The 72,089-nt window shown below is 35.4% G+C and overlaps 2 protein-coding genes and 1 long non-coding RNA gene across 3 annotated transcripts; 2 read left to right on the top strand and 1 right to left on the bottom strand.

Annotated features, from left to right (window-relative positions):
* Positions 1-566: 566 nt before the first annotated feature.
* LOC128555364 (uncharacterized) lies at positions 567-1,321 on the top strand. Its single transcript, XR_008370007.1, has 2 exons — positions 567-1,103; positions 1,180-1,321. It is a non-coding gene; the product is annotated as an uncharacterized LOC128555364 (long non-coding RNA).
* A 159-nt stretch (positions 1,322-1,480) lies between these two features.
* LOC123545309 (G2/mitotic-specific cyclin-B2-like) lies at positions 1,481-10,953 on the bottom strand. Its single transcript, XM_045331644.2, has 10 exons — positions 10,822-10,953; positions 8,971-9,163; positions 7,206-7,347; positions 6,587-6,667; positions 5,885-6,030; positions 4,700-4,807; positions 4,165-4,320; positions 3,262-3,426; positions 2,737-2,973; positions 1,481-2,054 (listed from the first exon to the last, which is right to left on the bottom strand). The coding sequence occupies exons 2-10, from the start codon at positions 9,154-9,156 to the stop codon at positions 1,911-1,913; spliced, it is 1,365 nt and encodes a 454-aa protein (XP_045187579.2). The 5' UTR covers positions 9,157-9,163; positions 10,822-10,953; the 3' UTR covers positions 1,481-1,910.
* A 2,763-nt stretch (positions 10,954-13,716) lies between these two features.
* LOC123526781 (adenylyltransferase and sulfurtransferase MOCS3-like) lies at positions 13,717-48,690 on the top strand. The gene is made up of 12 exons (XM_053520348.1): positions 13,717-13,963; positions 20,839-20,980; positions 24,136-24,228; positions 27,991-28,111; positions 31,214-31,288; positions 31,624-31,741; positions 33,841-33,949; positions 37,359-37,421; positions 39,560-39,723; positions 44,754-44,801; positions 46,990-47,089; positions 48,008-48,690. The coding sequence occupies exons 1-12, from the start codon at positions 13,844-13,846 to the stop codon at positions 48,250-48,252; spliced, it is 1,398 nt and encodes a 465-aa protein (XP_053376323.1). The 5' UTR covers positions 13,717-13,843; the 3' UTR covers positions 48,253-48,690.
* The last annotated feature ends 23,399 nt before the right edge of the window (positions 48,691-72,089 follow it).

Genomic DNA, 72,089 nt, shown 5'->3' with positions numbered 1-72,089 from the left:
CCATTTCACAAAAGTCAATGCCTTTAATTTGGTCTTCCTAATGGAATCTAGGTTGAATATTCAGGTGCATTTATTCTTTCCTAACAAATATTTTCATTAAGATTTGTTACTTTAGGGTATATTTTTTCAAGAAACGTCTAGAGTTCCATTAATGTCAGCAGGCTATATTTATTTTATACTTCTTAGATGATAAGTCAATCTGTCCAAGGTGATCATTTCTGTAAAATGATAACGATATCTAACCACTGGTTCTACTGAACAATGCGATCTGAAAGAATGTAAAATGTGTAGTCCAAGGACAGCTTCAAAATCTGATACTTTTGAGAAAATAGAAATAGCCCCCCTCCCCAGTACAGTGTCATATTTTAACAGGCTGGATATTTTATGCTCATTTAGTCACACAGTAAGAAATGTACATGCGAGTGAATGAATATCATTTTTCGATAAGGTCCACCCGAAGAACTTCGTATCAATTTGGCATGCCTTTAATTAAAACTTTTAGTTGGACAAATTCCATAATAACGTTTTTTTTTCTTGTGGAAAAAAATTAACTGAACGACTTATTGAAAATGAACAATTTATTGCAAAAAGCAATTTATAAATAAATAAATAGCGTGAAAAGTAACAAATGTAAAGTATATTTTGCATTTTATATTCGATGCAATTTTGTAAGTATACAAACAATAAATTAAATTTAACATGGCAGTTTTTACAAATGTAAGGAAACATAAATGTAGACAATGCTTCATAGTGAAGAAATCGGAAGCAGTGTAGCATTGACAACATACCTATACCAAAAGTAGAAACAGCGTAGACACTGAGAGCAGTATAGAAAAGAAACATGCATATACCATAAATAGAAACAGTGTAGAAATCGTGAGCAGTATAGAAAAGAAACATGCATATACCATAGAAACAGTGTAGAAATCGTGAGCAGTACAGAAAAGAAACATGCATATACCATAAATAGGTGCATATACCATAAATAGAAACAGTGTAGAAATCGTGAGCAGTATAGAAAAGAAACGTGCATATACCATAAATAGAAACAGTGTAGAAATCGTGAGCAGTACAGAAAAGAAACATGCATATACCATAAATAGGTGCATATACCATAAATAGAAACAGTGTAGAAATCGTGAACAGTACAGAAAAGAAACGTGCATATACCATAAATAGAAACAGTGTAGAAATCGTGAGCAGTACAGAAAAGAAACGTGCATATACCATAAATAGAAACAGTGTAGAAATCGTGACATATACCAAAGTAAACACAGAGTATAGACATTGACAGCTGTATAGAAAAGAAACACATATATCATCAATAGAAACTGTAGAAATCGTGAGCAGTATAGCATAGACAACATACTTAATAGTGTAGACAATGAGAGCAGTATAGAATAGAAACTTACATATATCATAAATAGAAAGATAGTAGAAATCGAAAGCAGTGTAGACAAAAACATACAGATATCATAAACATACAGATATCATAAATAGAAACAATGTAGAAACTGAAAGAAGTGTAGAACACAAATATAGATACAACAAAATCAAACACGAACCAGGAAGAACAAACATCAATGTATAGAGCTGTGACTTTTTCGCTCTCTAATACACATTTGCAAACGCCAATATCAATCAGAAATACTGCTTATAATAAACTTTTCACAGCTAACATAAATATGGTCTCGTTTTCGAATAGTGAAATACTCGTTGTAGAGTCCATGATGGTCATTGCTGTTAATTCTTCTTTATGAGCGATGGACAAAATGTACGGCAAGGCTGGTAAAATTATTGCCTCATCTTTTAAGTACGTGATTAGTGCAACAAAAATATATTTTCAGTCAGGCCATCAAAGGCTATTGTTATTTCAGATATACAGAACTGATCATATTGGAACAGCTGTCTCACATAATGAGGGTCTCATTGGACTTGAGTTTCTCGTGATCCTCATGCTCGTGCTCGTGTTCGGGCCACAACTCGGCTGGGATAAGTACCCTGTGTTTGCTGATACTGTGGAAATCATGGTGAGCGTACTTCTGCTTGGCACCCTGTATAAACAAACAAGTTATTATGTTAAGGCGTTTTGTTGAAATGTACATGTTACTGACCAGTGCTTGTAGTACAGTAGCAATATTACAGAGGATGCGATTTCATACATGTTCGTGTATGCATAGTAAATCCATATACATGTATATAACATTAACCATTGGAGGTGTCAAAATTCAGAAAACTGCAATCTCTTTAGAACATATAGCCTTCGACTGTTCCTTCTTTACTTTAAACGAGAAGTAGCAACTCGAAAGGGTATCGCACAAATTAAGAAGACGACGTCGTTTATAGTATAGGAGACGTTGGTCAAATTGATTTGTTTATATTGTACAAGAAAGTAAAAGTTTTGATGTTTCCACAGGAAAAGCTAACATGTGATAAAAAGAATATTACATTTGTGACTTTCCACATTGAATTTATTAAATTTGTTGAATAAAATTTATAATTATTTTATTCAACTCGTTTAATAAATTCAATATGAAAAGACACTCATGTAATATCCTCTATTTATCACATGTTTGACGTCGCGGGAGTGAAATAAAGTCATTACATAAAATTGATAATACACTATAGTGCTCTTAATGGTTTCTCCACCCCGCACTGAAGTAATACACTCGTTGTTGGTTTCTATAGTTACCATTTATTGATAATTGTATTTTTTCTTAAAACTAAAATAATTACCGTGAACTTTGACTTGTTCAGTTTTGAGAGTGTTCGTTTCATTGCTCTCACACACTCACTCAGGTCGTTCTCCGAATATTTGGTGTAGTGTGCAAACGCTTGATCCCAGAGTACGTCACATCCCAAGAGTTCTCGCGAGATATAGATGGCGCTGGCTGCTAGCAGAGAATGGTAAAAATGGACAAACGTGGCCTCCGTCAGGGTTAAATCAAGCAAATACATCGACATACTCTGGATCTGAAACAGCATCAAAACAATTTGTTGATTGGTTACGGGTTTAAAACTCACGAAGATATCGTGAAACGACGTAAATTCATTGATCCATGAGAAGTACACTAGAAAACTGATCGAAGACATTGTTTAACTGAATACTCCCAAAACAGATTAATTTTAAGAATAAATACAGCTGTAATATAATCAAAATTATTCAAAATAAAAAAGGGAACAGCTATGCCATTGTAGCGAAATGACAGCGACATATAATATATAATTCACAAGGCACACATTTAGTGCTAGTATACAGACCAACATTTTCTTTTCGCATTGGTTCACAAGAAGAAATCTCTCCAAGAATATGACGGGTCCAGGAATATTGAGGTCAAAGTTCAATTTCTTCAGTATGTAGCGTTCCATTTTGAGAACTTGACTAGGTTCATACGTTCCGTCTGTAAGGTGACACAGGTCACAGATCTAAACATGAAGATAAAGGGATTTCAGTGATATGACCTAGATATCATTTATAACAAAATGTTTTAAAACAGAGATCTATGTATAGCAATAATTTAACGGAAAACTGTCTCAAGTTATTATTAAAACTCAATTCAAGCAAGCTTTCCGTCTAGTTCGCAACATACACTGTGTAGATAATTTTGAAAAATGAAAACAATTTCGCTTTTTGTATCTACCGGTATCTTTATAGTCTACCTGCAATACTCCGTGGTGTAAATGTAACATATTTCATTGAGTCATTAAAGTCCCATTAGGCTTAAATATCATATTAAAAACAGATGTTACAGCTGTCCAATAAGATGTTATGCATAATTACTTGGTTAGAAAAGCACTACCTGAAATACTGCACATGAACTTATATTTATTACACAGACCTGTAAAGGGAGGTAATCAAAAATTTCGTTTTAAATAAGACTTTATACTATGTTAATCAATATTCAAACCTTTGACAAATATTAGAGAAAACAATTACTGAAAGTAGGATTTAACAAGAAATTAATATATATCTTATGTTTATAATAAAAAAGGTGCCAGCCACATTATGAACAAAGGTATTATGAGCCTTTACTGCTCTCGAGGAACTTTCCACCAAAATGGCAAAGGCTTGTGGGTAAAATCTGTCAACTTGTCGAAAACGATTCCAAGGTCGGTGTGATTCTTTGCAGCAAGTAAAAGTGAAAAGTTCGAGACGAATCTTACCTCTGGCGGAAATCTTTCATGATACTTGGCAGCAATGAGGAGCGAAGTTATACCAAGAAGTTGCAGTGTGTCGAGCATGACGTTCTGAATGGAGAGGAACTTGTCTATCAGATTCACGCACAGGTGCAGAGTATGCTGGGATAAATCTTGATGAACCTAAAATTCACATAATGTAATCAGTTAACGAAAGGTATATTTTTGGAATTCTACAGATCATTTAATGTTTGGATGACAACTAATTGCTAAGTTTCAAAGCACAAGCTTCGCCTAACACCATTAATGTCTCAATGCCAATTTGTACTATAAAAGTAATTGTGTCATGTTGGATTTACAGCAGCTCCTATACACTACCGGCACAACTTTAAAATGTGATTACAAATTCAAATGAAAAAAGAAATGCCATACAGCTAAACTTTATATTTATCATCACGTTTGCGTTTGCCTTTTGCTGCTTGTATGTTCATATTTTGTGTCTGCTGCTGTTTGTGAGGATAAGGTACACTCGAGAAAATATATAGTGTTAAGCTAAGTATACCTGTACTTGTATGAGCCAATCCATAAGCACTGTTCTCATATGAGGTGTCACATCGCTACCCTTCTGCTGGAGGTACTTCTCTGGAAACGATGAACGTCTCTCAACCATCTATATATGTAAGAAAAACGAACATGTTCTTAAAATAAGAAGCAAACTAAGGCATTCACCGAGGCAGTATTTCCACTGGCCATGTTTTAAATGACATTTAAAGCAATAGAGAGCCTAATGCAATCAAGTGCAACTGATATTAATCAATTGCCTGTCATTATTATGATGGTAGTGTAATGTTATTTTACAACTGATAACCTCTGTCTATACTTGTATCAAACCCTTCACACAATTCAGTACTACAGTCTTCTCCAACCCTTAGCCAGCAAGTGATTCTGCCTTTGCGACCAGTGCAGACAAAGATCAGCCTGCACATTCGTGCAGTCTGATCATGGTCTGCATTCGCCATTCAGTCAGCACCCATTTTAACAGTTAATGATACTGTCCATATTGAAAGATGGACAAGTTCATTAAACTAATATAGCAGGGTAAGGGCTAATGTAATAACCGTTCTTCTTACACGCCGGCGCGGTGGGTTGGGGGTGGGTGCTCCGTGGCCGGGTGGTTAAGGTCGCTGACTTCAAATCATTTGCCCCTCATCGATGTGGGTTCGAGCTTTACTCGGGGCGTTGAATTCTTCATGTGAGGAAGCTATCCAGCTGGCTTACGGAAGGTCGGTGGTTCTACCCAGGTGCCCGCTTGTGATGAAATAATGCACGGAGGGGCGCCTGGGGTCTTCCTCCACCAACAAAGCTGGAAAGTCGCCATATGATCTATAATTGTGTCGGTGCGACGTTAAACCCAGCAAAATAAATAAAGATACACGCCAGTGACGTTACCTTCAAACTCTGTGCTCTGCAAACCATTGAACGAAATAATACACTGAAACCATCAGTTTTGCTTGAATATTTTCGAAATGAAATAGGTTACAAATTTTGAAAGCAGGTAAATAGCGATTTTTGTATTTTGGAACTCTAAACAATTAAGTTCTTTCATACACTAGATGCAAAACTTTGTGCCGCATATATGGTAAGAACGTGAAGAAAATGTGACACGTGTGTGCAAACTTCTTGTAATATATACTCATTTTAACGAAATTTATACAAGGTAATTTGTTATTCAAACATTAGGACGTACCTGGAGGTAATCAATGACATCCTGGGCATATTCTGAGCACGTCAAAGGGTCCTTAATGGCATCAATGTCAAGGACACCGTGTGGCTTTCGAGTCATTACACTTCTTATTCTCACCATCGGCGAGTCCACATCCATAGGCGATAATTCTAAAATAATTATACAAATATATTTTTAATATTTTCCTTTGATTGTGACGGACAATGGAACTTGACAGCTGCGTCTTGCAATTTTCGGCATTCATTATGTACGAGGCCGTAACTTTTTATGAATCTAAAGATAGAAAGTTTGGTTTAAACATATCTTATTTTTAATTTATATCTTTATATTTTGATATGTTTTCAATACAAGAATAAAATATGATGTATACGAGAAAAAAGTTCTTTCCGAAATGGCGCAAAAGAGAGAACTAGTTAATGGTCCTATTGTAGAGGAAGTGGGCGCCAACTGCAACTTTAAGCATGCAATTGATCAAAGGTACATATTGTTAACCTTAGTTTGCCATGTAAACTACAAAGCTGCTTTTAAAGCAATTCCTATTCTGTACTGACTATATAGTGATACATACAGACATCAAATCTGACTTTCTTGACGATTACTGAGAGACAGCGTCTGCTGCTATTTGTTATCTAACATAATGTAAATTATATGAAGAGGCTATAATTAAAACATGCCAGAAATGAGAATCGGGTAAATGATATGTACCGTGATCATCAGGGACAACATGGCTAGGTACTGGAACTGTGAACCGAGTTTGTTTCTTCTCACTAACAGACGGCTTCCTTCCTAAATAGAGAAATTGTTTCTTCCACTCACAATGATATCATTATAGCAGTTAGATATTCCGTAAGTTGCAAAATGAAATGATTATAACTAGAAAAACGGAAAATAAAAATCAAGACATTCCAACGAAATCGTCTCAACTAGATGGAAAATGCATAATCGTATCACCATGATCAAGGCAGTCCGATGTTCTGGACAGTGCTTCACATGAGAACATCAGATTGAATTAGTTTATACTACTTTATTTTAGCTCGACTGCGAAGAAAGCCTCAACTTTCGTGTCCGCTTCCCGGAAATCCAGTAATAGTGTCATACTAGTATGAGAGGGCGTTGTCGACCCCCGGGGGTCCGTGTTGAGCGGCCGACACTCAAGTTCACAACAAGACTACCAAACCCTCAGACTGGATTGTAAACTATCAAAGTTATTTCGGGAGTACAAACTCATCTTTTAAATAAATGTGAAAACGTGTAAGTTTTGTCCAACAGAATTGAATTCTTTTAATTATCGTTTTACAAACTTCTTGCGTGGAATTCAACTTACCCCCTGGTTTGAAACTGACTTTACTGTGTGTCCTGACTAAAGGAACCTTTTTCACCTCTTTGGGTTTACCACTTACTGAATCCCGACGGATTTTGTTAACGTACCCGACGTGCCTGTTTGTCCCATCAGTTAACCCAGGTCTCTGTAAAAGAAATAACAAAAGAATAACTTGTTGAAGCTAACGGACACCATTACACAGACAAATATACAAGTAGTCATTATGTTGACCGTTTGCATTATTTCTGTTTCTCAATATTTTCAGCACAATTCCAACATTTCAAGTAAATTAGGGTCTGCCCAGCCGCCAGGACATCAAACATGCCCGCCATCGTCTTTTTAGATCATTTTCGTTGCAGAAAATGTGCCTGTGAGATACTAGTATTTTGTGTCAAGCAGTTGATAGCACACCAAAATGCGTCCATCGGACACGAGAATAAGATTCATCGCATGTAATAATGTGACCCTCTAGTTTAATATGTAGAGATGAGGAACAAATGATTCAACCGAAAACTAAGACCACACATAACTTACGTTTTCCGAGATATATTCAAAAGAAACAAGAGCTGTCCGTAAGAACACAAAAAAAAGAGTTACTGGGATTGTTACCACACATGCAGATGATGATGGTAAAGATATATTTTGTGTTTCAAGGCATTATCTTATATGGTGCCAAAGTCATGTCCAGAAAACGAAGTTTGTCAAAAAAATAAGTATGAAAGGGGTATAATTTGGTCAAAAATACAAATCAGAGTTATGGGGATTGTTATCACACATGCAAATGATGATGGTAAAGATACATTTTAAGTTTCAAGTCTTTATCTTATATTGTACTAAAGTTATATATAGAAAGTGAAGATTGCCAAAAAAAACTTTAGATATGAAAGTGGCATAATTCTGTCAAAAACACAATAAGAGTTATGGGGATTGTAACCACACATGCAGATAATGATTATAAAGAAATGTTTTTAATTTCAAGTCATTATCTTTTAAAGTACCAAAGGTATGTATAAACGAAGCTTTCGAAAAAAATTAAACATGAAAATAATTCCAAGTATAACAACTTTGTGACCTTGACCTTGGGTATAATGGGCCCAGTCCCTGCACATACTTTGTTTGCATGCTGGACAATGTTTATGTAAACTTACAGTAAGATACAAGAAATAGAAACAAAGATATGACAGAAAAACAAAGGTTGCCGAAAAACTTTAACCTTAAAAACAAGCTAAGAATAACACCTTGGTGACCTTGACCTTGGGTATAATGGGACCAGCCCCTGAACATACTTTGTTTGTATGCTGGACAATGTTTATGTGAACTTACAGTAAGATATAAGACATAGTAACACAGATATGACAGAAAAACAAAGGTTGCCGAAAACCTTTAACCTTAAAAATAAGCTAAGTATAAAAAAACACCCTGGTGTCCTTGACCTTATGTATAATGGGCCTAGCCCAGGCACATACTTTGCTTGACAATGTTTATGTGAAGTTATAAGCAATAGTAACAAAGATATGACAGAAAAACAAAGGTTGTCGAAAAACTTTAATCAAGAATAGCTCACGCCGACGCCGAGGCGAGTGGAATAGCGCACCCCCCCCCCCCCCCCCCCCCCTCCCCCCTATTATCCGATTATTGGAGCTAAAATGATATAATTTGTCAAACATTCACATGTACGTGTAATTATTTCACTTTTTATATTAAACATATATCATTTCTCAATGGGGAATTGAATTTTTACACGTGCTAAAATCAATCTGTACCCTACCTCCTTTAGTCCTTCGTCTTTCTTGAATTCAGTAAATTTGAAGTCGGCAAATGCATTCCCCTGGGCAATTTCTCCCGCTTTCCTTACAGCTTGGTTCTCCCTACCCACATTTTCCTTACCCGTGAACTGGTTCCCCCTGTGTCTCGCCATTATATTGGGGTGCTGGGCCACAGAAATGGATGTCATGTTGTCCCTGCAGGAGAAAATTGTTCAATTAAAGTGTAAAAAAAACATTGGAAATATAATTCTGTTAAAGAACTGACATATTTCACAACGGTAAACATTTGGATCAAAATTTTACGTAAATCAAGCATTAAATGTGATCTTTAGAGTGTTGTACCTTTTTCTAAATTTATCTGGCGACCTAGATTTCTGTCTTCATGTAACAAACTTTTAAACTTTGCCTAGATTATACAATGACAAACATTCTGGCCATGTTTCATGTAGGTCAGGTAGAAAATATGGCCTCCAGACAGTCAACAAGAATATTCTATAATTGCATTTAATGATCTAGTTTCTGGTTGTTTCGAAAGCTTTACCTAAAAATCATAATGATAAATATCCGGACTAGGTCTTACAAAATGTTAAGGTTTTTCTACTACTTAGTTTTTGCCTACAAGTGCAACCCCCAGATTCAACCTTGAGCCAGACGCCATATAAAGGCGACGTTCTAATTCGGTATCATGTATGTATCAAATAGAAAATACTGCTTCTGGAGGTATGATGACCTGGCTTTTTTCTATTATCTGACCTAATGACCTCTCTTTTTACCATGATGATCTAGTTTCGAACTTCTCTACAGCAATTATCAAACGTGTCAAAGATCATATAAACAAATACATTCTGTGTAAGTTGTATGAAGATTGTCCTCGTAATGTTATCAATCTTAGAGGTAGAAAAACATTCTGGCAAACGCTAAGACTAACACTTTGTTGTTACCAGACCAATCTTGTCCATTCAAACTTAAATCCGAGATTTGATGAACACAAACATTCTCTGTAAGTTTTATAAAGATAGCTACAGAAATGTGACTTCTAACAAATAAAAGATTTATAATAAGGCAGCTTTGACTTATTCAGTTGCCACAAATGCAGTCCCTGTAGAAATATTGCCCAGTATTGAATTAGATCGAGACCATGCCGCCATATACATATTTTTTCAAGTTTTTAAAAAGACTGCTCAAGAATTTTGCCTCGAATATGTAAACAAAGTGAAGTACGACAAAGCCATAACACTGATATTGCTCAATTTTCCGAAATCGTAACATATACATTTTTAAAGTTTCATAAAGATTGGTTAGAAAATGAGGTCTGCAGTGCAGTAAAACATTGTTGAAAGGCGGCCTAAGGACGGACAAACAGAATAAGAATAGTCACAATAGCTCGCCAATAAACACATTGTGCTCATGTGAGCTGAAATCAGTAAAAGTACAAAATCGAGATTTCAGGTAAATCATCGTAATAAAAAGCGGAAAAAGACTTCGATTTATATAATCTGTCTTTCTGTATCAGTTTGTTTAAACATTGTGTAAGTCTGCTAATAAAAACAGATCCTAAAACTGCTAAATATTTGTGAAAGAAAATTATACGAACTGTCATAAAAACAACGATCTTAAGCATTTTTATATAAAACGGCCGTGGAATTAATTCGTTTTTCTATGGTAACAAACTAATTTTGACGATGCCAGATTGAGTATTTGACAACTTCTTCGTGTTTACTTTAAAACTGTTGAAAATGATGGCAAAATCAGAGGTTTTGGAATTACGAATCTCTCTAAATCATGTAACAATAATAGTGAACTTTTCGTGTACTAAAAATCATTGTGGAACAAAATAAAAAAAAATGATTTACCTGTTTTCACTTGAACACCCTCACTTTTGAATGTTTTGATGACCGAATGACAAGTTGCGCCAAAAGCACGAGTTATTGTTGCTTTCCACTTGAACAACTCTATTGATACAAATGCACTCAACCAAGAATTATGGTACGGCATCCTGGAGTTGTGTACGGTATCCGTCGGGTAAATATCCGCTTCGAACCTAGGGCAATAGGTTTCACTATTAACCGACAAGCCATGCAATAAGTGTGTATTGTGCGTGGTCAACTGTTGTTTTTTGTTGTTGTTGTTGTTGTTTTGTTTTTTGTTTTTTTGGTCGTTTTTATTGTTCATTGCAAAGCATATAGACTAAACATACATACAATGAGCATGCATAATGAGCTGCTGTGAAATGATGTCTTGGATCTGTAACAGAACAGAATACTTTTAAGTGTTATTTTTGTGATCTAATTACGCTTATACGACGAGCTTTATTTGAATCTACTCCTGTTTTAATGCCAACACAAAGTATTACTTAATGTTTTATTGTACTTAAGTATAGCTCTGAAAAGTGTAAAATTGGTACTGCGTTATTATTACATCCAAAGACACTTTGGGTCAGCCCCCATCCCTCATCCTCCCACTCCCACTCCCTCAAACCCCCAACACCCATCCTCCGCCCATTCCAGCTAATTGTCAGTCAATATACTTTAGCATTTAACACGAACTTAGCATAGGTGTCAATCAAAGAAAATATTTTATTACAACTTCAGCATGATTTGAAATGTTAAAAGAGACTAGCTAACAGTTGACAACAGTTGACAGAGGTGAATGAAAGGTGTCCTCACCTCAAGTGTCTGTGTATATATATATATAGAAGTGTTCCACAGAAGAAAAAATGATTAATTATGAAAGTTATCCGATCCCTCTTCGGAAGCTAAATTTCAGTTGTCATATCGGGTGTCATTTGACGGAATAGGTGTTAATTTAAAAGTTGACTCAATGTGAATTTCATACTTGCCTGTCTTGTAATATAAAGAGTATTGGTTGTAAAATGTGTATTTTAAATCATGCTGATATTGAAACAAAACATGTTCTATGCTCGCCCTAGTTTCCAGTTCATGTTAAAATGGTAAAATATATTGGCTAACAGTTGACAGAGTCGGATGAAGCGGGTCCTGACCCAAAGGATTTGCGATTACATCCTTGCAAAGTATGTAGAGTAACGAACTCAAAATTATTTCCAATTAGTTTTGCTTTGTTTATTACAGACTTGAATGATTTACTTGTAACTATTTTAATGCATTGCGAGGGCTCCATAAATTAGTACATGCAGGATTTGAATAACTCTCAATAAGGAATTAGTTGTAATGCAGTAAAAATGTGACTGATCGATTAAAAAAAAATTATCTCGGGAGGGTTATTTTGATTTTTCAATGTTTTCATCAAAACAAATATTTTGTATTTTCCTCTCGATCTATATCAAAATGCCAGCGTATGGGTGCCTTACATCTGGCGCGCTTAAGAACGAGGGAAGCTTCTAGAATTGAAGTGTCTTCATTATACTGCATGCTATCCGCTCCCACTAACATTACTAAAAGTTTTGCATACGGGTCTCCTATATGGGTTACATCGTATAAGCTACTATTTATCAAGACGTAGGCTGTATCTTCGGTGATCCTTCAGCTGTTATCCGTATCACTAATAGTTGAATGTTTGAGTAATGTTAACGACAATGCCCAGAGGCTATATATGGATATTTAGAATTGTTAGGAAACACACAAAAAAAAATGGTTAAAGAGCAAATAAACGTCATTTATCAATACATTACAATTATTTTTACTGATTTTTGTTTCTGATATACTACTATCGCCTTCTTATTTTGTAATTGAGGAGTGCAAACATGTCTTGAGTTAATGATGACTTAGTCCTTGTAGAGAAATAAGAATAAATGGCTATTAAAAACATATTCGCCCGCATATACAGTTCCTTATTCTATGGGCATTAAGTACAATTAAAGTATCTGAAAGATACATGTTCTTTGCACAATATTTGCGTAAGGTTTAAAATAAAGATACAAAAGCTGTCGATGTAGGATAATTTGCTACTTAAAAGATTGCACATATTTTTTAACAAGTATACTAACTCAGTGCTGTTATGGTCCTTTTGGGATCATGGAGTACATTCTCTTTTACTATAATAGAGTTCCAAGCCGGTTTCAAGCCGAAACTATCGGGTTTGAGGGAAGCTGCACTTTTCATTACATCTGATGAACAGACACGATCACCCCGAGTCTGCTATCAGGCTACTTGGTTGTGTTCTATGCTTCCAAAGGATCTTTTCACGGATTTTATAAGACTGTTTCGTTTACCATATTAAAATTATACTTTGTGTGTTAGATAGACGTACGTACGCTATGTGACTCATATTATGTGACTACACATATTTAACTATATCAGGGATTTTATAATATAATTAAAACCCTGCAAATATTGAGATGCGGACCCGATTAAGGTGACATATAAGGCTTCAAGTTATTTTATTATGTAATGAAGGTATAGAAACATACACATTTTGAAAAGGTCTTTTTTAAAAACCTCTAGCTCTAAACAGGTAAGATAAGACTTTTGAAATAATAAATTTAAAGGTCTTATAGTCATCATCAATTTTTGCCAAGTCTGTGACACATTTAATTCCCTCTAGCTCACACCGGCCCAGTGTGTTACACATCTAGTTCCAGCTACTATAACTTAACTGAAACTATTTTTAACTTCTGACGCTCGCATCCATAAAGTGTATAAACATCTCCTAAGCTGAATTTTAGCCAGGTCCCATATGGCATGGTATATAGAGTATAAAGGAGGTTACCCAGAGCTGTTAAACGTGGCCTATTTTTTTGTAGGTAGGCCTGATCAGTTAAGAGAGTTTAGAGAAATAAAAAAAAATACGTTTTTTTTTTGTTTTTTTTTTGTTTTTGTTTTTTTGTGAAAGAACCGGAACCTCGTGTGTTTGAAAAACAAAAATACTTTTTAGTTTGGGAGATATCAAGGCGCTTGGATGTTGCAGAATCTAATGAGCGTTTTACTGACAAAGATGGCAACACGAGAAGCAGAAGAAATATCTAATCTTTTATCAATTATCGCAGAAAAAGATCGTGAAATTGATCGCTTAAAGAATGTGAGTGTGCTTTTTACAAACAATCCTGTCTTTATAAATCATTAGTAAGATGGTAGTAAGCTTTTTTGAGACGTTGATATTTTTTAGGGATTTCGGATGTATTTATTTTTCGGATAAAAAGATTTATATATATACAGGTTTCAGTATTGGATTAATCTATCTATCTGCTGTTGACGTCAAACCCCTTGCAGGAACATAGATGTTCTGCGCATCAAAATCAAAAAGAGAAAGAAAATAGTGATATAAATTTTAGATTGGAAGAAACTAAAAATGAATTTGGTGATATAAAAAGGTTAAAACTTGAGTTTGCAGGATACATGTAACTAGGGCCAGACATGCTCTAGGCTGCAAACTGCAGCACTGATCTGCTCTAGGGTAGGGAGGTGGGCGACACTGGGGGGAAGTTTTTTCCAATGGTACATATAAGAAAACTTACAAGTATTAGTCAGCGGTTGCAGTAATTAACGTTTTTTTTAACCTATAACTTAGGGAATGGCCATAGCGGACACAGCAGGTCATTGGGGTCAGGTAATCTACGATTTGGATAGTGACCAGATCATGATGAATCTTATAGAAGAGTGATAACCTAGAATCTATACGCCTTAAATCCAGTCGACATTAGTTTTATAGAATCTTCTTGCCAATCTTTTTTTCAAAAACTAGTCACTTACAATAAGTTTTTCATTTCTACCATTTTAGGTTTATAATACTCTTCCTATTCTTACAACAGTGCTTTACTGGTACTGATGATAAAACCCGGACAGAAAATGAGGTTTTTTACCTGTAACTTTTTTATTTCTGCAAATTGTTATCAGTGGTTGATATCAAAATAAAGCTTAACATTTGCTGAAAACTTTACATAATTCAAATTTATATTTAGTAAGCAAACTTACATGAAGTGACGCCCTGAAAGTTGTATGTAAAATGTAGTAAAATTGGGACTGTACGAACGTTGACTGATGATAAATTCAACCACTTTGGCATTTACAAAATTTTCCTCATAGTATCATATTGAAACTTTCCCAAAAATGCTGTGCACAGCAGTCATTCCGGATCAAATAATAGAAAGTGACCCAATGTCAGGCCTTTATGTGTTGACAGTGAGTATGTGTAAAAGACACCCTCTTCCCCAGTAATTTTGGATAAATATTTTTAAACAGATAAATTTAAGTCATTTATTTATACAGAATATTTACCAATTTTGTTTTTGTTTACATCAGTTGGTGCTGTAAGTGGTTGCTATTAGATTGTGTGTTCAGTTATATAAATAACCAATTGCAGTCGAATATTTCCAAGGTGGTCAACTTTATCATCTGTCCAGGTTTATCATCAGTATCAGTAGGGTACAGTGAACTTGCCCTTTCCGAACCAGTTTTTAAATTTTTCTTGTTTTATTTCGTCAGGTTTATATTCAAAATATAAATTTCATCTTAAAAGCTGAAATTGTCTGAAATGGTTTTCTAATTACGTATCCACAACAACATAAAACTACAGTCTTGAAACGAATTTAACGAAAACTAAAATTATTTTATGTTAGGAATAGAAATAATCGCATTTAAGGCCAGTGTAAAGTAACTGTTTGGTTTCCATCAAACTATGTGGAAATATTATATAAGTTACCATTTTACCATTTATACACCATGTCAACAATGAATCTTTGGACAACCCTCTATAGAACTAGAAGTCTAGTAACTAGTTAATGCAGTTTAATCTGAACTATTGACGTCAAACAATGACTATTTAGCTCATGAGTTTGTCACATGTATACATACATAGAAATGACAAAATAACTGTTAAATAACATGTTAAAAACAAACCACATAGATAATTACATGTTAAACTTTATTAACGATTTACTCTGTTGAAGTTGCAAAGATGTTGGTTTAAATAAACAACTATATTGTTTATAAACACATCTCAATGACACATGCAGTGAATTAAACGATAGCCATGACATCCTTCTCTGGCATTTCTGAAATATGCTGTTTTAAAACAGTCATGTGGGCGGTCTTGTCCTTCGTGTGAATAAAATAGTCACATGGTATAATAATATCTCCGCCCTTTTCTTTAACATCTGGCCATGGGTAAAAATAATAACATAAATTAATATTTTGGACACATTGAATCAACAATTTTTTCTGCAATCTTTAAACAACATGCAGCAGAACAGAACTGCAAATGTGTGATTCGGAATACGCACAATGTATGCCATCTTTATTTCCTCTCGAGGCATCTCAATGGTCAAGTTGTTTTTAATGTGTCATATATGACTGGAAAGAGCGTAAAGTTTTCTTCTGTTTAATCTCTCTTTCCTTTCATTTTGTTAAAAAGTTGGAATGCAAGCGCCTCTTGAATCCGACACTTTTGTTTACATTCGTCAGATTTCCGCATACGAAAAATATATGGGCATTTGGACATGTTGCCCTTTTTGATCACTAGCTAAAATGAAAAGCTACCGGCTAAAGTTAATAATATTTAATTACACTATTAATATTTTACTAGCCAAAACTTACTGATTGATCTCTGTTAGTAGCCAGTCACAAACAAAAATATATTCTATTAGCTTAAAATAACTTGTGCCATTTCTGTTGAACAATAAAATATCATAAACATGAATGATAACATTCCTTTCATGAGCAAAATGTGTACCTTCAAAACAATTAAACTTTATTATTTAAAGCTCTGAAGACATTTGCTAATGTTTTATTATTGACCAGCTGAAATTAGCTAGTACATTTCAAACCCACTAGCTATTTTAAAATTCCACTAGCATTTAGCTTGTATGCTTGCCTAAATTTGAACCCTGAATAGGCGAGTTCACTGTATAGTGGATTTTAGTGTATAGAGGATAGGTTTAGAAATTTCATATCTAGACTTGAATTATTGTATAAATTTCATATCATTCTTTTACTGACATGCAGACAGATATTCTGACATACATTTTAAATGTTTGCTTTTTGTGTTATTTTTCATATGTCATCAGATGAAAATTCAAGCTATCCTCTACTGACTAAATCAGTGTGTGTGTAAAAAATGTCAGTAATTGAAATTAATTTTAAAGTATTTGATAGAAGTTTAAAAAGCTGAAAGTTTTTGTAAAGGTGATACCTTATTATTCTGATTTATAGTGAAAAATATATTGGAAAGTTTGTTTAGATGTGGATTTTAAACTAATAATGGAAAAAATTACCAAAGCTATCCTGTACACCCTAAATCAGGGCATATGTAAAATATGGCATGGAGAGAAAAAAAAAACACATGAATTTCTGTTTAAAAGCTGAATGTTTTGAAAAATATAGGTGTTTTCTGTCCAATATACAGAAAAAAACTACTAAATTTCATTTCTTTGAATTGGAATACAGGAAAAATTAGTTAGCTATCCGCTATACCGCTAAAGCACTGTAGTAAAGTTTTGGAAAGTCTAAGTGGGGTACAAATTTTTTAATCTGTACCTCAAGAATCTGATTCAAGAGATATGGATCCATATCCATAGACAAACCTGTTAGGGATTGTCTAGGAGAATGGTCCTCCTTTTTCCGGATATTATAGCCTTACTAAATGTTCGGCTTATCAGGATGGCTTATTTTATGATCTGATATTTTATAGTTGCTTGGATCCCTCTCATAAAACCTTACCCATATCTGCATTTTACTGTTAGGAAAACAAAGACATTAAAAAAATCCAGAAATGTCATAATAAAACTGGTCAGACTTACTTGCTCCAGTTGATTAAATATATTCATGTAAAAACTTCAAATGAGATTTTAGTTAAGGCATTAGTCTATGATTAGATGTGAAAAATCTAAAAAATACATATTTTCTTAAAAATCATAAAACTATGGTATGAGATATGGTTGAAAAGTCAAATCGATTTGAGTACATGTAAAATAACTTTCAATTTATTAAAATAAGATTAATTTCTTATCAGTGACCGAGTTTGGCACTTACAGATTTGTCAAATTTGTTTCACCATAATCTGGTTGACAAATCTCAGTATAGTTAAGTCATAATGACACCATTACTAAACTAAAGTTGAACCCACCTGTTTACTTTGGTTGCTCTTTATCCATCATGTTTGTAAAATCTAATATGGATGTCAAAAAGGAGTGCGAGTTTTGCACATAAGTATGTTTCTCAGAAACTATAAGGACAAACGCATTCAACTCTGCAGGTTGAAAACTAGTTGTTTACATAATAATGATGATATAAAAATGCTACTGACGAATAACAAGAAGAGGAAACCTGGCTAAGACTGGAAGGCTGTGAGCTTTTAAAGGCATTGACCTCCAGATTTTGGCTAAAATGATCATTCTTTAAAAATGAAGTTTTTAATCAGTTTTGAACATCAGAACATGAGTTTTTAGTTCACCATGAGCCAAAGGCTCATAGTGAGCTATTGTGACTGCTCAATGTCCGGCGTGCGGCATGCGTCGTCCGTCGTCCTTCCATCAACATTTCCTAAAAAAATCTACTTCTTGAAAACCACTGGGCAGAATTACACCAAACTTCACAGGAATGATCCTTGGGTGGCCCCCTTTCAAAATTGTTCAAAGAATTGAATTCCATGCAGAATTCTGGTTGCCATGGCAACTGAAAGGAAAAACTTTTAAAATCTTCTTTTCCAAAACCACAGGGCCTAGGGCTTTGATATCTGGTATGTAGCATCATCTAGTGGTCCTCTACCAAAATTATTCAAATTATCCCCCTAGGGTCAAATATGGCCCCACCCCGGGGGTCACATGGTTTATAAAGACTTATATAGGGAAAACTTTGAAAATCTTCTTGTACAAAACCACATGGCCTAGGGCTTTGATATTTGGTATGTAGCATCATCTAGTGGTCCTCTACCAAGATTATTCAAATTATCCCCCTAGGGTCAAATATGGCCCTGCCCCGGGGGTCACATGGTTTATATAGAGTTATATAGGGAAAACTTTGAAAATCTTCTTGTACAAAACCACATGGCCTAGGGCTTTGATATTTGGTATATAGCATCATCTAGTGGTTCTCTACCAAGATTATTCAAATTAACCCCCTAGGGTCAAATATGGCCCGGCCCCGGGGGTCGCAAGTTTTACAGAGACTTATATAGGAAAAAAGTTTAAAAATCTTCTTGTCTGAAACCACAACTCTCAGACCTTTGATATTTGGTTTGTAGCATTGTCTTATGGTCCTCAACCAAAATTTTTCAAATTGTATCCCTTTGGTGAATAGAGGCCCTGCCCTGGGGGTCCCAAGTTTTATATAGACTTATATAGGAAAAAGCTTTAAAAATCTTCTTGTCAGAAATCATACGACCTAGGCTTTTGATATGTGGTATGATGCATTGTCTAGTAGTCCTCTACCAAAATTGTTCAAATTATGCCCCTGGGGTTAAAAGAGGCCCTGCCCTGGGGTCACTTAGTTATTATGTGAGTTATATAGGAAAAATACTTAAAAAATCATCTGATCCTATTTCCAAGACTAATTATAATTACCTGATGACCCCAAGTAATATTATGATGTCACTTGATTGTGACCCTGATCCACTGACCTACTTACTTGTTTTTTAAGATACAGCCTTGAAATTTTGAAGACTTACACAGTTTTGCACACAAATCGTAAAACTGAATTTCATTGACCATGAATGTTACCTACTGACTTTCTTAACATTTTACCAGTTTGACATTTGAAACATGTAGCTCATATTACTCAGGTGAGCAATTCAGGGTCATCATGACCCTCTTGTTTTTATATGCCCCCCCATGTGAGGGGGGCACTTAGAGTTTCCCTTGTCCTTCCATCCATGTGTCCGTCCAAACTCACATTTGCATACTTAGGTGGCTATAGGAACAATAGGTAACTGTACTTTTTCTTTGATGTCATTCATTCCATAAGCTTTTGTATGGCTGTTTTCCTTTACATGACTAAAAGAACAATAGAGTAGCCACATATGTAGGAAATTCCGTCCATCTGAATTTGTATCATTCATATCTCTAAAAGTAATTTTGACACAGAGACATCAAACCTCACAGGATTATTCTGCAGGGGAAGCAGTGCACCAGGGGTTTTAATTGGAATCTCACACAGTCAGACCAGAGTTATGACCCTTAACTTAGTCTAAAATAGGCATAAAAAGGGCCTAAGTTTGTGTCGCATGTATCTCAAAAAATGTTTGTGACAATATTATGAAACATTACAGGAATATCATTTTGCATGTGCAGTTGTGCACATATATATCACTCAGACCAGAGTTATAGCCCTTGACCTAGTAAAGTTTATGTAACTTGTATCTCAAAAAGTATTTGACTTAGAAGTTTTGCATCAAGTGTTCTCTTTGGGAGTTTACTCAGCTAGGCCAGAGTTTTGGCCCTTCACTAACTGAAAATTACACATAAAGTTCTTAAGTTTGTGTTGCAAACAGCTTTAAAAAATATTGAACCTTGAGTCATAAAACCATGTACAGTGACAGGAGTGGGACGGCACCTATGTTCTTTGCCTTAATAAAATGGACACACATCTAGTTGTTTCTAAATTATCTTCAAAACACCAAATAATACAATAAGTGTGAATCAAAACCCGGTCGCAGCAGCAATTGAAATTTTCCTTGACCAATACACCATGGAGGAATATTGTTGTTAAATATAAAGCTTTATAATCAAGGCAATTTAGCTTCATTTAATACCCATTACAAACCCTTTTCAATTTCGAATGAAAATAGTAGTAAAAGCAACTAATTCAACAAGTTTCAAAGCCTTCTTAAGAAATATAACTATAATTTTCTTATGTCTAAAAAAATCTCTTGTTTTTGTTGTGGTACATTCTGGAGGTAAGTGCCTTTAAAATATTATCTCTGGATCTTTTCTTACTAAGATAAATTGTAATATATAATTTTAGTTAGAAACAGCGCCAAAAGAAGTCTATTCGGAATCTGATGTTGAAAACTTACAGAAGCCATGCCAGCATAAATCAAAATTGAGTAATGGTGAAATTTTGAGATACAGTAGACAGCTTATTTTACCTGAGATAGGTGTGAAAGGTATGCAGAGAATTTTATGCTCCCCCTTCAAAGGAGGCAGCCAGGTGGTATTTGTTTTGCTCCTGTTGGTCTGTCAGTATACACTTTTTTCTGATCAATAACTGCAGAACACTTTGGCAAATGTTGGTCAAGTTTTATAAGATGAAGAGGGGTATTTGGGGTTGTGGTCACAATAAAAAAAAAGTGTATAGATTTTCTCAACTTTTGATGAAAATTTCTCTCCAACTGTGGATAAAAAATGTTGGACATATTTAATCAAAATTTGGCCAGATTTCTTATCAAAATATTAGTTTCCATCAACAAAAGATTTATTGAATCATTCCCAACAGTTATTTGCACACTTACATGTGAAATATTTTGCCAAAAGTTGCAGATTTTCTTTTGTCACCTTTTTTTTAGCAAACTGTCCAAAGCTTGTTTTGATGCTCTTACACTTTATCTCAGTTATTACAATGATGATCAGACTTACTGTGGTTGATTCAGATCATCACTCATATCATATGACACAAGGTCTGTTACTCTATCCCCAATACTTGCTTAACTATTGGAAGAATAGAGAACTTCTCAATTGCACCATCTCTTCCTAACTGCTGCCCCTTTTATCAATGGAACTTGTCTTATTAAAGGGCTGACATCTGTTAGCTTGGGGTCAGGTATCCTTAAGGTCATAGTCACTGAGGTCAAATATTGTAATGGTGCAGTTTACATCTTTATGGCAAGCTTCTCAATGTCACTGTATCTTCTTAACCTATTATCATAAAACCCTTAGTAATAGATAGACATCTTGTAGTTTAGGGTCATGTATCCTGAAGTTTAAGGTCACTGGGGTTAGATGATTAATGTTTTATGGCACGCTTCTAAATTTCACTTATATTTATTAGTCCCCTACTGGTTGAAAACCAGTTTCGGGGACTATAGGAATGCACTTTTCCGTCATTCCGTCCGTCCGTCCGTCCGTCCGTCTGTCCGTCCGTCCGTCCGCAATTTCGTGTCCGGTCCATAACTCTGCCATCCATGAAGGGATTTTAATATTACTTGGCACAAATGTTCCCCATGATGAGACGACGTGTCATGCGCAAAACCCGGACCTCTAGCTCAAAGGTCAAGGTCACAATTGGAGGTCAAAGGTCAACAGGGCTTTTTTCCTGTCCGGTCCACAACTCTCCCATCCTTGAAGGGATTTTAGTAATACTTGGCACAAATGTTCCCCATGATGAGATGATGTGTCATGCGCAAATCCCGGACCCCTAGCTCAAAGGTCAAGGTCACAATTGGAGGTCAAAGGTCAACAGGGCTTTTTTCCTGTCCGGTCCATAACTCTCCCATCCATGAAGAGATTTTAATATTACTTTGCACAAATGTTCCCCATGAGGAGACGACGTGTCATGCGCAAAACCTGGACCCCTAGCTTAAAGGTCAAGGTCACAATTGGAGGTCAAAGGTCAACAAGGCTTTTTTCCTGTCCGGTCCATAACTTTCCCATCTATGAAGGGATTTTAATATTACTTGGCACAAATGTACCTCATTATAAGACGATGTGTCATGCACAACTTTCAGACCCCTAGCTCAAAGGTCAAGGTCACACTTAGCAGTCAAATGTTAACATAGCATGAACAGGGTCTGTTTCGTGTCCGGTCCATAACTCTGACATTCATTAAGGAATTTTAATATCACTTAGCACAAGTGTTCCCCATGATGAGACGACGTGTCATGCGCAAATCCCAGACCCCTAGCTCAAAGGTCAAGGTCACAATTGGGGGTCAAAGGTCAACAGAGTTTTTTTTCCTGTCCCGTCCATAACTCTGCCATCCATGAAGGGATTTTAATATTACTTGGCACAAATGTTCCCCATGATGAGACAACATGTCATGCGCAAAGCCCAGACCCTTAGCTCAAAGGTCAAGGTCACAATTGGAGGTCAAAGGGCAATAAGGTTTTTGCCCTGTCCGATCCAGAACTCTGTCATCCATCAAGGGATTACAATATTACTTGGCATAAATGTTTCCCATGATGAGACGACGTGTCATGCGCAACACCCAATACCCTAGCTTAAATGTCAAGGTCACACTTTGAGATCAAAGGTCAAGAGGATTTTTTCCTGTCCGGTCTATAACTTTGTCATGCAAAGCAGGATTTAGATATCAGTTGGCACAAATATTCCCCTGGATGAGACAACATGTCATGCGCAAGAACCAGGTCCCTAGGTCTAAGGTCAAGGTCATATTTAGAGGTCAAAGGTCAAATTCAAGAATGACTTTGTACGGGACATTTCTTCTTCATGCATGGAGGGATTTTGATGTAACTTGGACCAAATGTTCACCACCATGAGGCACCCTTGTTTTTAGAATTACGTCCCTTTGTTTTTACTATAAATAGATTTTATTGTAACTTTTTTATTACTGGCGGTAGAGAAAAATCGAGACCACTTTTCTGTGGTACAGCATGCATGTTACATCCAATTTTTAGGTGTCTTTTGACCTATCTCTACCTGGTAAAGAGTTTCTTGTGGACTTGTATTATATAGATTTTTTTTTTTTTTTTTTTTTTTTTTTTTTTTTTTTTTTAAAGATTAATTTCCCTTTGTTGTTACTATAAATAATTTACATGATAACATTTTTATAATCAGCCAAAAAAATTCAATATGAAAACAACTGTAGGTTTTTATATATATAAATTTTAATCCAAGTGTTTTGTTATAACATATTGTATATATAGTACAATATTGTTTATACATCATTGACAGATATCAGTTCATTATGTTATACTGCAGTAGAGAAAATTAGGTGCCTTCCAGTAGGGGACTTTGTATTGCATGGCAATACTTCATTCACTTGTTAATAATGTTTCTTAGTACAACTATCCTTCAAACCCCACTGCCTTTGCAACCAGTGCAGGCTGATCATGGTCTGCACTGTTCGCTATTAAATCAGTAAAGTTTCATTGAAAACCCCTTTAAAAAACTAAATGGTACTGTCCAAAAAGACCTGAAACTAATTTTAAATTAAAGGGATTTCTATAACTAATGGTAATAGATGTGATGATGATAAAGGCTTTTTTTTGTGTGCAAGCATAAACAATAAAAAAAGCAGAATGAAGCAAAAGGGTACAGATGATATATCATTCTAAAGAGATTTTGATTGTAATTCTTTTTGCAGGACAGGTATCACTGAGTAATACATCAGTTCTGATTGTTGGTGCCGGAGGTCTTGGTTGTCCTGCAGGAGTGTATCTTGCAGCAGCTGGAATAGGTATGTACACATTGTGATGGAATGTATCCTAGAATACTTGTGTATATTTTGTCACCCATTGCATCTTACAGCTGCTGGAATATACAGTCAAACCTGTGTCAAGCAGCCGGCCAAGGAAGCCATACAATGTGGTGGTTTAAGTCAGATGACTGCTATAACAAGTTGAAATGAGAACAGAGTCAATTTGGGATTTTAGCCAAAAGGCTACCAAAGGTAAGTGGCTGTGTAATACAGGTGGCTGCTAAGGCCGGTTCAGTTGTATATACCTTGTCATAGTGTCACTGGTGCTGGAAGTCCTGGTTTTTTTGCAGCAGTATATCTTGCAGCAGCTGGAATAGGTATGTACACATTGCTACTGACATACGAGTATGGCAAGCCAATTGTCCAGTAATTACGTGAACCCTAGTTTACGGTCGAAAAACTAGGATGAACGATCGATAAACTAGGTTTTTCGAACGTAAAACTAGGTTTTTCGAATACTAACCTATATTTTCGAGCAAAAACATAGGATAACGCTATGAACCATAGTTCACGCTTGTAAATGTAGGTTCACGATTGTAAACCCCAGTTCACGGTCGTAAACATAGGTTCACGTTCATAAACTATGGTTTACGAGCGTGAACCGGGGTTTACGAGCGTAAACATAGGATAACAATCGTAAACATAGGATAACGACCGAAACTCATAGTTCAATCGAGAAACCTTGTTTATCAAACGTAAATCATGGTTTACGGTCGATATATTAGGATTATAGAATCAAAAATGAATTTCGGGCGTGAACATGGGTTTACAACCATGAACCTATGTTTACGACTGTGAACCATAGTTTACAGACCTGAACCTATATTTTCAAGTGTGAACCTATGTTTACGAATGTGAACTTGGGTTTACGAGTGTGAACTTAGGTTTACGTTCGATAAACCAGGTTTTTCAAACGTAAAACCAGGTTTTTCAAATACTAACCTATTGTTTCGAGTGAAAACATAGGATAAACGACAGTTCACGCTCGTAAACGTAGGTTCACATTTGTAAACCCAAGTTTATGGTCGTAAACATAGGATAACGACCGAAATTCATAGTTCAATCGAGAAACCTAGTTTATCGAACGTAAACTATGGTTTACGATTGATATACTAGGATTATGAAATCAACTATCAATTTCGGTCATGAACCTATAATTACGAGCATGAACCTAGGTTTACGGCCGTGAACTACAGTTTACCTACGTAAAACCGTGTTTATCGATTTGTAACTATATGGCAAGCCAATAGTCCAATAATTACGTGAACCCTAGTTCACAGTCGAAAAACTAGGATTAACGATCGATAAACTAGGTTTTTCGAACGTAAAACTAGGTTTTTCGAATACTAACCTATATTTTCGAGCGAAAACATAGGATAACGCCATAAACCATAGTTCACGCTCGTAAATGTAGGTTCACGATTGTAAACCCCAGTTCATGGTCGTAAACATAGGTTCACGTTCGTAAACAATGGTTTACGAGCGTGAACCGGGGTTTACGAGCGTAAGCATAGGATAACGATCGTAAACATAGGATAACAACCTAAACTCATAGTTCAACCGAGAAACCTAGTTTATCAAAAGTAAACCATGGTTTACGGTCGATATATTAGGATTATAGAATCAACAATGAATTTCGGGCGTGAACATGGGTTATGGCCATGAACCTATGTTTACGGGCGTGAACCTATGTTTACGACCGTGACCCATAGTTTACGGACTTGAACCTATATTTTCGAGCGTGAACCTTTGTTTACAATTGTGAACTTGGGTTTACGAGTGTGAACTTAGGTTTACGTTCGATAAACCAGGTTTTTCAAACATAAAACCAGGTTTTTCAAATACTAACCTATTGTTTCGAGCAAAAACATAGGATAACGTCATAAACCATAGTTCACGCTCGTAAACATAGGTTCACGTTCTTAAACCCAAGTTTACGGTTGTAAACATAGGATAACGACCGAAATTCATAGTTCAATCGAGAAACCTAGTTTATCGAACGTAAACCTGGGTTCACGAGCATAAACTGTGGTTTACGCCCGGTATCTGATGTTTTCATTCGAAAATATAGGTTAGTATTTGAAAAACCTAGTTTTACGTTCGAAAAACCTAGTTTATCGATCGTTAATCCTAGTTTTTCAACCGTGAACCAGGGTTCATGTAATTATTGGACAGTTGGCTTGCCATATATGAGGGCCATCCAATAAGTTCTGATAATGGTCCCATATCTTTTTCATCTTATATCGCAAAGTAATAAAACATGGCATGCATGGCCATTAACTATTACGCTATTAATTGACGCCGAATACGTGCATGTGCGTCATATGACGTCATCATGCTGTGACGTCATTTAGACGTCGCTTTAGCGGTAAGCCAAGCTGAACAGCGTGCGTACATAAAAATTGAGTTTTTGAGAGGGAAAACAGGAAAGGAAAGCCATGAAAATTTATCAGAAGCTTGTGGTGGAACTGCAGTGTCATTTAATACAGTTTATAGGTGGATAAGATGTTTTGCTGAAGAAAATTTTGACATTTCTGATTACCCCTGCAGCGGACGACCGATCGCAGCTACAGACAAGTTTCATGTTGAAAAAGTAAAGAAACTTTTGGATGAAGATAGACGTTATAGATGTGAGGAGTTAGCTGAGGGTGTTGGAATTACTCATGGATCAGTTCATACGATATTTTAAACGAGTCATTTGAAAATGTGGCGGGTTTCTGCGAGGTGGGTCCCTCATCACTTGAATCAAGACCAAATGACAAACAGGGTAGTAGTTGCAGAAAAACACTTAAAGCGGTATGAAGATGAAAGTGATAGGTTCCTAAATCATATTGTTGCTATAGGTGAGACGTGGTTACGAAGCTATGAACCTGAATTGAAATCACAATCTTCCGAATGGCATACTCCTGGGTCACCAAGGCCTGCAAAATTCTGACGAAAACAGGGAAATTTGAAACAGCTGGCAATTATGGCATATGATAATGGTGGTGTATTGGCCACAGACTATGTTCCCCTTGGACAGACAGTTAACGGAACGTATTATGCAAAAAATTTGCAAGAGAAATTGAGGCCAGCTATACGTAAAATGCGGTAATCCGAAGCAGGGGTCAATACTTTGAAGGAATATAGTACAGGTATGACACTATTTGTTATAATTTGTTCACTATAAGACCATTATCAGAACTTATTGGATGACCCTCGTATGTTGACTGTGAATGTATATTGTTGTATGCATCATAAAGAATTAAACAAGTGTATTTTGTTGCAAGACTCATGTTTAATGTTATGAATGCCCTTTTCTTTGGCCTATGAAATATTATTCTTCTAAGCAGTTGCAGAGAGGAATATGACTGTAGTGCAAAATAGTAGTATGAAATAAAATATGAGCCGTGCCATGAGAAAACCAACATAGTGCGTTTGCAACCAGCATGAATCCAGACCAGCCTGCGCATCCGCGAAGTCTGATCAGGATCCATGCTGTTCACTTTTTTTCTAATTGCAATAGGCTTTGAAAGCGAACAGCATGGATCCTGACCAGACAGCGCAGATGCGCAGGCTGGTCTGGATTCATGCTGGTCACAAATGCACTATGTTGGTTTTCTCATGGTGCGGTTATATGTTACATATAGCAATGCATCAAGATCAGTCTTACAATTTCAGTATGTGTAGTTGTTGTATGTAAACTTAATTATTTACAGCCTTTGATATATGTTGTATGAAGAGGTGGTGGTTATATTTCAGGTTGTCTCGGATTGGTTGATTATGATGAGGTGGAGTTGAGTAACCTGCACAGACAAATTCTCCACTCTGAGGCCAAGGTCGGTGTACAGAAAAGTCTATCAGCAGCTCAAGCCTGTAATGGGTATTTATATCTATATTATCTTTTATAAAGATTTTATATATTTAGGATATTCTTTTATTTTCACAAAATCCATTATATTTATCCATCATTGCAAATGGGGACAATCAGTATTCAAATCACTCTGCATCCGTGGTCCGTCGTCCGTCTGTTAACAATTTCTCATCGCATCTCCTCAGAAACAACTGGGAGGGTTTTGACCAAACTTTGAATGATGTATTTATATTTATATTTATTATTTTTAAATGAGTTATGGCCCTTTGTTTATTTTTATAATTTACATAGATTTATATAGGGAAAAACTTTGAAACACTTCTTGTCCAAAACCACAGGGCCTAGGGCTTTGATATTTTGTATGTGACATCATCTAGTGGTCCTCTATTAAGGTTGTTCAATTTATTCCCCTAGGGTCAAATATGACCCCGCCCTGGGGGTCACATGGTTTACATAGACTTATATAGGGAAAAACTTTGAAAATCTTCTTGTCCATAACCTACAACATTCAAATTTGGACCACATGTATAGTTTTGAGTGGCAAGATGAACCTTGACATGAGTTGACCTTGATCTTGACCAAGTGACCTACTTTCACATTTTTGTAGCTACAGCCTTCAAATTTGGACCACATGCATAGGTTTGTGTACCGAAACAGACTTTGACCTTGACATTGACCTAGTGACCTACTTTCACATTTTTGAAGGTACAGGTTTCAAATTTGGACCACATGCATAGTTTTGTGTTCCTAAATGAAATTTGACCTTGATTTTGACCTAGTGACCTACTTTCACATTTCTCAAGCTACAGCCTTCAAATTTGGACCACATGCATAGTTTTGTATACCAAAATGAAATTTGACCTTGAAATTGATCTAGTGACCTACTTTCACATTTCTCAAGCTACAGCTTTCAAATTTGGACCACATGCATGGACCACATGCACAGTTTTGTGTACCGAAATGAACTTTGACCTTGATTTTGACCTTGAGCTAGTCTTGAAATTTGGAACATTCAAAAATGGCTCAATGGTGGGCGCCAAGATCACTCTGTGATCTTTTGTCATGCATACCATGAGCAGTGACAGGTTTGTGAAAATCAATAAATTTTGTATTTAATTCATTCTTATAGCTGAAAATAAGATGTTTCATGAGAAAATATATAGCTTCTACTGTACCAAGTAATGTTATGCGCAGTGATGAAGTTATGATTAGTGTGAGATTGTTAATATAGCTAGAGTAGGATAAAATTATTGAGATTTCAATGAGATTGGCTGAAAACTATCGCATCTTTTAAAGTAATGTATATTGCAATTTTATCTAACACTATGCATTGTTTTTATCAATATTAGCATGAACTTTATATGGTCACTGGTTTGTTCTGTCAGTAGAAGACAAACCACTTTAAAATCAGAGTGTGTGTTGCTTTAAAAGAGAGTGAAAAATAAATATTAACCAGGAATCTGAGTTGAAAATAATATTGGTTGAAATTCTACTTTTTAGTGTTCTACTGCTAGCTCATCCCGTCCAAACTCACAGGAATCCTGTCAAGATTCATTAGATATCTTTGTCTCTGACTTACTAACAGGGTTCCCACGCTTCCTGGAAAACTGGAAAAGTCCTTGAATTTTTCATTTCATTTTCAAGGCCTTGAATGTACTTGAATTTTGAAGAAAGAGCAAAAAACCTGGAAAAAGTCGGGAATTTTGTTCTTTCTGTATGCTCAATATTGTATTCAAATAGAGAAACACAGGCATTGCTATCCCTGTTCTTGAAAAATTCGCAACTTTCAACTCTTCACATCAGTTAAGATTTTAGTGGTGTTACACATACTTAGTCGTAGTTATCTTTCTTTGTAAAGTGTCTGGTAATTAAGATGAAAGAAAAACGTGGCACACTTTGAAAAACGATTTCTTTCCTACAAAGAAGAGAAATTGGCAAAACTAGTGTAAAATACAACTTCAAAAGTCTGAAAATTGACAATAAATTGGTATTGCCAGTTGACGCAGCAGCATTGTCCATGAGATTTCATAAATTGAATTCTTTAAACTTATTTTGAGCAAATAACTTTTGGTTATGGTTAAAAATTTCCTTGTAAACAAGTTTTTTAGTTGCAGTTTATTACTTAAATGTTCTAGGAATAAGTTAGTTGAATTAATAAAATGGTAATATGAGTCCTCTTTTTTAGTTTGATTAAAATTACAAGTATTATACCCCCACCGATGAAGTTCAAAGGAGGTATATTGGAGTCTGTCCATCTGTCCATTTATGTCTGTCCATGATTCTTTTGAACCTAACTCTAAACTGTTTGAAGAGTTTTGTTAAAACTTTACAGACTGGTAGTATATGACATGAGGATGCAAGATAATATAGCAAAGGGGAGATAACTCAGACCTAGATAGTTTCCATTATGTCTCTTAAACAGTACTACTTTAACCAAGTGACAGTGAGCGAGGCAGAAGTATTCATCCCCTTTAGGGATAGCTCTAGCTTATTTTCTTCAAGTTCTAGCACCTATTAAAGATCTTTGAGGTAGTGAAAGAATTTCACTTCTGACGGGACTTGAACCTACAATGTCTGGATCAGGTTTAGGCGCTCTACCTTTGAACCACGAGGCGCTCTATTAGTCCTTAAATTTTGTGAAAATGTCCTGGAAAAGTCCTTGAAAAGTCCTTGAATTATTCCCACAGAAAAGAGTGGGAAACCTGTACTAAGCCACATGACTTCTGAAGTTCAGAGCCATAGCTAGCTAAAATCTGATCTTCGGACTAAGTTCTTGTATATTATCTAGCTACATTTTGTAGACTTCGAATCACTTGCTCCTCAACAAAGTGTGTTTCGAAACCTTGCATGGGGATGTACAATTCTTTCATGAGAAGAAGCCATCCAGCTTGTTTGCAGACGGTTGGTGATTCTAGCCAGATATTTGCTTGTATGTGAAATATTGTAAGTGGCACCTAGGGTCTTTCTCCACCATAAAAAACTGGAAAGTCATAGATCCAACAAACATATTTTATATATTGTTTCTAGGTTTTTCTTTTTTGGAGATCATGTTGTGTCTTATTGGGTTTTATCTTGAGAATAGTCGTGAAGTTTTAGCTATCATATTTACAGATTGAACTCCTTTGTCAAGTGTGTACCATATCATCTGCCTTTGAACAGCTCTAATGCTCTAAAGATTATCAAACTGTATCCTTTTATGCTCTATTCTTAGTTTATATCAAATAGAATCTTAATGTTTTTATTACTTTGTCATTTTTAACAATTCAGGTATAATATGGACTACCAGAATGTAAGGAAATATAAAAGCTGTGAAAGAATCAACTGATCACCAGAAGGAAGCTGGATGATCAGACTCAGATTTCATTTTTTAAGAAACATTATGCAGGAGAAGCATGCTTTAATACATGTATATTTAAATATGCCTCAGAGGTCAAACTCTGATGTGATGTCAGTGCTACCCTGGTTTAATGAAATAAACTGTTTTTTGTATTAAAATTAGGTATTACCTTAACATAAGTAAGATATGACATTGTACTAGATTGTACTGACAATGTTGCTACCAGATACCTACTCAATGATGCATGTGTACTGGCTGGGAAACCTCTTGTCTCCGGAAGTGCTCTCAGGTTTGAGGGACAGGTAATATATATTTTTTTTTTGTTAGATGAAATTGATATAAGATTAATTTAACGTGATGCCTTTGTACTGGCTGGTAAACCTCATGAATGTAGATTCTGGAAATGCTCTTAGGTTTAAAGGGCCTGTGAACTTTTACCTCAGTTTTATGCTGTAATTGCTGAAACAGTAACATATCTATCATACATTATGAAAATTCATTTACTGCTTTTTCAGTTACATAGCTAACTGTTGAGAGCCCACACAGTTTTTAAAGATATTTTTTTCAGAAAAGGGATTTTTTTAGCTCACCTGTCACAGAGTGACAAGGTGAGCTTTTGTGATCGCGCGGTGTCCGTCGTCGGTCGTGCGTCCGTGCGTCCGTAAACTTTTGCTTGTGACCACTCTAGAGGTCACATTTTTCATGGGATCTTTATGAAAGTTGGTCAGAATGTTCATCTTGATGATATCTAGGTCAAGTTCGAAACTGGGTCACGTGCCATCAAAAACTAGGTCAGTAGGTCTAAAAATAGAATAACCTTGTGACCTCTCTAGAGGCCATATATTTCACAAGATCTTCATGAAAATTGGTCAGAATGTTCACCTTGATGATATCTAGGTCAAGTTTGAAACTGGGTCACGTGGATTCAAAAACTAGGTCAGTAGGTCTAAAAATAGAAAAACCTTGTGACCTCTCTAGGGGCCATATTTTTCATGAGATCTTCATGAATATTGGTCAGAATGTTTACCTTGATGATATCTAGGTCAAGTTCGAAACTGGGTCACCTAGGGTCAAAAACTAGGTCATTAGGTCTAAAAATAGAAAAACCTTGTGACCTCTCTAGAGGCCATATTTCTCAATGGATCTTCATGAAAATTGGTCAGAATGTTCACCTTGATGATATCTAGGTCAAGTTCGAAACTGGGTCACGTGGGGTTAAAAACTAGGTCAGTAGATCTAAAAATAGAAAAACCTTGTGACCTCTCTAGAGGCCATATTTTTCATGAGATCTTCATGAATATTGGTCAGAATGTTCACCTTGATGATATCTAGGTCAAGTTCGAAACTGGGTCATGTGGGGTCAAAAACTAGGTCAGTAGATCTAAAAATAGAAAAACCTTGTGACCTCTCTAGAGGCCATATTTCTCAATGGATCTTCATGAAAATTGGTGAGAATGTTCACCTTGATGATATCTAGGTCAAGTTCGAAACTGGGTCACGTGGGGTCAAAAACTAGGTCAGTAGGTCTAAAAATAGGAAAACCTTGTGACCTCTCTAGAGGCGATATTTTTCAATGGATCTTCATGAAAATTGGTCAGAGTGTTTACCTTGAAGATATCTAGGTCAAGTTTGTAACTGGGTCACGTGGGGTTAAAAACTAGGTCAGTAGATCTAAAAATAGAAAAACCTTGTGACCTCTCTAGTGGCCATATTTTTCATGAGATCTTCATGATTATTGGTCAGAATGTTCACCTTGATGATATCTAAGTCAAGTTCGAAACTGGGTCACGTGGGGTTAAAAACTAGGTCAGTAGGTCTAAAAATAGAAAAAACCTTGTGACCTCTCTAGAGGCCATATTTCTCAACGGATCTTCATGAAAATTGGTGAGAATGTTCAGCTTGATGATATCTAGGTCAGGTTTGTAACTGGGTCATGTGCGGTCAAAAACTAGGTCAGTAGGTCGAAAAATAGAAAAACCTTGTGACCTCTCTAGAGGCCATATTTTTCATGAGATCTTCATGAAAATTGGTGAGAAAGTTCACCTTGATGATATCTAGGTCAAGTTTAAAAGTGGGTCACGTGCCTTCAAAAACTAGGCCATTAGGTCAAATAATAGAAAAACCTTGTGACCTCTCTAGAGGCCATATTTTTCAATGGATCTTCATGAAAATTGGTCAGAATTTTTTATCTTGATGATATCTAGGTAACATGTGCTCAAAAACTAGGTCACTATGTCAAATAATAGAAATAATGACGTCATACTCAGTTCAACACTGGGTCATGTGGGGATAGGTGAGCGATTCAGGACCATCATGGTCCTCTTGTTTCATTTTACTACATGTAACATTTATTTTTCATACTACAACATTCTGTATTGACTTGGTATGATTTTTAATACAGTTGACAGTATACAATCACAAGGGTGGTCCATGTTACAGATGTTTATACCCGAAGCCCCCACCTCCAGAGACTGTTACTAACTGCTCTGATGGTGGCGTTCTTGGAGTCAGTAAGTATTTCATTATTTTACAAAGTGTCAAGTCAGACTAGTTCATGGTAAGGTTATAGTATACGATCCAGTCAGTCCATGGCAATGTTTTTTTTTTTAGTCCTGTCAGGTCAGTCAAGATTATTTAGGGTCCTGTAAGACAAGTCCATGCAAGGTTATTTAGGATCATGTCAAACCAGTCCATGGCAAGGTTATGTACTGTCCTGTATACCCAGTCCACGGCAAGGTTATTTAAGTCCTGTAAGACAAGCCCATGGCAAGGTTATTTAGGGTCATGTCAAACCAGTCCATGGCAAGGTTATGTAGTGTCCTGTATACCCAGTCCATGCAAGGTTATTTAAGTCCTTTCAGACCAGTTCATGGCAAGATTATTTATCGTCCTTTCAGATCAGTTTATGCAAGGTTATTTAGTGCCCTGTCAGACCACTTCATGGCAAGATTATTAATGTCCTGTCAGATCAGTCCAATGCAAGGTATTTAGCATCCTATCAGATCAGTTTATGGCAAGGTATTTAGCATCCTGTCCGAGTCTGAGACCCGTCCAAGGCAAGGTATTTAGCATCCTGTCAGAGCAGTCCAATGCAAGGTATTTAGCATCCTGTCAGAACAGTCCAAGGCAAGGTATTTAGTATCCTGTCAGAGCAGTCCAATACAAGGTATTTAGCATCCTGTCAGAACAGTCCAAGGCAAGGTATTTAGCATCCTGTCAGACCAGTCCAATGCAAGGTATTTAGTATCCTGTCAGAGCAATCCAATACAAGGTATTTAGCATCCTGTCAGAACAGTCCAAGGCAAGGTATTTAGCATCCTGTCAGACCAGTCCTATGCAAGGTATTTAGCACCCTGTCAGACCAGTCCAATGCAAGGTATTTAGCATCCTGTCAGACCAGTCCAAGGCAAGGTATTTAGCATCCTGTCAGACCAGTCCAAGGCAAGGTATTTAGCATCCTGTCAGACCAGTCCAATGCAAGGTATTTAGCATCCTGTCAGACCAGTCCAAGGCAAGGTATTTAGCATCCTGTCAGAACAGTCCAGTGCAAGGTATTTAGCATCCTGTCAGGCCAGTCCAGTGCAAGGTATTTAGCATCCTGTCAGACCAGTCCAATGCAAGTTATTTAGCATCCTGTCAGAGCAGTCCAATACAAGGTATTTAGCATCCTTTCAGAGCAGTCCAATACAAGGTAGTTAGCATCCTGTCAGAGCAGTCCAATGCAAGGTTTTTAGCATCCTGTCAGAGCATTCCAATACAAGGTATTTAGCATATTTAGCGTCCTGTCAGACCAGTCCAAGGCAAGGTATTTAGCATCCTGTCAGATCAGTCTAAGGCAAGGTACTTAGCATCCTGTCAGATCAGTCCAGTGCAAGGTATTGAGCATCCTGTCAGATCAGTCTAAGGCAAGGTATTTAGCATCCTGTCAGATCAGTCCAATGCAAGGTATTTAGCATCCTGTCAGAGCAGTCCAATGCAAGGTATTTAGCATCCTATTAGACCAGTCCACATCAAGGTTCTAAGGGAGCACAGTGTGATCAGGTATAATAAGTGTGCATCAATTACCTAGAAATTTTATAAAATATTTATTTGAAATAACATAATGATGTTTAATTTTATCAAAGAACAGAGCATTATTTTCACAAGTAATTTCTTTAGGAAGAAAATATATTAAAGTGGAATTATGGGCATTTTTCCAGTAAAAATCCAGCTGAAATAGATGTGTGTATAAAAAGGGTGGAGGAAATTATAGCTTTTAACCCAATATACCAGACTCTTCCTGTGTGAGTACGAAATCGTAACTTTCCAAATATGATATTTTCTTATTTGACTGGGGCAGTCTTTTTAAGAAAAGTGAAACTGCATGCAGGAGTTGCTTCCCTTCAACTTCAGAAATCTCTACCTATAGGTAAGCACTGCTTAGAAGATTGAAGGAAAAATGATTTTATTGTGCCCCCCCATGAGTGGTTGGGGCATATAGATTTGCTCTTGTCCATGCGTCCTTCCGTCCGTCCGAAGTTCGTGACACGCCTAGCTCAAAAAGAATTTGATATAAATTAATGAAACCTTGCATGAGTCTTTATCTGATATGAACTTGCGCACCTTCTATTTTTCGTCTGGCTCCGCCCCCTAATTTTAGAGTTATGGCCCCTGAAATAGTCAAAAATGCACATTTTCACCTTGTGACACGCCTAGCTCAAAAGTATTTGATATAGATTCATGAAACCTTGCATGAGTCTTGTTCATGATATAAACTTGCGCACAGGTCCACCCCCTATTTCTAGAGTTATGGCCCCTGAAATAGTCAAAAATGCACATGTTCACCTTGTGACACGCCTAGCTCAAAAAGTATTTGACATAAATTGATGAAACCTTGCATGAGTTTTTATCATGGTATGAACTTGCGCACCTCCTATTTTTCATCTGGCTCCGTCCCCTGTTTTTAGAGTTATGGCCCCTGAAATAGTCAAAACTGCACATTTTCACCTTGTGACACGCCAAGCTCAAAAAGTGTTTGATATAGATTCATGAAACCTTGCATGAGTCTTAATCAGGATATGAACTTGTGCACCTCCTATTTTTCATCTGGGTCCGCCCCCTATTTCTAGAGTTATGGCCCCTGAAATAGTCAAAAAATGCACATTTTCACCTTGTGACACGCCTAGCTCAAAAAGTATTTGATATAAATTGATGAAACCTTGCATGAATCTTTATCATGATATGAACTTGCGCACCTTCTATTTTTCATCTGGGTCCGCCCTCTATTTCCAGAGTTACGGCCCCTGAAATAGTAAAAAAATGCACATTTTTACCTAATTATGTACCTCACTCAAAAAGTATTTAATGTAAATTCATGAAACCTTGCTTGAGTCTTTATCATAATGTGACCTTGTACACTTGGCATTCCTCTTGAGAATTTTAGCATTTATTACAGAGTTATGGCCCTTGAAATAGCCAAAATAGTGGATTTTTTTGTTTGTGATGCTCATAGCTCAAAAAGTATATGGTAAAGAATAATGAATCCATTTCATAAATTATTTTTTTGAGGCTATACCCCATTAAGACTGCAAATATTTGAATAATTTCCCCATATTTGTGACAAATGTACCAGTGGGGGGCACACCCTGTGTCCTACAGACATCCTAGTTAGTCCAATTTCTTTATTTATAAAGCATTAACTTCAAATGCTTATGCGGCATCATTGTTAATTTAACACATTTAAATGCACAGCAATCGAAAATTGCTTTTATAGAACATTCACCAAAAACACACTATTTACAGTAAGATGTGCATAATGCCACTTTAACAGTCAACACACTACACATGTGTAGTTACATATTTTGCTTCGATAAAATTGTCAGTCTAAAGTTAATTGAAAAGAAATACATGTGAAATAAGTATGTGCATTTTGTATTTCAGTTCCTGGTATAATTGGTAGTCTACAGGCTCTAGAAGCTATCAAAATAGCTGCAGGTCTGGACAGTATCCTTGTGTTTATTGTTTATCAAAATAACAACCATTTGAAGCAGGTTTATTAGAGTCAATTGTCATTCTCTTACCAGTTTATTGTGAAATCATTTAATATTGTGGACTTAAATCTCATGGTTTTGCTCAAAATAACTATTTTGCAGGGGTGTGACTTTTTGCATTTCAAGTTTAAAATATGACATTTATAGGAATTATATGTGTTTCCTGTGTTTTAATTTTGTGGATTAGAAAATCAGTCCTACATGAAGATTTATAATTCTCCATGGTTATTAATGATTTCACTCCAGGTAATTTTTATAAATGCATTTGTGCTTCTTCATTGTACCTTTCTATAACAATGTAATAATTAATTATTTTTAACGTACTTATTCCATTTTGTACCTCTGAATTTTTCAGTTGTTAATACAATAGGGTTATTATAATAGAAGCGCGATCAGGGATGCTGTATTCAGCTGGAGTGGATTTTGCCAGATCGAATCTCATGAGATGCACAAGCACCGAGTGTGATTTGTCCTTGTAAAATCCACGAGAGCCAAATACAAAATCCCAGATCTAGCTACTATTGTAATGACCATTTTATTATATACCTCCGCCTTTTTGTTTGTTGTTTTGTTATCAAACAAATCTTCTATGTTTGTATATGTTAAAATTGTTGAAATGAGTCAAGTTTTTGTGTGCGCTGTGTCAGGCCATGTATATCAAATGAAAGTAATCTGGCAACTTACAATACAAAAGGTACAATATGGATTTTTTTTCTGCTGTTCATGTTTACTTGTGAAATACAAGAAATATTCTATAGGTATAAAATAAATACATATATTTCGAAATTGCTAAGGGCTGGTAAAGGTGGGGACTTAAAAAGAGGATATCATTTTTGCAATATAATATTTAGATTATTTAGTTGGCTGTGTCTGATTTAAGCTTATAAAATAGTAATATCACATTTATTATACAACCTTGCTGCCAAATTACAGAAAATAAGTCTGATTAGTTCTGTTGGCTTGGACCAAGTTGTTCAAAACTACTGACCAGTTAAATATTCAAAGGCTTTCAAGCTTCACACTATATCAGGGGGAACAACTACACATGGCACAACAACTATTAAAAACTTCAGATTGTATTGTTTAAATCTATGTTTTTGCCTATGTGCATCATTACTGTGCACATATCGAGAACAAAGTTATCATTTTGACAGTTTATCCCTTGTATAAGGTTTTGAGCAAGTCTGTATTGGGCTTGTATTCATCAATGTCTAAAGTGTGAAACTTAGACTTTATCATGCTGAATTTTCATTTTCTATGGCATTGTATTATATGCACAGATTGCAAGGAAACTGTGTTATTCTTCATTCTGCAGCTAAAGATGACCCAGCAAAATTTCAGCAGTATGAAATTTCTATAGACAAAGTTATGGCAAATTGAATATTTGCCGTTCTTAAGTCTAAGTTTCAGGCTTTAACAAGTTGATAAATATGGATCCTGTCTACTTCAGTAGGTACATGGTGGTCACAAGACCACCAGGGCAGATGTTGAGAGTTTGATTCTTGGATAAGACAAATGTTCTGTATGACAGTTCTGTCAGAAAATATGTTTGTATTCATTTATCCTCTGCCTCTGATACATGCTGTGATGTTGTACAGCTGGTATAAAATAGTGTATAACATGTTATGTTAACTTAATGTTATCATTTATATCATAAATACTGTTGAGAAACTGCATGAAATCCTACAAAATCAAGAAGAATTACTGTTGCACTGTTTCTTCAAGCTAATATGTACTGTGAAATGAATGTTTGTTAGGGGACTAATTTCATGGACTTCATGTCTTGAGTTGATCCACAAAATTAAATCCCAGTGAACAACTAATACCTATTCATTTTATGTTCAAAAGTACATATCCCCACAAAATAACTGTTTTCAGCAAAACTGCGAAATTTCATGCCCACAAAATTAAATGGTTTCACAGTATGTTAGTAAAGTATTGGCTTGGTCGGGGAATGAAGTCTTTACCACTTGGCATGTAAGCACTTACTCTTACCACTGAGCAAACAAGTCAAGCCTGATACATTTTGTACTTCTCTGCAGAATTTTATGATGATAAAGAGCTTTGTAGTATATCTCCTTAACTTCTGAGGTTCGTATAGCCAGAAGTTACTAATGTATGACGGATTAGATGGAACATTCCGCACAATACGTCTTCGGGGTCGGCAGCCAAGTTGTCCTGTGTGTGGAGACACACCTACTATAACAGAGCTCATTGATTACGAACAATTCTGCGGAGCACGTGCAACAGACAAGGTGAGGGATTTTCTTCAACAGATTTAAAATGAATAAGTTGAAAACAAAATTATGTTTATATATTTCAAATCTTTGCACATATGTGTGCAGTCTTATGTTAATTTTTCATATTCAGTTATGAAACATTACTTAAGGGGGAATGGTACTTTGTCAAAATTTAAGATTTGCTAATAGTCGTATATACCAAAATAAACTTGAATATATTTCAAATTTGTATCATCATCTTTTAGAGCGATAAACATGCGTATGACGTTACCATGACGTCGCAAACATGACCCGTTTTCGCGCTTTTTACGTCCGTTAATGGTAGCACTAAAATGGTATAAAACTCGATACTACAAACGTATTGTTGGCGTCAATGCATTAGATTATATATCAAACGACAGAATAAAGCAATTTCTTAGTGCTCATTAACATTAAAAGGTATTTTCTATCCGAATTTTCGAAGGAGGTACGAAAACAGACTTTTGGTTGTTTATGAAAATTCAGGAAAAAAATCGCTTCTGATCCATTTTGCAAAAAAATGGCCCGTGGAATTTTTGCCAAATTTTTGTATGTAAAAATTCATTATGTTGTTAATGGCTGTGCCAAAATAGAAAAAAGTTCACCGAAGCGTTTTTCTAGTACAACCGTTTGAATTAGAGCATTGTGACGCAATAAACAACGTCGCTTAAGACATGACGTAAGCACGTGAATATTTACATTATTAGCCTTATTTTTACACCAGTGGCTGCAAAGATGGTGCTCTCCATACATATGTGGAACTATGCTTTCTAGCGCCTGTATTAATTCAGCTTCTCCTTTTTGTTTGTTTTGACTGACAACGTATGTGAATTTTTTAATGAATGATGATTTCACTTTTTCGGTTAATGATGGACAGGCTCGACTAATCTTTTCAAGTTTATTTCCTACGATCCGTTTTGTATGTGCTGGATTTGAAAATTTTACAATGTCAGAATTAACTTTCTCCCTTGTTTATTTCGTTGCTGCAGAGCCATCGTCCTCTATAATATGTTTGTACATCAGTCCAGAATTGCTTGCCTCTTTATGCAATTGAGTACGAATATCGGGCTCCATAGCTTTTACAGAATTGCTCCAATTTTTTGGCATCTGTGAAGTTGACCATATTTAATTGTTTTCGTGTAAACCTTGATAAGGTTTCACACAGTTATTGTTACTTTCAAACATTACATATGTTGCAACAATATTTGTTACTTATTTATAAACTTGAACCCATATAATAAAACAGTTATTAACTGTTAAGCCATCGGATATGATGGATGTGATATTCAACGGAGGAGGACAATATTGACCTCTTCCAGTGAATACCATAGCATATCCAATGGCTCAAGGGTCAATAATAATATAATTTTCAAAACGAAATTAATATAAATAATTGACAGAAAACTCAATAAAAATACTGCTCTTTTTCTCTCTAACTTTCAGAAAATTATTATACTTATATAACAGTCATAGATAATTATCACTCACACGGGTGTGTTAAATTTACATATGTATTATTTTTGTATGTGTATTTATTTTATGTAATAAGTTGCTTTGAAATAAACATAATATTTTGATGGCAAATTTATATTTATAGATAGATTTATTGATAATATTTCTTTAATACTAATATTTACGAGATTATCCCATTTTTGTTTTCATGCAAAAATATAGCCAAGGGAGACAAACAGATACTGATTAAGTACGGCTGTTATATACATTCTTATTACAGAAACACAACCTAAAGTATAGATTTGTACCAGCATCGTGTTGACTTGTCAGGAAATTATCAGTCGCGCGGTACGGTGACCTCGGAAAAGGGCGCATAACATGCGAGATTGTCGGCTTATATGGAAATTCCAAATTAATTCATATTATTGTTTGTTTTGACTGATAGAATCCTGTTTTACGTCCCTTTCAGTATTTCAATTATGTCAGGCAGGTAGACAAGCTTACTGCCGCTCATTGGCTGTTTTTTTATTAAAAATATAAGCATTCTTAATTTATTAAGACTTATTATACAGCCATTCTATTCAAACTTATTCTTTCTAAAATACGTGTAAAATAAAAGCTCAGTACACAATCCAGGATCGGGAACGGATTTAGCATCTTTTTGAGTGATCGTTCTCTAGTGTATACTGCTAGTTTCTATTTGGACCAACATTGCAAACTTTTAAAATATTTTTTATTGAATTTTAGGAAAGACAATATTGTGAAACAAGCCGCGACGGCATCTGGACGAACATTTATCATTCTATATCGTTATGTCGTCATGTAAACGGAAGGGGCACCTGGCCTGTCCGTGATGGCATGTTTAAAATTCATAATTTAGTCGTTTCTATTCAGGCTTTTTTCCCCGTCCTGTGCAACAAATAACAAATAACAGAAATATTTAAATGAAATGAGCCGCGCCTTGTGAAAACCGACATACGGTGGCTTTGCAGTCTGGTCAGGATCCATGCTGTTCGCTAACGGTTTCTTAAATTGCAATAGGCTTTAAAAGCGAACAACATAGATCCTGACAAGACTGCGCAAGCTGGTCTGTATCAAAGCTAGTCCGCAAAGCCACTATGTTGGTTTTTTCATGCCGCGGCTCAAATAACATATGCTAAAACAGGTAGAACGGTAACCATTTATGTAAATGTTTTGACGTGTAATCTTTGCAAACAGTACACGGCGTAATCTTAAAATTCATACGTAACATTCGAATTTTAAAATTCCGTTGTACTGTTTTCAAAAGAAAAAGCGTATATATATAAACTGTCAACTTTTAGGACTGCCTACGTGGTCTGATTCTCTGAGATATCTCACTGATGGAGGACTGTAAGTTCGAGCCCCGCTACCGAACATGGCTCTTTATGTGAGAACACTTGGTAGTTTGTGTTGGAAGTTAGGGGTTTAGTACTGGTCGTTCCCAGGAACAATGTTTAAGGAAACTACCCGCCATACTGTTGAAACGAGCGTAAAAACTTGATTCAGAAAATTGATCAACTTTTTTAAGTCTTATTACTGTGGTACATGTACTTACTTAAATTCTATAAATCTGCCTTTAATTGTATCATTAATACAATTTAAACGAAATTCACATTCTGATAGAACTGTGCGGAAATGTTTGTATTTTAATTATCCCATGCTTACCTAATGCAGCTGCAACGTTTATTAAATAGGGGTTCCGTAAAATGCCATAGCATTTTAGATTTTACATTTTAAAATGTAGTACACTATATAGACCATACTTAGTTTCGGGAAATAGGTTTTTTCCAGTAAAGTCTTTGTTTTGAGTTTAACGCCATTTTTTCAACAGTTTTTCAGTCATATAACGGCGGGCTGTTAACCTAACCAGTTTTCCTGGATTCTGTACCAGTACAAACCTGTTCTCCGCAAGTAACTGCCAACTTCCCCACATGAATCAGAGGTGGAGGACTAATGATATCAGACACAGTGTCGTTCATCAAATAGTCACGGAGAACATACGCCCCGTCCGAGGATCGAACTAGCGACCCCGAGATCCGTAGACCAACGCTCTTACCTATTGAGCTAAGCGGGCGGACTTCAGTAAAGTCTTTTTCCGCATATTTTGCAACCATTGTCAAATACATTACCAAAATATGCATAATCGACGATTCTTCTATTTTGCTTTTCTCCGTTTTATTATCACTCCCGACACTCCCTTTCTTCAAAAACTTAACTTCTTTGCCTTCTGAACTGTCCGTATTTATCGCGACTTATTTTAGAGAGCAGCTGAGTTTGAAAAAGGTGCATGAAGTGGCTATTGAAATGAACATCAAGAACTTCTAGTAATTTAAAAGATACGCACTTTTCAATGAAAATATTTTGGAATACTGCATGTTATGAAATGTGTAATATTTTTTACGATTAGATTGAAATATTTAATTCATGTCTCATAACTGCTTGTTTATATGTTTCCAGGTAGAATTATGACAAGCCATTTAAAATAAACACATGTAACGTTACATAACGATTACATGTCTTTTAACGACGCAGCAGTAGTCAAGTTCAAACGGTTTTACTACAAAAACGCTTCGGTGAACTTTTTTCTATTTTGGCATAGATATTAACAACATAATGAATTTTCACATACAAAAATTTGGCAAAAATTCCACGGGCCAATTTTTTGCAAAATGGATCAGAATCGATTTTCTTCCTGAATTTTCTTAAACAACCAAATGTCTGTTTTCGAACCTCCTTCGAAAATTCAGATAGAAAATACCTGTTCATGTTAATAATCACTAAGAAATTGCTTTATTCTGTCGTTTGATATATAATCTAATGCATTGACGCCAACAATACGCTTGTAGTATCGAGTTTTATACTATTTTAGTGCTACCATTAACGGACGTAAAAAGCGCGAAAACGGGTCATGTTTGCGACGTCATGGTAACGTCATACGCATGTTTATTGCTCTAAAAGATGATGATATCAATTGGAAATATCTTCAAGTCTATTTTGGTATATAAGACAATCAGCAAATCTTAAATTTTGACAAAGTACCATTCCCCTTAATTAAAATTATTTCACTTAACCTTTAGACTTTTTGCATGCAAATAGCTTACCTTAAAAGAAAAATCATACAGTGTGACTATAATAATACAGGGATATAAAAACACCATTTTAACCCTTGCCCTGCTAAATTTCTGTAATGAACTTGTCGATCCTTCAATTTGGACAGTACCATCAACTGTTAAAAGGGGTGCTTACCAAAAAGATACTGACTGAATGGTGAACAGTGCAGATCATGATTTACATTGGTCGCAAAGGCAGAATCAGTCGTGTCCAGCATGATAAGAGTTAAAATAAATTTTAAGTACTGTTTGTTCATAATCATAGGCAACATTCATAAGGACTTTTCTGTAATCGCATTGACATTTAATGCTTAGTATTAGTACAACTGTAATTCCAGTCTATGAAGCTGTAAATAGTTATCTAATAATTTAAATTTCTGTCTGTATCAATGTTATTGACTAAATTAATATTGATGTTTATTATATATGTTATAATCTTTTTAGGACAAGAGCATACAGGTGCTAGGAAAAGAAGAAAGGATTTCAGCAAAGGTAAAACTATGAAGATAAATGTTTATGGAAAAATGGGTTTTACAGGTCTTCTAGGTGAACCATGGCAATTCAGATATACCTTATTTAGAAATATCTGTAAAAGATGATTTTTTACTAATTCAGCATTTTTATGCTCCCCGAAGGGCAGGCATATAGATGCTGCTTTGTCCGTCCTTCCGTCAGTACGTCCGTCACACTTTTGTCCGGAGTATAACTTGAAAAGTATTAGTGGCATTTCATTGAAACTTCACATAATCATAGAGGCTATTGAGACAAAGTGCAGTGTCAAAGAATCATAACTACCTTACCTAGTTTATTAATTATTTCCCTTTATTATACAAGATAAGGCTTGTCCGGAGCATTACTTGAAAAGTATTAAGGGCATTTCATTGAAACTTTACAAAATGATAGAGGCCATTGATGGAAAGTTAAGTGTTAAAGAACCATAACTCTACCTTACACAGTTTTTAGCTCGACTATACAAGGTATATGGAGAGCTATCCTACTCACCCCGGCTTCGGCGTCTTTCCGCGTCCCCACCTTGGTTATAGTTTTTTTTACATTTTCTCTTTTTTTCTCCTTATCTTTGTAACCATCACCCACATCATCTGGCATAAGGGCCATAACTCTCGCACCAATATTTTATGAATTATCCCCCCTTTTTACTTAGAATTTCAGGTTAAAGTTTTGGTGCACTTTCACTCTATCTCATTATTACTATATGGATTTGATTCAAATTTGAAATAGTTATTCCACATCATCACCCACGTTATATGACAGAAGGTCCATAACTCTGGCACAAACTTTTCATGAATTATGCCTCCTTTCTACATAGAATTTCAGGTTAAAGTTTTGGTGCACTTTCAGTCTATCTCTGTTATTACAAAATGGATTTGATTCAAACTTAAAACAATTGTTCAACATCATCACCCACATCATATGACACAAGGGCCATAACTTTTGCACCAATTTTTCATGAATTATGCCCCCTTTTTAATTGAAATTTCAGGTTAAAGTTTTGATGCACTTTCACTCTATCTCAGTAATTACTAAATGGATTTGATTCAGACTTAAAATAATTGTTCCACCTTATCACCCACATCATATGACACAAGGTCCGTAACTCTGGCACCAATTGTTTCATGAATTATGTCCCCTTTTACTTAGAATTTAAGGTTAATTTTGATACATTTTCACTATATCTCAGTTATTACTAAATGGATTTGATTCAAAAGTAGTTGTTCCACGTCATCACTGTCATCGTATGACACAAGGTGCATAACTCTTGCACCAAAATTTAATGAATTATTCCCCCTTTTGCTAAGAATTATACTTATTTAATGTTTTGATACACTTTATCTATCTTATTACTTAATATTTTTGACACAGACTCAAGCTATTGTGCAATATCTTCATCCACCATTGGAGTCATTAAACACTCCAGTGACAGCTCCAGCTTCCTCAGATGTGCCCAGTTTCACTGTCCAGAATCAAAATAGTCGAGCGCGCTGTCTCCTGTGACAGCTCTTGTTGAATTATCTCCCTTTATTCAGTTTTCTTCTTATTATGATCTCCATGTTTTTGTTTGTTTCTAATATGTTATTCCCCATATTGGGAGAAGCACATGCATCGTGGAGCATCATTCAGTTTTACTGATTCCTAGTTGAATATACAATGTACTTAGGAAATCATTCCATTCAGGAAATCTAATTTTAGAATTAATCTTACAAGGAATATTTTCCGCTTATGAAAAGATTAAACCTCATGTAATAAGACATTTTAGTCATTATAAAATTGATGTTAGAGTAAGTAGGTGCCTGAAATTATGCCAAGAGGGATTTCAGGGGTCATCAACATCCAAGGATTGAATGTCACTGTGTGACAAATTTTGTCATTGTGACATAAAATCCAAGCAAAACAATCACATAAAGTGTAAAAGAAGTTTAATTGGCTGGTGTTATTTTTACACTATTTGAATAAACCCAGAACAAACTAAAAGTAATAAATCACTTCAAATATTAAAGACACACTTCATATTGTAATGAAAGATATGAATTTCTTATGATCATGTTATTATTATCTAACTGGTTGGACATACATGTCTAGATCATATGCAATTTAAAAGTGTAAAGTATTTTTGTACATATTATTTGCTGTTGTTATTTAAGCCATATTGTGTGTCTTTAAGGAGTACAAGTCGCTGCTGGACAGTGGTAAGCCCCATGTGTTACTAGATGTGAGACAGCCAGTGGAGATGGACATATGTCAGCTACCTAAACCTGCTGTCAGTATCCTTGAATACATTTATGCAAAGTTTCAGCAGAATCTTCACACATGAGACAAACACACATAAAACTTTGCAGTGTTTCAGTAAAAGGAGATTTTTCTTTTTTTCTGTAGAAACCAAATTTCAGACTGTTCATTTTATTATATAGGGTATTTCATTTTTGTTAGATCAATGAATTATAATATATAGACAGATGAAATTTTATAATTTAAGTAGAATTTATAGAGTTACCACTTACCTTGAAAAGTCAGGGGAAATTAATGTTTTTCAAGGTCACTGAATTGTCAGGAAAATCTTGATATATGTGTAGAATCATAGATATAGTATTGTGAGGGGTGTGTTTATAGCCAAGTCAAGTCAATTAATTTATTGTCACTGACTAATATCATCATTATAATGTTTTCACTTATATATTTTTGGTATAATTAAATCTAAATGGAAGTTTGTTATCTCTGAAACAAAATAAATTTAAAAGGTTGGATTGGACGGCTGTAGGGGAGGATGCCGAAAAAATATGGTATTGGTCAGCTAACAGTATGGTTTAGCCAGGGAAAAGTCAGGAAATTTCGTTTTCTCAACTAAGTAGCAACCCTGATTTAGCTAGAGAACAGGGTATTAAAGTGATATCTGTGATATACTGTGGAATTCATTGATGTTCATGGGGCACTAATTTGCATGAGTGCATCAATACGTGTTATTATATCCAAACAACAAAGTAAATTCCAACTGATTTTGTCAGTCAAAGTTGAAATCCCAGTTGATATCCCTAAGAAATAGCTGTTTTTTGCGAAGCCATAAAATTTTGTACCTACAAAATAAAATGATTCTGCAGCATCCTTCAAGGTGCATGTTCCAAGTAGATTTCAGAAATAGTTGTGAATTGATTTAAAGGGTTCGAGTTTCTTAACCTCTATATTAGATATTCCTGTAGGAGATCTACATAAATCATCAAGCATCGATCAGCTGTCTGCTTCTATAGACTCAGTGAGCCAAACAAATGAAAACGTGCCTGTAATATGTGTTTGTAGAAGGGGAAACGACTCTCAACTGGCTGTTCAAAAAATAAAACAAGAGTTATCTAATGATAAAATTGTGGTAAAAGATATTAAAGGAGGATTGACATCTTGGACTAAAACTGTGGACCCAGACTTTCCTACATACTGAAAATTACATGAAGAGTGATGATCAGCTTTCAGTCAGCAATGAAAAAAAATTTGAGAATTATGTTACAACAACAGACACTGCAGGGAGACTTAACCTTGGTTTTTAGCTCAATTATTTGAAAAATGTAAGCCAATTTTGTGACCATTGCATTGGCATCATGTAAACTGGATTCTCATGAACTACAGTACTGAACTCTACACAAGTGCGCCTTCATAAAAAATCATAGGCAGGTTGCGTATGTAATGCTTACCTTTTAACAAAATCAAAGCCCTGTTCTTTTCTTCGAAAATTTTCTTAAAGCATTTATATATGAGCTAGTGTTATGTAGAAGTATGCTTTGTTGTGCAAGCTGTCTAACAGTGAACTGTCTTAAAACAGCTGTCTTTTAATATACCATATACTAAAGTATACAGAATGGATATTAAATATGTGATGATATTTTAAAGTTGAAGTTATTTATAAATTTCATGGATATAGTTTTCCACCTGAATTTAAGAAATAGATATGTGCATAAAATGTTATTTTATGGAGATAAGTTTGCTGTTTATAGTAACATTTATTGCATTGACTGCAATGTTCTTAACCTTTTCCCTGCTAAATTTCTAAAATGGACTGACCCATCATTCAATTTGGGCAGAACCATTTATTATTTGAAGGGGTGTTTAATGAAAATTTACTGACTGAATATCGAACTGTGCAGACCATGATCAGTGCAGGCTGATCTTGGTCTGCACTGGTCGCTAATGCAGAACAATTGCCGGCAGCAGGCTAAATGTTAAAACACAGATAGTATAAAGGAAATGTTATAGCTGGTTATAATTCTTTTTGTATTAGAATAGATAAGCTCAAAATTATTTATTCCATTCAGAATCAGCTTCAAAGGTCAAATTGCAAATCATTCAAATATTTGTAACTATGAATATATGCTGATTGAGTTTTCAAGAACAAACAACAATATTAAAGTAATCAATTTTCTCTGCTGAAGATGAAGGGATATTGTTTTGATGTTGTCTGTCTGGCTGTTTGTCCGTCCATGCATCCATCTGTCCGAAATTGAAATTTTTCTCCTTGATTTGATAAAAAAGAATTGAAAATGCTTATAATTCAAAAAGTCTTTCCTTTATAATTATGAGTCCTCACATGATGATTAATTAACACATGAAGTTTGCTTACATTTTATATTATTCCCTTGACCCAGTAAAAGCAGTGTTTTTCTCCTTGATTTGGTAAAAAATAATGATTTTTGACTTATCTAAGTAACCTATTGATGGTTCTTCACAAAACTTTATTGCCCTTTTTTTTTACAATCTATAAATGCCCACATAACAAAGCAACCATTACATGGTTCTTTTGTACATAACTTTCGTATATCTGGAAATCAAATATCTTTCAAAATTATAGTCTCCTCTTTCACAAAACAACTTATTGGGCAGAAGATACAAATTCAGATTTGCCTGTTAAACCTTTTTTTGACAGAATAACAAAGTAATTTTGAACTCTGAAATGAGCCTTTTAATCACTGCAGGTGCTAACAATAAGCACTACAGAACTAGGTTCAAGTTCTGCCAAAGTCACAAAATTAACACCTCATATAGCACCTTTACTGGTTTTTCAAGAAAAGAGGTTCGGGAGAAAATCAAATTAGTCAAAAAGTTGCCTTGTTCTCTGACTAAGCCAAATCAGTTTTTATTAAACGTTGATCCCCTCACTTGGCAGATCATACTGTTCTTTAGGTTATCTGGCATTTTGGTGTTACAATGTCAATGATACTTCACAAACAGTTGTTCCTTCTTGAAACACGACTAATTGAGTTTAAATTCAAACGTTTTTAAATTATAACAAAGGCAAATGGATTATATCTTAATTCCTTGAGACAAAAATACCACATAAATAGTTGTACGTGACCTATATCCTAATAGTACATAGTCTTCCTGCAGGCATACTTTGAAGTCCATTAGGTCAGTCGTTTACAGAATTGTTATTCCTTTCACTCATTTGCTTCCTTAACCCTTACCTTGCTAAATTTCTATAATGAACTTGTCCATCTTTCAATTTGGACAGTAACATTAACTGTTTATAGGGGTGCTTACCAAAAGATACTGACTGAATGGCAAACAGTGCAGATCATGATCAGACTGCACAGGTGTGCAGGCTGATCTTTATCTACACTGGTCGCAACGGCAGAATCAATCGTGTCCAGCATGATAAGGGTAAAGAATGACATGTTTCTATTCAAGTTTAGTGGCACAAATATGATACATATGAGAATCTCGTGTTAAAAAATCTACTTCTGTGAAATCATTATTTTTTGTGAGTGACTAATTTTCATGGGTTTCTTGGTTCAGTCAATCTTCAAAGTTTAATTCTAACAAAGCAGTTAACTTCCCATTCATTTTATGTACAAAGAACCAAATCCTCAAACTTATATTCCCATTTTGACCAAAACTGAACTTTCATGCCCACAAAAATGAAATGATTTTGTAATATTTACAGTAACAGTTGATGAATGTTGTTGTACAAGAAAAATGTGAAAGAGTAAAATCTGATTTGTAGTGAGTTACATTATTCTGGTTTCCAGAATAGAAACTCCTTTGGGCTTACTATTTTACCTTAATTGTTTGAAATGTGAGAACTATTGTGTTCACTCTTTCATTGGAGTTTACATCATAAAAGACTGACAAGCTTGTTTCTTTACATAAGTCATTTTCATTGTGATACATCATCTGACATACATCTGGACCAAACTTACAGTATTTACATCATTTTAATGTGAACTTGCACATATTATTGGGCAATGAATTTGCCTTGCCTGGTTTAGGAGTTGGCCCTCAGTATTTTACAGACTGTGGTATAAGTGCCCATACTGATACTGGTAGTTAAACCCTGTCATGATAACTTCTCTAACAGTTTTCAAAGGATCTGCCTGAAACTTCCGGAAAAATGCAAGGATAAAGTGAACTTGAGCATATTGTCAGACTGTGAATTTACCATGCCTGGTTTAGAGTTATGTCCATTTGAACTTGTAAAAAATGCAAAAAACTTCTGAAAGCCTCAAAGTTTCCAGAGATCTGATCCAAACTTACAGAAATGTATTACTATGAAATGAACTTACCAGTATGAATATTATCAGGATATTGTGAACCATGCCTGGTTAAAGAGTTACAGCCCTTTAAATTTTCAATACTTCTGTGTTTTGCTATATGGATAACAGTTACTCCTGTAACATTTCAAGGGACCTTGCCCAAACATGGGCATACTGTGAGCATACACATTGTGACCATGTGTCCACGTATGTACATTTTTACTTAATAAGTGTACACCACCCCTTCTGCATTTACCAGAAAAAATCCACATTGTCAGGACATACATGTATATGTTCTACAAAATACCTCAACATAACCTCCCCGCCCCGAATACCTCAACATAACCTACCCGCCCCGAATACCTCAACATAACCTCCCCGCCCCGAATACCTCAACATAACCTCCCCGCCCCGAATACCTCAGCATAACCTCCCCGCCCCGAATACCTCAGCATAACCTCCCCGCCCCGAATACCTCAACATAACCTCCCCGCCCCGAATACCTCAACATAACCTCCCCGCCCCGAATACCTCAACATAACCTCCCCGCCCCGAATACCTCAACATAACCTCCCCGCCCGAATACCTCAGCATAACCTCGCCGCCCCGAATACCTCAACATAACCTCCCGCCCCGAATACCTCAGCATAACCTCCCCGCCCGAATACCTCAACATAACCTCCCCGCCCCGAATACCTCAGCATAACCTCCCAGCCCCGAATACCTCAACATAACCTACCCGCCCCGAATACCTCAACATAACCTCCCGGCCCCGAATACCTCAACATAACCTCCCCGCCCCGAATACCTCAGCATAACCTCCCCGCCCCAAATACCTCAGCATAACCTCCCAGCCCCGAATAAAAGCACACCTTCCATTTTTTCCCAAAAGAAAAAATATTATTTTAATTTAAAGTTATATTTCTTTATTTCACATAAAGGAAGACAATAGATTGAAGCTGGACATTGAATAGAATTTGATATTATTATAGATGTTAAAATACATTTACATTTAAAACCATTATTAACTAATTAGCATTTAATTTTGTTGCCAGTTATATCCCCTTCCATTCTATTGCTAATGGCTAACCCAGGATATATTTAGGGAGCATCCATCAGAAAACTGATAGCTTTTGCTTGTCAAAGTTTTGCATGAAAGTTGATTTTTCGGCAACTGCTGGCACACTCAATTTTCCATGTGTAGTGTTAATAGGAGATGATTTTAATAAGATTGCTTCTGGCAAGAATGTCTTCGAACTCCACACTCATCTCGAGCAGAATGCTGACAAAATCCAATTAAAATTAGCCTAGGTAGACCCCTTTTTTCTCTCCCATTTTCAAGTTCTGTCTGAAAACTGATTATCAAAATTGTTATTTTCAACTGATGTTGAAATTGTTTATGCAACAAGATCAACCCTGGTCAAATTGAGTTGTGAGAACCTGCCTTACATCCTTAGTTTCATGATATGACCTCAAAAGACCATAATTATTTCAACTCGTGCCAAGAAGTTTTTAAAAACTTAGCCATGTGAACTAAAAGATTTTCTTACCCATGTTTTACAAGTCACGTTGCATACAGGGCAATCCTAGATTATTTTGCAAACTTTTTACTGGCATTTTAGGTTACATTATTATAATCCTACTAAGTTGAAAATATTCCATATTCTGCTGGCCTACTTGGCAATAGGTAGGAAAATATAATTCTGTGGAAGTCTCCTATAAACTGATCTTGACCTTCAGTGTCGAACTGCACGATGTGTGACTATAACTCTTACCTTGCTAAATTTCTATAATGAACTTGTCCACCTTTCAATTTGGATAATACCATTAACTGTTAAAAGGGGTGCTTACCAAAAGATACTGTCTGAATGGTGAACAGTGCGGGTCATGATCAGACTGCACGGATGTGCAGGCTGATCACGGTCTGCACTGTTTGCTGTTCAGTCAGTAAATTTTCAGTGAACACCCCTTCAAACAATAAATGGTACTACCCAAATTGAATGATGGACCAGTCCATTTTAAAAATTCAGCAGGGTAAAGGTTGATGACTACCAGTAATGGAAACAAATTAAGTTAAAATGCTGAAAACGCATTTACGATTAATATTTAGGTTCTTTCTAATTAAGCTTTTTATTTTTTACATTCAATTTCAATCTGTTTTTTGCCATTTTTAGTATGTTAAGAGGATTATATTTTTAATCTGATAATTGTTTCTAATGGCCATTAAGTATATAATAAGTGTGATTATTTGTATTAGTCCTGCAAGCTTTTCGCAGTATTTAAAGTGTAAATTTTAAGCAAACAAAAGGGTTTGCCGCTTTTCGGGGATTTGTTTAAAGATGGACTTATACCTGTTAAAGGATTAACTCTATTGTTAAGTTCACTTTTTAATTCTTTTTAAGCCAAAGTTATGTATAATGTTTCAATTTCTTCTTATTTGCAGTCTTACAAAAGACCGCAAATGTCATGTGAAGTATCAAAGAATATTGACTGTTATTTAAGGAACAATTGCAATTTTATGTTCGTAAAATAGCAATTAGTACAAGTATAAATAGTAGTGGATAGCCTCCTTGTAAACCAGTAATCTTTTTCAACAACATTTGATCTTTTTCTGTTTACATTCAATGAAAATATTATTCCTGACAATATTAATGTTTGAAATGGAATAGAATTAATGAATGTAAACTGCTATTTAATAAATAAGGCGGAATAACTGTAGAAATTATTTATTTATAAATCGGTTCCTCTACAATCTCATTCCTGTAAACAGTTAATTTATATTATATCAAATTGACTTTAACATCTTTCTAATTTAATACTGGAAATTTTGCATATATATAGCAGGATGTACCAAATAAGTTTCAACCTGAAAAACAAATGTTCAAAAGTGCTGCTTGACTATTGCACTCGGGGATCAGCATGACTATTTTAGCTTGTTTTCATGGACCACTTGATGCATATTCACTAAACTTGGTCAGCAGATTTATCAAACTTATTTTATCAGTTCCACTTGACTGCACTTCGAAGCAGTTAAACCTTCATACAGCTTCTCATTATCTGGTTGACGTAAAGAGCAGATGCAAAGATTCAGTGGTACGACTGTCTGACTACAATATCAGGGTCTTGAGTTCAAGCCCCCACTTCTGCTAAACTAACATTACTAACACAATGATAGAGTCCTTTTTATGGGTGTTTTACACCTGTCACACTAAAGAACTCAGGAAGCTGTCTTCTATATCCTGCAATATCCTCTCTCTAATAAAGTAACGTTAACAATCTTTTGGAGGGGTCGCCTGTATGAGTTGTTGGTTACAACTACAAATAAGCTTACAAACAAACAAGGTTGATAGATATCCACAAAAAGCATCTTTTCTCAGACCTTTCCAGGGTTTGTTCAAATGATTCATCTTGAGAGCAAGTAAGTGTTGCAAGTGCTAAAAATAGATAACTACTTAAAATCTTTTCTCTTGAACCACTTTGAGTGGATGCAATGGTCCAGTGGTGAGATGCCAGAGTGTTACCAGCACTTGTGTGTTTGAGCCTCCACTCAACCAACTAAAACCACCAATAATGTTACTTTAACTGGAGCATCTTTCATGTACTATCCTTCTGGAGGTGTTTTCTATATGGGTAACCAGTAGTAACTACAGATATATATAAATGAGCCGCACCATAAGAAAACCAACATAGTGCCTTTGCAACCAGCATGGATCTAGACCAGCCTGCGTCGTCTGTTGTCAGTCTGTCTGTCTGTCTGTCAACATTTAGCTTGTGTATGCGATAGAGGCAATATTTTTCAACTGATCTTCATGAAATTTTGTCAGAATGATAAACTTGATGAAATTTAGGCCAAGTTCGAAAATGGGTCATCTGGGATCAAAAACTAAGTCACTAGGTCAAATTAAAGAATAACCATGTGTATGCGATAGAAGCTGTATTTTTCAATTGATCTTCATGAAGTTTGGTCAGAATGATTGCCTTGATGATATATAGGTCAAGTTCGAATATGGGTCATCTTGGATCAAAAACTAGGTCACTAGGTCATATCAAAGAAAAAGCTGGTGTATGCAATAGTAACTGCATTTACACCGAATCTTCATGAAATTTGATCAGAATGTTTGTCTAGATGAAATCTAGGTCAAGTTCGAATATGGATCATCTGGTGTCAAAAACTAGGTCACCCAGTCAAATTAAAGAAAAACATTGTGTACGCATTAGGGGCTGCATTTTACACTGGATATTCATACAATTTGGTCAGAATGATGGCCTTGATGAAATCTAGGTCAAGGCTGAATACAGGTCATCTGGGATCAAAAACTAGGTCACTAGTTCAAATCGAAGAAAAACAAAGCTCAGGTGAGTTTTTGTGATCGCTTGATGTCCGTCGTCTGTCTGTCTGTCTGTCAACATTTAGCTTGTGTATGCGATAGAGGATGTATTTTTCAACTAATCTTCATGAAATTTTGATAGAATGATTACCTTGATGAAATCTAGGCCAAATACCAAAATGGGTCATCTGGGATCAAAAGCTAGGTCACTAGGTCAAATCAAAAAAAAACCTTGTATATGCGATAGAGGCTGTATTTTTTTAACTGATCTTCAGGAAATTTTGTCGGAATGATTACCTTGGTGAAATCTAGGCCAAGTTCGAACATGGGTCATCTGGGGTCAAAAACTAGATCACTAGGTCAAATCAAGAAAAAACCTTGTGTATGCAATAGGGGCTGCATTTTACATTGGATTTTCTTAAATTTAGTCAGAATGGTTGCCTTGATAAAATCTAGGTCAAGTTCAGATATGGATAATCTGGGGTCAAAAACTAGGTCACTGGGTCAAATCAAAGAAAAACCATGTGTATGCGATAGAGGCTATTTTTTTTCAATTGATCTTCATGAAATTTGGTCAGAATGATAGCCTTGATGAAATCTAGGTCAAGTTCTAATATGGGTCATCTGGGGTCAAAAACTAGGTCACTAGGTCAATTCAAAGAAAATGCTTGTTTACACTCAAGATTTTTGCTCTTATTATCCCCCGACGAAAGTCGGAGGGATATAGTTTTGGCGTTGTCAGTCCGTCTTTCCGTCCATCCGTCCTGAGCCATATCTAGGAAATGGTTGGGAATATTTATTTAAAATTTCATATACATGTTCACCACTATGAGTTCTTGTGGCCCGTCGAGTTTCAGTCAGATTGCCCAAGTAACACCAGAGTTATGGCCCTTAGAAGTTTCTAGTGTTAACTATATAGGGCACTATAAATATGGCAATTTCTGCATCATAACTTTTGATATATTTGACCTACAACTATGAAACTTAATCAGAATTTAGATCACCATAATGTGGTTGTGTACACACAATTTTATTCGGATTTATTTGTAAATTAAGAGTTATTGCCCTTTAATTGTATAAAAATCCACATATTTGTACATAACAAAGTTACCATTTGGTAGAATTTCATTAAATTTCTTTCATTCTTTTCCATGAACATTTATTGTAAACATGTGGAGGCCGACACCCCCCCACCCCTCCCCCACAAAAAAAATTATTTTTTTTAGATTTTTTTCAAACAAACTTCATATACATGTTCACCACTATAAGGTTATGGTGCCCATCAAGTTTCAGACAGATTGCCCAAGTAACACCAGAGTTATGGCCCTTAGAAGTTTCTAGTGTTAACTATATAGGGTACTATAGATCTATAGATATGACAATTTCTGCATCATAACTTTTGATATATTTGATCTAGAACTATGAAACTTTAACAGAATTTAGAGCACTATAATGTGGTTGTGCACAGACAATTTTGTACGGATTTCTTTTGTAACTTCAGAGTTATTGCCCTTAATTGTCTAAAAATCCACATATTTGTACATAACAAACTTACCATTTGGCAGAATTTCAGTAAATTTCTTTCATTCTTTTCTGTGAACATTCATTATAAACATGTGAAGTTGCGCACCCACACCTGGTCACCCACTTGCCTTGGTCACACCCCCTCCCCCTCCCAACCCCACTCCCCCCTAAAATTTTTTTTTTTTTTTCATTTCTTATTTTAGATTTTTTTCAAACCTTCCAAGTTGTACCATTCCCCCACCTCACTTCTCCACCCAGTCATGCCCACCACTGATATGCATCCTCTGCCCCCCGCCCCTTCACCCTTTTACCCTTTTTTTTTTTTTTTTTTTTTTTTCATTTTTAATTTTCAATCAATATTTATAATCAACATGTGAAATTTTGTTTCCTCTCCCGTTCCCCTGCACCCCCACCCCATAAAAAAATAAATATATACATATATTTATATAATTATACATATATATATTTCCATTCCTTTTTTTTTTTTTTTTTAAATGTTCAAACCTTCAACATGTTAAGTTGTGACTGGTTCAAGATATCTTACCTGTGTTCTCTTAAGGACATCTGTTCTTTTAAGTTCAAATGTACATGTTAAACAGCAACACCTGGTGCCAAACCACTCAAAGACAATATTTCGTTCCAGTTAAAGTTCAAGCTCACCTTTCAATTAACTGCATTTAATTTTAAAAGCTAAGCTTATTACAGTAAGCATATCCCATTCAAAATAAATTCTTTCGTCAGGATCAAAGTATCATACATTTATTATGTACTCTTTAATTAAACATTTGTTTTCTGTTAACTTGATTTTGACTAATGAAATTATTTGCTTCTTATTAACATCCTTAACTTTTGCCGGATATATCTTTTTGCCATTCCTCACTACAAACCTGTTCGGCGGGGGATACCAATTCATCGAATTTGCTTGTTTTAATGAAAATTGGTCAGAATATTTGTTTCCATGAAATCACTAGGTCAAACATGTTTACACTGTAATGGTGTGTTTCTCAGGTGAGCGACTTGGGGCCATCTTGGCCCTCTTGTATGAACTTAGGTGAGCTATTTAGAGCTATCATGGCCCTCTTGTTTAATAAAGTCAAGAAAGGTTCAAGGTCATGTTATAATTAACTGTAAATATTAGTATTTTATGTAATATAGCGACTATATATAGTAATATAAAATGTACTTAGATACATATGCTTACCCCTTAACGGACATTTGCCAGTCTTGGCCCGAAGCATTCCCCTTACATGAACTTAGGTGAGCTATTCATCAGGACCCTCTTGTTTAATAAAGTCAAGAAAGGTTCAAGGTCATGTTATAATTAGCTGTAAATACTGGTATCTGTTTTCCATAGTGAGATTTAATTATTCATTGTATAATTCATGAAAATGAAGTTGTGTGGGTGTGCAAAGTTGTACAGGAGAAAGGCAAGGTTTGTCTTGTTTTGGAACAAGCATTATTAATGAAGAATCTTAAGGTGTAAGATAGAGGTTATTGCATGAATGAAATATGTAAGAAAATGAAAGACTACATACAAGTTGACACCCTCTCACTTGGTGTGTGTCACACATTCAACAACAGATGTTGAATAAACAACCAGCATGGTGCTATCCCTACAATATAGTAAACACTTTAAAACTTCACAACTTGTCAGACATATCCCCACCTCCCACTACAGCTTGTTTAACTTTTCATTCCTTACAGTCATACTGTTGTGTATAATAGAAACTGCCAAATCTTTTCTTTTGGGCTTTTCTTATTTGAAATATGGCATGTATTTTTACATGCAGAGAAAATCAGACATAAGTGTTATGTATGACACTTTGAATGGGATGTTTCAAGGCATTTTTGTTGTATTTCAGGATGATTGTATATTTTCAAAAAGGCTTAGTTTAAGTATGAAATTTTATATGTAAAAGAACTTATTTTTGACAATGTTAAAGCACAGTCTTTGTTAATTGCAATATACATTTTACAAAGGTAAAAAATGATGTGAAAATGAGCAAGTATATTTTCTACAGTGTTGTTCGTGCGTTTTAGAATTTCTTGAATTTTGATGATATACAGCTTTCCTTTGGTTTCTCTTCAAAAGTCAGTCCACAGACACGCCAGTTAAGGTAAACTATTTTGTTGTCTTCAGCAGCTGTATGTTTAGGACATGGTCAGATACATTTGTAAGATGATCCTCCTAATAAACTAAGGTTATTTATTATGCCCCAACCCCTTCCTTGAGTTTTTGTTTTGCTGATTTTCAGTATTAGGTTGGTCTGTAGGTGGGAACACACATTGTTTTCTGATCAATAACTACAGAATGCCCACATTGGTCAGGAAGATTTTCGATCCCTAATGTTTTGGGAGTCAGTAGGTCAAGGTCACAGTGACCTTCAGGCTGAAACGGTTTCTACAACAGGAGATATTTATGGTAAAGGACTGTCAAACTTCGTAAAAAAATTATATGCAAATTAGTTTATTAGAATTCAAGTACTAGCCGACTTGTAGAAGGCCATTGTCTCAGCTCCAGTTTGGTACAAATTTTAATCGTTTTATCACAAAAACTGACAAAGAGATGATGGATTGACGTCTATATAGTTGTCATTTCCTAAAATGAATGGTTTATGGTAAAGGTAAATTTTATTTTACTGTCGCTTTGTGAAACAATGAACATAAGCTCTGTAGAGCTTTTGGGCGACTCTTTTTAAGAACAGTTAAAACCCCTAGCAATTTGCTGGTACCCATTTACAGCTGGGTCAACTGAGGCAATCGTGATAAAGTGCCTTGCCCAAGGACACATCGCAATGTAAGTAGCCAGGAATCAAACCCGGGGCCTTCACCTCCGTGGGAAAACGTCTTAGTCCTCTCGACCAATGCGTCCACTTTTGAGAATAGTGAATTCATATATTGTTCAGAAGATTTTTTTTTCATGGCAACATATTTTTATTTTCACACAGTTGGCCCAGTCAAAGAACTTGGTACCTACCTATAAAAGTGTCAAAAGGAGCAGGGGTGCATGGTAGACACTGCTGGCCCCCGACCTAAAATGTCAATAAATTAATAATCTAATATGTACACACCCAGGTCCAGGGCCATGTCCCCCAAAAATGCATCAGAGTCCATCATTTCATACCTATATTTCAAACATTACCCCTGACCCCGCTAACATGAGGGGGGAACCCCCTCCAGTACCTATCCTCACTCGGAGCTATGCGCGTCGTTCTAAACTGGTCTGGATCCGGGCCTGATGTACGCCGTTGTAGAAAATCTGCAAAAAAAAGGTATCCTATAAAAATAATTATAAATTAAGTTTGATTTCTAAAATCATAATTATTTACTTCAATTCCCATCTGTTCAAGTGGGTAACCTATATACTCCCGATATTTTAAAATGGGGAACAACTCCAACGTTTCAGCAGTCTTATTAATTCTTTTCGACCGTTTCGGAGAAAAAAAACGAACAAATTTATTTCTCTACCTAGACTAAAACTGTTTTATTATGCAACACACTCCCTGTCTGTATGTCCCAGTTATTATGTCAAACGTCATAGCGTTCAAACGTCAGCGTCAAACGTCATAACGGCGCGCTGGAAAAGAGAACCACACAGAAAGGCAAATGTTGATGGATATCTGGATGATAATCCTTTGGCAACCTGTTAGAATCGAACTAATATATCTCAAACAGTGATTTGCTCTTGAATAAATCACCATTTGTTGTTAAGATGACAAGGGCGCAGCCTTGTGATATAATCTAATAGCATATGTATTGTTTCGATAAGTGTTATTATATTATTTCCATTCTAATATGCCTTTTATACAAGGTACAAGATACAAGAAGCTTTATTTTAAGTCGGGTAGTATAAACAAAGAAACATTAGCTAGTCAGCTATTTTCCGACAAAAACAAAGTCATGCAACAACAAAACGAGAAAAACATAAATACCTGTAAAAGAAATATTTAGCACATAAAAACAATTAAGTTAAAGAGCACATTTAAAGAGAGATCATGCAGGTAAAACACATATCACAAAAAATATTTAGTTAAAGAGCACATTTAAAGAGAGATCATACAGGTAAAACACATATCATAAAACTATGTTAGGAGAAGCTATATGAAAAAATCACAAAAGGATACATATTAAGACTAGGTTTCAGCAAAGATAGTGTACAAAGGCATATAATGGCAGCACAAAAGTTATATAAAACAACACAAAAATAACTGATAGTTTAAGGCATCTAAGGCAAAGTAAGTAAACATTACATAGTATGGCTAAAAACTAAAACACAAATACAAAATAAAGCAAAATTGAAAGACAACTAAAAGCAAGCTGGGTAATACAACAGAATCACAAGCAAGCATTCAGAAAAGATACAAAAAACAAGCTATGTAAACAAGCTGTTGAAATAGAGAACTATTTCATGGCTTATATATGGCGCCAAACAATCGGTCGTATGTTGACTTTACGTCAGTGCGTAACTGTGTTTTACGGTAGTAACACGTCCCGCGGAAACTGAAACTGAATAATTTGAATTAAACGCATATTTCTATACAGTGACATATTCATAATAAATAATAATAACAGTAATAAAAAGGACAATATTAATAATAACAACCATAACAGCCTTATTCAAACAAAAAGTCATGACCGCACCCTTCCCCCTGAGGTTATTTTACCCCTATTGCGAATACCAGTGCTTAATGCCTTACATGGTACGCCCAGACGGGCTGCATATAGAGGTTCAACCCCCACCCACTCCCCCGTTAATGGTGCCATCACAGACCATTTGAAAAAAAAAGAAATACTACACACTACCCTACCCATAGAGCCTGTACCGCAATTACTTGCAATTAAACAAACCTTGAAAATATAAATGTTAAAATGTAAAACCTTTTACAAAGATTTAAAAACTATCACCTGCACCTATCGCATATGAAACAGTTATCAAAAAATTTAAAACAATGACACGAAGTCTCTGAAATACAGTGTCTTAAGATTTTTTTAATGTGTCAAGTGATTTACTGTAGACTTACAAAGTCTGTTGAGATCAAATAGTCTGTAATAATATTAATTTCTTCACACTGACACTAAATTATTTTCTCAGAAAAACATTTTCTCTCTAGGCTCATCTTGTAAAATGTTTTAGAAAGTGGTATCAGAGAGGATTGATTTTATGGCCAGGTGCTTTACATTCAATGACTCTAACGACTGATGCCAGTCTAGATTTACTGTTGCGTAGTTCTAACGGCAGCTCATTCCACAGTTTTGGACCAATAGTACACAATCATTGAATATTTTGCACTTGTTGTATGGAACAAAATAACGACATTCAAAATTTTCTGACGATCTCAAACCTTGTCTACTAGTGTTAAATACATTGGTGCTCTGCAAATGTGACAGCTATACATGAAAGAAAGTACCTTGAACTCAATCCTTGCTTTCACCGGCAACCGATGTAGGTCATACAATGCTTGTTTAGAACTGTCAAATTTCCTCCTGTTAAGGACAAGTTTTGCGCACATATTTTGAATACGTTGCATCTTACGCACCTCACCTTTAGCTACGCCATACAGTATGACATTGCAGTAATCCAGATGTGAAATAACTAGGGACAAAACTAAAATTTCAATGGCTGCTTTTGTTAAATATTTTCAGATGTTCTTAATTCGTAGCTAATTCAACATGGCTGTACGACATTTGCGATTTATATGATCTTTAAAGTTCAAGGTTTCGTCAAGAAATGCACCCAGAAATCTGTAATTGTGTTTTCACGTTTGATATCATCACCAACAATTTTAATCGAATTTGTAAGACATTTGTTCAATTGAGGTCTGCTACCAAACATGATATAAGTGTTCATTTTTCATCTAGTCATTGCTGCGCACCGTTCAAGGTCTCCGGTCGCTTGTGATTCTACGGAAACAGATTTTATTATCCCCCGACGAAAGTCGGAGGGATATAGTTTTGGCGTTGTCCGTCCGTCCGTCCGTCTTTCCGTCCGTCCGTCCGGAGCCATATCTAGGAAATGTTTGGGAATATTTATTTAAAACTTCCTATACATGTTCATCGCTATGAGTTCTTGCGGCCCGTCAAGTTTCAGTCAGATTGACCAAGTAACACCAGAGTTATGGCCCTTAGAAGTTTCTAGTGTTAACTATATAGGGTACAATAAATATGGCAATTTCTGCATCATAACTTTTGATATATTTGACCTAGAACTATGAAACTTAATCAGAATTTAGATCACCATAATGTGGTTGTGTACACACAATTTCGTTCGGATTTATTTGTAAATTAAGAGTTATTGCGCTTTAATTGTATAAAAATCCACATATTTGTACATAACAAACTTACCATTTGGTAGAATTTCATTAAATTTCTTTCATTCTTTTCCATGAACATTTATTGTAAACATGTGAAGTTGTGTACCCACACCTGGTCACCCCGATACCTTGATCACACCCCTCCACCTCCCAATCCCCCGACCCCCCCCCCCCCCCCCCACCCACATCCCAAAAAAAAAATAATTCCTTGTTTTAGATTTTTTTCAAACAAACTTCATATACACCTTGATCACACCCCTCCACCTCCCAACCCCTCGACACCCCCCCCCCACCCCCTTCCCCCCAAAAAAAATCATTCCTTATTTTAGATTTTTTTCAAACAAACTTCATATACACCTTGATCACACCCCTCCACCTCCCAACCCCCCCACACCCCCCCCCCCCCCCCCCCAAAAAAAAAAAAAAAAAAAAAACATTCCTTATTTTAGATTTTTTTCAAACAAACTTCATATACATGTTCACCACTATGAGGTTATGGGGCCCATCAAGTTTCAGACAGATTGCCCAAGTAACACCAGAGTTATGGCCCTTAGAAGTTTCTAGTGGTAACTATATAGGGTACTATAGATCTATAGATAAGACAATTTCTGCATCATAACTTTTGATATATTTGACCTTGAACTATGAAACTTTAACAGAATTTAGAGCACTATAATGTGGTTGTGCACACACAATTTCGTACGGATTTCTTTTGTAACCAGAGTTATTGCCATTTAATTGTCTAAAAATCTACATATTTGTACATAACAAACTTACCATTTGGCAGAATTTCATTAAATTTCTTTCATTCTTTTCTGTGAACATTTATTATAAACATGTGAAGTTCCGCACCGACACCTGGTCACCCACTTGCCTTGGCCACACCCCCTCCCCCCTCCCAACACCCCCCCCCCTCCCCCCTCCAAAAAATTTTTTATTTTTTTTTCATTTCTTATTTTAGATTGTTTTCAAACCTTCCATGATTATTTATCATATTTATCAACATGCAAGTTGTACCATTCCCCCACCTCACTCCTCCACCCAGTCATGCCCACCACTGATCATGCATCCTCTGCCTCCCCCCCCCCCCCCCCCCAACTTCACCCTTTTACCCTTTTTTTAATTTTTAATTTTTCATGAATATTTATAATCAACATGTGAAATTTTGTTTCCTCTCCCGCTCCCCCACACCCCCACCCACTAAAAAAATAAATATATACATATATATATTTCAATTCCTTCTTTTTTATGCCCCCGAAGGGAGGCATATTAGTTTTCAACTGTCCGTCCGTTAGTTCGTTCGTTCGTTTGTCACAATGTTAACTTTTTGCATGAAGGCACTTTACTCGCGAACCACTGCACCCAGGACCTTTAAACTTCACATGCTGATAGTACTTATTGAGTACACGACCCCTATTGACTTTGGGGTCACCAGGTCAAAGGTCCAGGTCAAAGGTCAAGGTGCTGCGGGGGCATTTGTCACCATCAGTGACAGCTCTTGTTTTTAAATGTTCAAACCTTCAACATGTTAAGTTGTGACTGCACAAACCTTGCCCTCAGCCATGTTCAAGATATCTTACCTGTGTTCTCTTAAGGACATCTGTTCTTTTAAGTTCAAATGTACATGTTAAACAGCAACACCTGGTGCCAAACCACTCAAAGACAATATTTCGTTCCAGTTAAACTTCAAGCTCACATTTCAGTTAACTGCATTTAATTTTAAAAGCTAAGCTTATTACAGTAAGCATATCCCATTCAAAATAAATTCTTTAGTCAGGATCAAAGTATCATACATTTATTATGTACTCTTTAAAAATTAAACATTTGTTTTCTGTTAAATTGATTTTGACTAATGAAATTATTTGCTTCTTATTAACATCCTTAACTTTTTTCCGGATATATTTTTTTGCCATTCCTCACCACAAACCCTTTCGGTGGGGGATACCAATTCATCGAATTTGCTTGTTTGCTATATGATCATCAGCAAACCGTAGACTGATATGGTCTACGTCCCGCGGAATAACTTATACCGTGTTCAGACTACGTTTTTAATCCTATATTAACTTGGGTTTATTTTTTAAACTCGTTTGCGTCCACACTATATGTGGTTTAAACCGTGAATTATGTAAAGGTCAAGTGGTTTCTGTAATGTAGCATTAAAACTACCTCGGGAGGTGGTTTTAATACCATATTAAAAAGTAATACTACATTATTTTACAAGTGTGAACGCAAATGTGAGTTATAACTGGTTTTACAATCCCAAATCCACATATCTTACCTTTTGGCGGAAGAATACCATGTGTTTCTCTTTTGTATCAAACAACTGATGCTGTGGCTGGCAAAAGTAATTGGTGTGTTGATGAAACAAAAACATTAAATTGCGATATGGAGCCATGCTGATGCTCAAAATGGACTATAGATGAAATGAACAGAAATTCTTAGATGAACACAGAAGTTTAAACATTGATGACTCCTTCCTGTTTCTGTTAGCCTCCTCCTTTGTTACCTTTTTTGCTTATTGCAAAATATTTGTTAACTTCCAACATTGCATGTATATATTTAAACCACATTTCTTTGCCTAGTGTGGACACAAACTAGATTATATTTTGATGAGTTTTAAATGTCAAATACCAATTATAGCCAATTAGTGCCTCATAAAAATAAAACCGATCTGCTAGTGTGAACACGGTATTAGAAGGGGTAAACGTCAAATGATTCATTTTTGCGCCTAATAACCTGTATGTAGTGTATGAATCAAATGTAACACCATTCCGTTATATCATTACGGTTCTGAAACGTCTTTTATATACAATAGTAGACAAGAATAGATTAAGTACTTACTGTTAGGATGTTTTTGAATAATGCTACGTCAAACGTAATTAATGTTTGGCGTCCATTCACCCTTTTTTATTTGGGTCCATTATGAATTCATTAAATACATTGTAATTTCATCTAAGCCTAGGCCACTTTTCGATTTTGTTTTGTTTTTCTTATTTTTTTTTTTCTTTGTTCAACTGAGTTGGTCTGTTTGGTAACGTGCTTCCTGTCAGTACAACTTCACGTTGTATATGGCTCACAACTGTCTACATGAACACACTTTTGGTGACTTGCCCTGTAGCACTTCAAACCGAAACTGTATGTTTATTCATATTATATATTACTATGCAATTACGGAAAATTTAAATATTATCACAACTAAATTTTATTGAAATCCTGTTTAAAATCTGTGCAAGTGTTTATATAATATGTAACATTGAATAATCTCGGTGTGTATAATAATTCAGAAATGGTTGTTGTTGTCTTTTAAGGGGATGATAGTTCTTAATGATTTATTTAATTTTTCATAATATCCGTATTAGAACAGATTACGCTACATTGACACTTAGGGATGGGGAAATGTGGTTATTTTTAACATTATATGGTTAGCAACTTGTCAGTTGTGAGCCGTCTTTAAAAAAAGGACCGTCTTGAATAATGCAGTTTTATTTAAAAAAATATGTAATCTATATATTTTTGAGAAGATGTTGTTAATAAACGACAAGTTGCATAAAATTGTACAATTTCTCAAAAACTGAGAACTGAAACGACAATTTCAGAAACTTTAACCAGATGTTGCTGCGTGTGTTTTGACTATTTGGTTGAAGAAACATGGCAAAATTTCTTTGTAATGATTATTTTTAACCTTAAGTTAATGATAGTTCTGATGACAAAAGTGTTTATACAGTAACATGCAGCGCTATCTGTTTCCCAGAACATAGTACAGAAGCCCAGAAACGGGTTCTTCACCATTACTTACTAAAATTGCGCATAATTTATTTTTTCCTTCACTGTGCGTTCAACGTGCACGCGCCTTTCAATGGAGTTCAGTGCAATGCGTTTGCTGTACTGTGCTGCCAATAACGACCTTGACCTTTAGGGCTTTCCATGCCGCTCCTAGCGTAACAGATTATAAGATGTTTCTATTATAAGAGTTAACTTCTTTGTGTCATTTTTATATAACATTGGTGTTTGTATTACTGTACAAGTACCTGTATCAAAAGTTTATGGAAGACCAGCAAGCCATGCTATTTGTCAAATGCTAAATGTCAATTATTTAATTCAGTTGCTAAATGCTTAATATCAAATATGGACTTTCAGATGGTAATTGTAATATTATAGATGCTAATTGTTACTTGTGGAATGCGGAACAATACATGCCAAATACCTATTTAACAACAGACTTAAATATATCAGTAGATAAATGCATGCTTTAAATTTTAACTGGCCTTGTCTCTAAAAAGTTTCTTTTCCGATCATTTTAGTGTGAACACTGTCCCATATTTTACGTTCTATTGTGTCTGATCATTATATGTTTTCAAATAGTTTAAGTTACGTTCCTTTAAAAAAAATACATATGCCCATAAAGTTATTTAGCTTTAACTATTTAGCAATTTTTTTATACAATTAGCCTTAACAGGCCTTCCATAAAAAATTGAATTCTTACAATATAAAATCGCTTTCCGGCTGTTGAGAAAGAACCCATGTCTGCTTACTGTTTATTAAAATACGCCATCCACTTTGAATGAGTTGACTAATTCTAATATATACAGACTTGAATCATTTATCATTGCAACCGTCTGGACCAGTACATTTATCAAAGGACATTCCGAAATTCTTGCGGTATGTCGGCTGATAATATAACACGTAAATTGCTCACTTGACCATCTGATAAATTGAAATTGAGATTAACATTTGTTAATTCACTTAGACTTGACTTTCAAATTTAGTTTATAATAACGGATACGCAGACAAAATTGTTCAAAATGTCCCATAATGCCTAGCAACACCGCGTGCATTCCACTCCTGCCAGCAAATACCGCGTCACTTTAAAATGAACTTCGAAAAAAAAATCTGTATAACTGATATTTATGTTTAGACTTTCAAACAGTAGTGTCAATTGTCATCGTTAAAAATCCGAAAATGAAATTTAGAAGCAACTATGCGCTAGTTTTAGTAAATGTTAACGGTTTGTTTTTGAAGATGTGTAGGAGGCATAGTACATAAGAGCAGCATGAAATATGGCAAGTGTTTCACCGGAGACGTAACTAAAAATTTGAGAGATTTTTTTTAAATCTCTGCAATCGATTACACCATAAAATTAATGTTTCCGATTTATATCAAAAATAGATTAGGGAACTCTTTGACCAGGTAATTTCTTATCAATTTTAACCTTCAGCAACTGTTTTTATTTGATAAAAAATGGGACACACGAAAAAAAAAATATCTGTCAAACATACTGAAGCCAGCAGCTTTTTGAAAATGCTTCAAAAATTAGCCACCTGACACAACAGGAGTTATTTAAATCTTTAATCTAAGCTAAACACGGCGTGTCTTATGATAAGATATTATAGTAATGCGTAAACATGGCGGATGGTTTTACGGCTTTCCAGAGCAGAATTTGAAAAAAGTGTCATCATAGTTCACAAGGAATGGTTGGTAGGGGTCGCGGAGTCAGTGTCGGTTGCCTATCTCGGATGTCGAGAGTTTGATCCACGTTTGCGGTCTAAACGATTCCTAATCGCGAGACGCCGGCCGATTTTTTTTTGCTCAAACGTATAATTTAGATCTTATATTGACAAAATTGAAAAAAGTAAAGTATTTGTTATGTAGGCCTACATAAACTAAGGGGAAAATTCAATTTTCTATTACTATACTGGCATTTTATATCAGCCGGATGACATAGCAAAACTATTTTACTCTCTGTGTTTCCATTGGGAGATCACGAAAGCCTCAACCGGCTTTACAACATATTTACTTTGCAATTAAGCCTTTAGATTCTTTAAGTCTCAACATCATAATTATCACGCTCTCGATAAGTCTTCAAAATCCAAACTCACTTGTTATAGAGTTAGAATTATTTTCTCATAGCTTATAAAGGATCAAGGATGGATTACAGATATCAACATATTCAAGTGATCTCTGTGTTTCCATTACTGATGTACAAATCCCATCCCAGGTATCTGAGATTATGTGACGATTCCTCAACTTCTAGGGTAAATATCTCCGGCCTTTAGTACGTCCCTGATGACAAGTGACGGCTGTTAATCCCTCCACTTGATAAATTTGTTAATGGCAGACGATATCCTCAGGTATGAGTCAACTATTTACTTAAATTTGAATCCTGCTGATTGGACAGTAATGATGTCTTAACGTATTAACCAAGAGAGGGCGTGTCTTTCAGATTTATATGAGCAGGCGTCAAAAAGCTGTCTCGAAGACTTTTGCAATTCCACCCTTGCAGGCTATATGTTCTAACCGAGTAACATTTTTTTTATAGAAATATGAGCAAAGTATGAAACTTGTTCTTTGGCTTGTGTAGTAATTAAAATGATATTTTCCCCAAATTTCAAACAGGTTATTTCGTACGGATAACCAATATACAATCTGTACGTCAGGCTATAATGTATTGTGACGTTAGTGCGTAAGACGCAGAGATTGGGAGTTCGATCCTTCTCGAATTAAAGAAGTGTCAATACTTTCTCTGTTCTGTCTTCAACCGATCACACAAAACGTCTGGATAAGAGCGTCAGCTGTGTCGTGCACTATCCTCTTATTACCTTAGTTTCATTTGGGTCCTCGTATGTCATCACACGCTCCGCATCATTGCGACGTCCAACGTTTGAACGCAAGCTCTTTTCTACTTTTCTCGGGGTATGTGGTGGGACAGCGTTCATTGTATTTTTGCAAATATTTTCATTTGTTTACGTTGTAACCAGGAATAAGAACCTCGGGCTGCATATTTTGTAATTTTTTGTTTCTTTACAGTGTTTTAACTTTTCGCCTTTCGTCTAAACAGAACTAAAATTTTAACATAACAAATGATAAGCAAGTTGGTTTAACAAATACTGAAATTATCAAATACACACAACTTCAAAGTAAGAAAAATCACTTCATTAAATAAGAGAAAGTGCTGTTAGCACCAACCTTGCTTCCGTTCTACAAAGTTCTATCGCGTTGTTTCGCAACTTATCGTGCACAACGCTGTAAAAGCGTTTGGCGGCATTAATTCTATTAAGTGGTTGAAAGAAAATTGAAAGTTTATCAAAATTTTGTCAATAAATTTATTTGAATTACAAATGAATATTGCAGTGTATCTTAAAATTGCTATTTGGAGATTAAAACACGCGGCATATTAGACAAGGTTAAGATGAAGGGTCAAATAGTTTGAGAGTTTATCAGCATTTTAACGTTATTTTATACAAGGGACGCTCGTATTTTAAAACTATTCAAATATTTGTTTAAAATTAGCGCTTAGGTAAAATAGTTCTTCATTGAATGACTGACAGACCTTAGGAACACATGCATTTAATGTTAGTTAGTTATGTTACATTAAAAAACGTTGCGTATAAATAACCAACTGTAGAAGACCACATTAACGTCTGCTTTGTACACACCTGACAATTTCTCGTGCGTTGCTAAGAGATTGTCAAGTTCCGCTCTTGCAAGAATTATCACCCGTGACCTCTAGATGGTCTTAAAGCATTCGAATATTTTCATAAAACAGTATAATTTCGTTTCGTATTATTAGTAAACTGGATTTCCTGTCACTATTTTTTATATGGAAGAGTTATGGCTGCGTTTCAGTTACTTTTAAAAAATTGGTTCGATTTTACATCAGTGGGACACAATTATGTCTTTTACAGCCGGTTTTTCACAAACTAAAACTTACCGGATTTGCTAAACTACGAATATAAGAAATAAATTCTAAAAGCAGACTTTTTTCTTCCTTGATATGTTCAATATGAATAATTTAAATATGATTTATGTTGTAGTTTTGGGAAAAGATGAGGCATTTCCGTTGTTTAGAGTGTGATTTACACAGACATTGAACCAAGCGCTAGCCGCCCAGTCTGGGACGGTTGCAAGACCAGAACTATTTTTTATTTGGACAATCCTGATGAGACAAAAAATATTCGCCAAAATCAACGTATATTTTGAAGTAATAATATACTTTTACAGTTCATGTTTTGGATATATGTATATTTTTGTATCACTTTTTTGACTGGTTTGAGTCCTAATAAATCACTTTGAACACAAATGAAATTGATTTAATATGCCATAATTTTTTAAACGATCGTAAAAATGTATATTTCCCTTTAATTGCAATTCAAAATCTGTTTTGACACCTAGTCCGGCACTTAGTGATCACAGGTTTTATTGCCGTTACTCAATTATACTTGCCATTAAAAAAATCAATAAAGTAATTAATTAATTGAGTCTTGCTTGACAAACGTGTTAAACAAATGTTGAAAGTTATTTTACACCGATTTTCACATCAAAAAAAAAGGCAAATGCAATTTTGGGGAGAAAAACAAAACAAATACTCTCATGTAAAAAATTATGAATTATGCCGCATCAAGTAAAGCTATAGAACATTATACATGTTTTATATATGTATTCATTTAGTCTTTGTTATATTAAAATTATGTTTTATGCACGTATTTATTTTGTCTTTATTTCTTTTCTTTTTGAATAATTTGCCCTAATTTCCATAACGTATTCAAAATTTTATTTTACTACAGTTATAGAAAGAATTTAATGGCGCATAAATAT

Source organism: Mercenaria mercenaria, chromosome 1, assembly GCF_021730395.1.
Source record: "Mercenaria mercenaria strain notata chromosome 1, MADL_Memer_1, whole genome shotgun sequence".
Classification (NCBI taxonomy): Eukaryota; Metazoa; Mollusca; class Bivalvia; order Venerida; family Veneridae; genus Mercenaria; species Mercenaria mercenaria.
The sequence above is the reverse complement of the archived record's forward strand: the minus strand, read 5'-3'. Positions and strand labels throughout refer to the sequence as shown.

Coding starts and splice junctions, on each gene's coding strand:
- LOC123545309 (XM_045331644.2), bottom strand. CDS start 9,156: ATGACATCCATTTCTGTGGCCCAGCACCCCAATATAATGGCGAGACAC. Junction 6,668..7,205: donor AGTCAGTTTCAAACCAGGGG/GTAAGTTGAATT, acceptor TTCTCTATTTAG/GAAGGAAGCCGTCTGTTAGT. Junction 2,974..3,261: donor AATGCGAAAAGAAAATGTTG/GTCTGTATACTA, acceptor ATGCTGTTTCAG/ATCCAGAGTATGTCGATGTA.
- LOC123526781 (XM_053520348.1), top strand. CDS start 13,844: ATGTTGCAGAATCTAATGAGCGTTTTACTGACAAAGATGGCAACACGA. Junction 31,742..33,840: donor CTCTCAGGTTTGAGGGACAG/GTAATATATATT, acceptor TTTTTAATACAG/TTGACAGTATACAATCACAA. Junction 33,950..37,358: donor TGGTGGCGTTCTTGGAGTCA/GTAAGTATTTCA, acceptor TTTGTATTTCAG/TTCCTGGTATAATTGGTAGT.